Source organism: Podarcis muralis, chromosome 9 (genome assembly GCF_964188315.1).
Source record: "Podarcis muralis chromosome 9, rPodMur119.hap1.1, whole genome shotgun sequence".
In the NCBI taxonomy this organism is placed as follows: Eukaryota; Metazoa; Chordata; class Lepidosauria; order Squamata; family Lacertidae; genus Podarcis; species Podarcis muralis.
The window spans coordinates 16,572,884-16,633,831 of NC_135663.1; the positions used below are offsets into that span (position 1 = coordinate 16,572,884).

General features: G+C 44.7%; 1 protein-coding gene across 1 annotated transcript; it reads right to left on the reverse strand.

The window, feature by feature from the left end:
* Positions 1-15,675: 15,675 nt before the first annotated feature.
* SNCA (synuclein alpha) lies at positions 15,676-60,587 on the reverse strand. Its single transcript, XM_028744775.2, has 6 exons — positions 60,156-60,587; positions 55,756-55,901; positions 41,850-41,891; positions 40,422-40,567; positions 18,255-18,344; positions 15,676-15,999 (listed from the first exon to the last, which is right to left on the reverse strand). Exons 2-6 carry the CDS (start codon positions 55,874-55,876, stop codon positions 15,967-15,969), a joined length of 432 nt encoding a protein of 143 aa, XP_028600608.1. The 5' UTR covers positions 55,877-55,901; positions 60,156-60,587; the 3' UTR covers positions 15,676-15,966.
* Between the last annotated feature and the right edge of the window lie 361 nt (positions 60,588-60,948).

Sequence of the window (60,948 nt, forward strand, 5' to 3'; positions counted from 1 at the left end):
GGTGGCGTAGCGTGGGGGGGTGCAGGGGGTCCGGCCACAACATCTGGGGGGGGCGCGCTCACACTCGAGTGCTAAAATCCACGGGTTAGGGGGTGCAAGTTACTTGCCTTGCCCCGGGTGCTGACAACTCACGCTACGCCACTGCCTGTGATCATCATATGTGGCTGTTCTTCATGTTCCTCCTCCACGAGAGGTCCGGAAGGTGGGGACATGAGAATGGGTCTTTTCTGTGGTGTGACCCTGTTTGAGGGATGCTCTCCCCAAGGAGGCTCGCTTGGTACCTTCATTGCATATCTTTAGGCACCAAGCAGAAACATTCCTCTTCTCCTGGGCCTTTAGCTAATTAAACAATTTATGGCCTTTTAAACTGTGTGTGTTTAAACTTTAGTCTACATTGCTGTAAAATTTTGTCTCTAGTAGACACGATTTGAGTTGCACAACTCAATTTGGTTGTTTTTTTGTTGCACATATTTCAACAATCCCAGAGTTTGAATGTCAGTAGCACAGATGTTGTGAACGTGTGGTGATCTGTCGTGGAAGAACTCAATTGAAGACGATAACAATGGTTACCCAGACCTTGTTGCTGGTTGTGAAGGGGCCCCCATAACATTTCAAGCTTCAAGGCCCCCCAAATGTAGGTCCACCACTGAGGAATGGAGTGGCTGGAATCCTGAATGACAGCGCACAGCACTGCAACAATGCATCGTGGGTCCCATTTGTATTGAAAGCAGTCATTTCAGCAATAATAATTGCCAATGTTCCGAATAAACATTTCCTCCGCTTGCAATGAGTTGCGGAAGGCTGCTCAGCGAATTCTGTCTTCGGCGCTCAGGACCCTTGGTAATATCTGTTGCTGAACATCTTCCAACTACCCACATAAATAAAAATGGTTATTACTGCAAGAATGTGTGTGATCAACATCACTGGCAAGGACTGCGGCCTGTGGACTGTGTGAATAATTCAATCTCTGTGCCTGTATAACAGCAGCAGCAACACGAAGAACCCTCTTTGTTCTTCTTCTCATTGCCTTGAGGCTTGTTCTCCGGCCTCTTTAATATTTTAGATTTAGGTTTTAATAAACTACAGCAAAAATCCCCTGTTACGTTTCAGAACTCGTTGGAGCTTTAGCATTTCTTAAAATGGCAGCTGCTGTTAGAATTCCTGCTCCATGATTGCAGTCATGGGATTGTTGTCTTTCACATGACGGTATATGTTTTGACTCCACAGAGTGGGAACTGACGGAGACAGGATGTTTGTGTTACTGTGTTCCATGAAGTGGGACTATTGTCCTTTGTTCTTTCTCTTTGCTGTCTGATGCTAGAGAGAGAGGGAGCCATGTTGCAGTGCTCCATGTGTGTTTATATGTAAATAAAGTAGATTAGCCAAAATGCTGAGTTGCTGAGGTCTGTTATGCAAGCTGCGCAAACTCTGCGGATCCCTAAGTGTGCCGAAGTCTGTTGGCATCTGTCGCTGTGATGTTCAGGCTGAAGAAAGCTTTTGAAGCTCCCGAACGATCGACCAGGAGGGAGGTAACGGACATGCCTCCATCACGGATTATGTCCGCAACCCAAGGTTCTGCTGTAAACCCAAAAGTGCTATGAATGTACATATATACATTCCAAAGAGAATAAAAAAAGATCTGATATCCTTTGAAGCAAACATTCTTCTTCATTCGTCCTATTTATATGTCTTAATTCTTCTAAAGACATGACTGCTTCTTCCCTCTGCCTTGCATTCTACTAAAAAGAATGAATTCCATTTGTTCTGCTTGCCTTGACTCTTTTGTTGTAACAGGCAGACTTTTGGTCCTCACACAACCTGATTCTCCCCTTTTCATAACTTCCGAGAGGTGTGCAGAGATTTCCTTTTGAGCGTCACTTTTTGGAATGCTGGCATTGTCAATGCAATGGTACCCTACCATTTATTGTGAATTCCTTACCTCCAGAAATGTCTAGCAGTTGCTCAAGAATCATTTTCAGGCCATACTGAGATCTGGAAAATTTAGACTCATCAGGGTTGCTAATTGATGTCCATCTGGTTATCACAATAAAGAAGGGTGCGATCAGTTAGAAAAGATTAAAAAGAACACCCATATCAATAACGACAATAGTAGTAGTAGTAATAATAATAATAATAATAATAATAATAATAATACATTTGTGACTCACCTTCCACGCCTATGTCCCAAGGCGATTAATAGACATATCCTTAGAAGCAGGTGAAATAATTTTTAAAATATAATAATAATAATATATTATTATTATTACCATTAATACTCTACCCATCTGGCTGGCTTTCTGTAGCCACTCTGGGCGGCTTCCACCAGAATATTAAAATACAATGATTCATCAAATATTAAAAGCTTCCCTAAACAGAGCTGCCTTCAGATGTCTTCTAAAAGTCTGATAGTTGTTTATTTCTTTGATATCTGATGGGATGTGAGTGCACGAACAAGTGAATATAGGTTTAAAAACAACACGATGCAAATGCCTGAGGCAGAGACCTTTGCATCCAGCTGGAAAATGAAAATACTTGCACCATGTATTTCAGTTTAATTTACTAAACTGAATTTAGGATGTGATAAGCCTGCTCAGTCTGAAAATGAACTGGGGGCTCATTAAATGTTCCAAGTGAATGTAACCGAACATCTTGCTATCCTCACACATTCAATTAATCTGTGTGTGTGTGTGTTATTATACTGAAATGAGAACTATGACACATGATAAGGCCAGTGTGAACCAAAGCAATCGGAGGTTTAGAAAATTACTTGAGTTATCATTTGTGGGCACACACATCACTGAGCATTTGGGCAGGCCTGGAGGGGGGCGGGACACTGTCCTCCCCAGCTGCAGTCCAAAAGAAGATCATTCCTCTGAAGTCATTTTTTTGCTTTGGGGTGAAGGGAATCTCCCTTTGGCAACAGTGAAAAAGAGGTGGATCTAAACACAGGGAGGAAATGCTACAAATAAATCAGAAATTATATCGCTTTAACAGAAGAAAAAAATCCCTACACAAAATTGTGTTTTTTAAATTTCCTGCTCTCTGGCGCCATCTGGTGATGCATTTTTATGTATGCTACAACAGCTGCAAGGATGCTTCTTGCCCAGAGATGAAAAGACAAGATACCTACGAGGGCGGACCGGCAGATGAAATTATTGGACTACACAGAGATGGCAAGGTTAACCAGGAAAATCAGAAATCAGGAGGATCAAAACTTCAACAAAGAATGGGACAAATATATATTGTACTTGAAAGACCACTGTAAACACTTGAACTCTTTGGCAGGCTTTAAATAACTCTTGCAATGATACATAGAGTTTGGATACAATGGAGGATGATAAATTAGATGGATTTATAATATGCCTGGCGTGCTCTGGTCCATGGGGTCACGAAGAGTCGGACACGACTAAATGACTAAACAACAATAATAATATGCAGTTTAAAAAGTTATTTAAAGAACCCACGGAGGGGAGGAGGGAAGTCTTGAGATTCGGAAGAATCTTGGGTAAAATTTAAAATTTGTAATAATATGACTTGTGTGAATGAATTTATAAAATCAAATAAAAATTATTTCAAAAAAAGAAGACGATTTTAACCCTTGCTGGATCCTGGTCCCCAGGAATTACAAGCGATTCAGGCATCATGCAGACTAACCCACCAAACTCACAACATTATTATGGTTGTGTCTATCTCTCTGTGTGTTCTCTGTGTGTGCAGGGGTCTGGCTTGGCCTCATAAAGCAATCTCCTCTGTCCTAATTATCTCATCTGCCCATGTCATAGGGGACATGAATAATGATTCTGTGGTTGCTAAAGGACCAGACTCTGCTACAATCCGCTGGCGATTCAGCATGCTCTTTCAATTGGTAACTCATTTCTCGCATAACAAACAAGCAAGGATTGGGTTGCCGTGCTGAATTCTGATCTATTGCTCTTTGCAATAGATGAAAATCAGTAGACGAAAATAGATCAAGATTGTGATCCTACCAACCTCTTCTTTGGTGCCTAGGGCATCATTTAATTTAGGATTCAGCTACAATGTGCTCTGGTCCATGGGGTCACGAAGAGTCGGACACGACTAAACAACAACACACAGCAACAATGTTTTAAATGCATTATACAAATGTGACACTAGATGGCGCTGATGAGCTAATGGCAAATTCCATATATATATTACAAGGGTTTTTTTTTTTTAAAGCATTTTCACAGTGTTTCCCCCCCCCCCTGTGTAGATCCACTCTTGATTCAAACCAAGGATGGGACAAGCATGATTTCTCTCCCTTGGGACAAACAAGTCCTTTAAAAAAGGACATTTGTTACATTTGTTAAAAAACCAGAGGCCTTCCTACCAGGATTGCTAGGTAATGAAATTAATAGAAAAGACTGTAAACTTTTCCAATACGCTGTAACAGCAGCAAGAATACTTCTGGCGCAAAGATGGAAGCAGGAAGAAATTCCAACAGTGGAAGAATGGAGAATGAAACTGACTGAATACGCGGAATTGGATAAACTGACTGGGAAGATTCGATATCAGAAAGATCAAAAGTTTATCGAGGACTGGGGGAGATTTACAGATTATAGCTAAGACTCCTGTCTGAAACTCTGGAAATTTGCTGTCAGTAATTGTAGACCATGGTTTCCCAAACTTGGGCCTCCAGCTGTTGTTGGACTACAACTCCCACCATCCCTAGCTAGCAAGACCAGTGGTCATGGATGATGGGAATTGTAGTCCAAAACAAGCTTGACACCCAAGTTTGGGAAACCCTGTTGTAGACAATACTGAGATAGATGCAGGTCAGTTATCTTACATGGCGCAAAGCAGTTTTCCATATACAGTAATAAGGTTTGAAGCCCCTGTTATGGAAAGATGAGCTAGCTGAAAGACAACGGTTTTGAAATATCATTCATTCTCCAGCTGCACGTTTCCAAATAAAGCTCTGGCAGACTTCCAACAGGTACAGCTAGCAGTAAACATGCAAGCCAGGTGTCTGTTGCAAAGGATGCCCATCTGGTCACAAAATGTGTGAACATGTTGTTATGAGTTTGTGGGCGCTAGACTCCCCTAAATTCCTGGGTCCAGTAGAATTTAATTAAGGCTCGGGGTGCCAAAAGCTAGGCTAGTCTCCTGTGGGAGGTGAGCGCTGTGTATTAGGCTGTGTGCTGGGCGCTTCTGAATCCTCTGGAATCAGCATGTGTTAAAAGCCAATTTTGCTGTGTGAGACAGCAAAAGCGCAAGGCCCCATTCACTCTATAAAGCCAAATGTTAGAGAAGTAGGGAGGGGAATCAGTGTGAGCTAGAAGCTTAGAGAGTTAGGAGTGGTGTAACACAGAAGGAAAGTAGTGTGCTGGAGATACAATCAGAGAGTACCATGACTATCAAGACCCTTTTGGAGTGGAATGGTGGGAAAGCACCCACTGAAGGCCGAGGCTGTATATATGTGTAAATAAACCATCCATCATAAGGACATCACAGTCTCTGCTGTCCCTCACTTCCAAAAGGCAACACGGACCCTGGGTAAGTGTGCATGACACCTCTGGAATCTTGCAACACTCAGAGGCATAGAACAATATTTTCTTTGTGTGTTTGCGTGTGATTGTGGCGGTGTTCTGCTCTTTTGTGTGTTTCTCCCACAAGGTTTTCAGCAATATAATTGGATATAGCAAGCAAGGTGTTGTCATGGTTGACTTTGCAGGAAAGAGAAAGATGAAGGGTCGTTCAGGTCTATTTCATTATAATTATCCTAATGAAACACGTTGCTCTTGTTTACTTTAAATAATTATTCTAATGAAACAAGTCACTTTCCCCCCTCCACGGACTGCCAACTTTTGATCTGGACCTTTTAACAGAAGTGTGAGCTGCAGCAATTAGCGGCGATCACATTTATTTCACTGCTCTTGGAAAGGCAGAGGAGAGGCCAGGTTATCGGCAACTATAGCGTTCGGTTGCCGCTATTGGTTTGAGGGGCAAAACAGGTGGCATGATAGCTTTACTGGAGCCTATTTCTGCTTCTGAAATCATCTGCACATGTAAACGTTTGAACATTACAGAGTGTACGACTCAGAGGTGGGAAACCTCAGGCCAGGGTAGGGGGTAAGTGCAGCTCTCCAGGCTCCTCAGACCCTTTCCAGCTACAGCTCCTCCTCACTTGCATCCTCTCTCCCTAGCTTACACCCTTCACCAGTCTTTCTTTGAACCTTCTTTGAGAGTTTTTGCCTGAATGCAATGTATGTATGTATGTTGCATTTTGACAGAGGACGAGATGGATGGTTGGACAGTGTTCTCGAAGCTACCAGCATGAGTTTGACCAAACTGCGGGAGGCAGTGGAAGACAGGAGTACCTGGCGTGCTCTGGTCCATGGAGTCACGAAGAGTCGGACATGACTAAACTACTAAACAACAACATGTTGCATTTATATCCCACATTTTTCTCCAAGGAGCTCAAGGTGGCCAACATGGTCCCCCCTCCTCATTTAATCCCCACAACAACCCTATGACATAGGCTAGGCTAAGAGGCAGTAACTGACCCAAGTTCACCCAGTGAGTTCCTTGCCAAGTGGAGATTTGAACCCTGGTCTACCAGGTCCTAGTGTAACACTCTAACCAATATGCCACACTGGATATGTCCTCGAAGCCTGACATTGCCTCCTACTTGCCTAGATGGAGGATGTGGAGTATTTGAGTCTGTGTAGAAATTTTGTTGTTGTTGTTTAGTCGTTTAGTCGTGTCCGACTCTCCGTGACCCCATGGACCAGAGCACGCCAGGCACTCCTGTCTTCCACTGCCTCCCGCAGCTTGCTCAAACTCATGTTCGTAACTTCGAGAACACTGTCCAACCATCTCATCCTCTGTTGTCCCCTTCTCCTTGTGCCCTCAATCTTTCCCGGCATCAGGGTCTTTTCCAGGGAGTCTTCTATTCTCATGATTTGGTCAAAGTATTGGAGCTTTAGCTTTAGGATCTGTCCTTCCAGTGAGCACTCAGGGCTGATTTCCTTCAGAATGGATAGGTTCTTAAGGAAATCAGCCCTGAGTGCTCACTGGAAATTAGTGAAAGTGTAGAAATTAGAATTAGAAATTAGTTCATGGTAAAAAAAGAGTAAATTTTACACCTGTTGCTTCACCCAATTTTATTTTATTTTTACTTGTGGCCCCTGAATGGCTTTCCTGAAGGGAATCTGACTGCTAGCCTGAAAAAGCCCCCCTGCCTCTTGTATATCTCACAAACACACACTCTTCCATACCAACAGAAGTGTCCCAACATCAATTGCTACCTCCCTGTTTTATATCCCATTCCTAGACACTAGAATGAGTACTGCCTGCAGTGAGTTGTTAGGCTTGAGATTTTGGCTTTTGGGCTATGTCTTGACCTTTTATATTAAAAACTTAAGCATGTTTACTTGTGAATAAATCCTACCTGTTCCCACTGAACTCGCTTCCAAGGAAGCCTGCTTAGATAAAAGGCTTAGGATAACAATTTAATTGCAGTCTTAAGACGCAGAGCAGCAATAAATTGCAGACTTACAGCACAATCCTGTACATGTCTGCTCAGATGTCCCACTGAGGCTTCCTTCCAGCTAAATGGGTTTAGAATTGCAGGTGTTACGCAGTTTTCAGGATTGCAGAGGCAAAGAAACACCCCTAGTGGCTGCGCTTTCCCCCGTGTTAAAACCCAGCAGCCACCAGGATCTGTCTCCAATCTTAAGTGAACCATCCAGGCCCCTTGTTAAGCAGAGAACAGAAGCAAAGAGAAGCGTGACAGTTTTTATGTTCGGTGAAGGTGGGTATTTATTTTTGTGTCAAACTAACACCGTATCTCTTCCTCCTTCCCCCATGGAATTCTATCAGAATGATAGGTCTCACGTCTGACCTACTTTCCTGTCTTTTTGGCTATTTCATCTGTTCATCCCACCTACTGCTTCCCCATCTGCTAGGCATTTTTAGATCACAGGAGCTTCCTTGAATTCTGCTAAATGTCAGGTGCGCAACACAAAGGGGCTATGCCCACTTTTAAGTTCATGTTATTTTCGTTTCTTAAAGGAAAGGCGTGCTTGAATAAGGACTCCATTCTGTTCTTTATGCTGGGATCGAATGCAAAGCTCCGGATTAGACACTTTAAATAGTGCACGTGGCCTTGACATGCCCATGGATTATGGAATATGGCACCCAGCGTGGTACTTTGAAGTTTGGATGGAAGATCAGGAATCTCAGCCCTTGTTGAAACAATGGAGGCTGGTCCATTAGCAGACAAATAGGTGGCGTATTATTATTCTGGCAAGTGGGGCACTTGCCTTGCCAAGCTCTCAGCCTATTCTCAGCCAACTCCCACCTGCCCACTTGGCTACTTACAGCCAATCCAGGGGGTGACATTGGCTGCGAGCTTCCTCCTCCTCCATAGTCTCAGGGTTGCCCCTTGCAGAATTTAGCAGGGAGGAGAACGGTGGAGACAAAACAAGAATTAGTTGGCTCCACCTGTCACTGGCTCTGGTGCCACCTATGCCCTGGCTTCTGCTCCACTGGCCCTAAAGGGCACCAGCCACCACCCCTGGTTACAAATAAGATTAGGGTCCTAGCACATGCACCCTTGCTGCATGATTACCTAGATAAAATACTCAGGTTGGATGATGACAGGGACTGGTTGGATGTATCATATTGGTGGGAGGAACCAGCTTGGGAACCCTCAAGGTGAAAAGGCTCAGAGCCCAGGAATTGGTGGTGGGACAACAATGAGTGGTCAGAAAGAGGAGAGAGAGAAGATTGGGAAGAGGTAACAGGACTCAGTGAGCTGGGAGAGTCAGTTGCAGAAAGAAGTCCAAAATCAGAAGCTAAAGCAGGAGAGTGGGATGGAGGAGGCTGAGATGAGTCAGGCTGGTGAAGAAGCCAGGGTGTCTCTCCCTCCTGCTGTGACAAGCTCCCCTCCCCTCTCATCTCCCAGAACCAGGAGAGGCATGAAGAGGGTGGAGGAGCAATTAGTGTCCCAGAGGCGCAGTCTCAGATTGCTCAGATTGCTTGGAGAAAACCCTGAAGAGGAGGGGACTTAGGTAGCTGTGGGAGGCAGGACTCTTCAGTTGCCACAACTGCTTCATGGGGGCAAGACCTGTGTGCTCTTTAGTCCCGACACTCCTGTGCAGATCCTGTTTTTTCCTAATACAGAATTAACTCCACTTACTAACAACTGGTTCGCTCCTGTCAGGAGAAACTTCCTAATGGAAGTGGAACACAAGAGCTACCTCACATCAAGTCAGACTGAAAGTCCATCTAACACAGTAGAGTGGTACCTCGGGTTACATAAGCTTCAGGTTACATACGCTTCAGGTTACAGACTCCGCTAACCCAGAAATAGTACTTCAGGTTAAGAACTTTGCTTCAGTATGAGAGCAGAAATTGTGCGGTGGCAGCTGGAGGCCCCATTAGCTAAAGTGGTGCTTCAGGTTAAGAACAGTTTCAGGTTAAGAACGGACCTCCGGAACGAATTAAGTACTTAACCCGAGGTACCACTGTGCTGTCAACTCTAGTTATTCCCTGTGTGTGCACATGTGTACACATGCATTGTCTGTCTGTGGAGGGCAGATGGGAACCAGGTAGCATTTTGTAATGCGCTTCATGTCTCCTTCTGTGTTTGACTCCAGGGCTGAATAATCAGGCCTCCCTCCGCCACTTAAGAAAGGACTTCTTTGAATTCAGTCTGATAAGAGCCTCTCATGCCACAGAAATCATTATACCATCACACTTTCCATGGCTGGAATTAATGAGTTGATTGTAAAAGAGGATATTAATCTACATCCCTTGGTTGTGTTACTAAGGTTATCCAGGAAGACATACAAGAATTATGAGCATTTGGCTGCTGGGGAGTTAATGGCAGACTTTACTCCATCAAGTGACGCATTCCTTCAGGTATAATCTGTCAGGGGCCATATGCCAGCTATAGATAGGGCTAGAGTCTAACATAGCCAGAACAGCTTTTCTATCTCTTTCTGTGATTCCCCCTTCTCCCTCCCTCTCACTAGCACACCTCCTCTCTCTATTTTCCACTCCTTTTGCTCCTTCCTTGTCACCAGTATGAAATTAGGCCGCACTCTGCACACGACCCTAAGGCTACAGATTGCTCATCACTGCTGTATGATATTGATTAAAATTATTTGGCGAGGTACGAGTGGGTGTATTCCAAGAAAATTCACAAAGTGTAGAGTACCGCTAATGCAGCGTTTACTTCTTCAGGTGGCTCTCAAGCTGCGCAGATTCCATCACTACGCAGACTGTCACCGATGGTTTGTGGGCTGGTCAGCAACTGGTTTAATGGCTAGGTGTGAAAGTCAACCCCAGGGGAACTCTGAGAATGAGGAAGCTGGGACCTAAGGGAGCCTGAGTTGATTTCAGTACATTTGGCTGGGGATAGGTGCTACTGTAAGAGTGGGGAAGAACAGCAATTGTGGTAGTAAAAGAAGAGCACAGTTTGCTGAGACCTTGTTCTTCCATGCATAGACACTGGAAGACAGATAGGGTGGGAAAGGGACGCCCGAATGGACATCAATTGTGAGAGGCAGATTTCCTGCATCATCATCATCATCATCATCATCATCATCATCATTTATTATTTGTACCCTGCCCATCTGGCTGGGCCTCCCCAGCCACTCTGGGCAGCTTCCACAGACACCAAAAATACACCAAAATGTCACACATTAAAAACTTCCCTGAACAGGGCTGCCTTAAGATGTCTTCTGAATGTCAGGTAGTTGTTTATCTCTTTGACATCTGAAGGGAGGGTGTTCCACAGGGCGGGCACCACTACCGAGAAGGCCTTCTGTCTGGTTCCCTGTAACCTCACTTCTCACAATGAGGGAACTGCCAGAAGGCCCTCGGTGCTGGATCTCAGTGTCCGGGCTGAACGATGGGGGTGGAGACACTCCTTTAGGTATACAGGACCGAGGCCATTTAGCGCTTTAAAGTTCAACACCAACACTTTGAATTGTGCTCGGAAACGTACTGGGAGCAAATGCAGATCTCTCAGGACAGGTGTTATGTGGTCCCGGCGGCCACTCCCTGTCACCAGTCTGGCTGCTGCATTCTGGATTAATTGCAGTGGCAGGAGGACTGGAAAAAAGACATTGTTTACCACTCTCACAGCCTCTTCACATCCAGTAATCCACACCTCCAAACTGAAGTAGGTTTAGGGACCATACTTCAATTTAATGTGGATTGTGAACCTCTTGTAAGAACATAAGAAGAGGCTGCTGGATTATGTCAATGGCCCATTGAGTCCAGCATCCAGTTTTCAAAGTGGCCAGCCAGTAAGCCAGATTCAAGCAGAGCAAGCAGGATTGTGAACACCTTGTGCCTTCTTTAACGCTCCTTCGTCCACGTGGTGTTCTCCTTCAGTTCCTGCTGCCCCACACTTTCTGCTCCCTAAACCTGGAGATTTCCTGTGCAGTCGATGTAGCTCTCCTGCTTGGATTCTCAAAGCATAGGGTGAAGTATAGGTGGGTTCCCACAGGGCAAGACACAGTGATAATAGCAAAGGGGGCAAAGCAACTGCTTATATACATCTCTGAAGGCCTGGGCCACTCCCACTCCCAACATGATTGGCTGTCCAAAATTCCAAGCTGCGAATCATAACTCAGAGTTTGAGGGCCAATGGCTGAGACACAAATCCTGAAATGTCCTGTGATTGGATATAATGTATTGGATCAGAACCCCAGGGCTCAGAATCCTTAGTCCAGACTCAAGCTCAGGTAAACACAGACCACTGAAGACATAATATAGGGAATCTCTGGATTTAGGCAGGAGAAAGTGTGAGCCAGCAGTAGCTGGAGGGGAAATGCCACATGGGCCATAATCCACATTAAGCTGAGGTATGAAGGGGCCTTTAGAAAGAAGAGGCAAAGTGAGACAAGGGGAATGTGGATTGCTTTTCTTGTTATGGGGGGCAGAGTAGAAGCTGGAAATGAGCTCCATACGCAACAATGGAGCAGTTGCTGTTCCTCTCATTCTTCATGGATGTGCCATGGGCCACCGGCTTTGGAACCCCAGATCTAGAGGGACAGAAATCTTACCTCAGGGAAATGCCTGTGTTTCCTCTCTGCACAACACTTAGATCTCATGGTGTACCACATAGAAACCCTTCAGCTGTGAATATTAAATGACATCCCAGTCTATGAGAAGAAAAGCCTGATTTTAACACATGTAATTAGGAGTCACTAGAACACCAATTAAAGCTGTTGAAAAGGGGGGGGGGATGCAACATGTAGGAAGAATAGTGGGATAATTTATTATTAGCTCTTGCTGATTTGAGGAAAGTTTGCTGGCTTTCAGTTCTGTGGGAGCTGTTTATAACTTGGGATGAATCCCACTCCCATTCCATTGAAATATTTCACATCATTCGGGAGAGGGCTGCGGGGGGGGGGGGGGAGAGAAAAGTGGGGGAGAAAGAGGGACGTGCAGCCAACCATTTAACCTCCATTTGTCTGCACTCGTGGTGCGATAAAATTCTCATTACCACTTGGTACGATAATAGCGGGAGGATACACCTGGCAATTGGTAAATAATCACTGTGTGCATGCAACCATTTCATAAACCAGTTGACGGAGCACGTATTCTCTGATCAATGATTCCAGTCACCAGTGTTGCAAGGCTGATCTATAAGTGGAATCAGAAAGGTGTGAGGGTAATCAGCAGGTAGACAGACAACAGAGCAAGTGAGGGCAGGCAGGCAGGCATAGTCAAGGAAGCTTTTAGCCCAAACACATGAGGGGAAAGCCCAAAGTCACTCTCTAGCATGGGGGAGGGGAACATCCTTGCCAGGAGATCTTTTCAGTCTGGAATGGGGACCTGAGGTGAGCAGAGCAAAAGGCATTATGTGGGTTCAAGGACACAGTCCAGGCAGGCAACAACACAGAAGGAGGGTGTGATGCAGGGCCAATGAAGGCTGAGAAGAGAGGGTGTGGCTGGGGAGGGTATGTCCTGAGGGCCAGAGAAAGGCATGGAGGGCCACCACATTCAGGCCACAGGACTCAGATCCTGCTCCCAAACATGGTGTAGCACAAGGCAGGACTGGACATTACAGGTTCCAGCTCTGATAGCTCTGGACATATAAGATACTGGGCCAACTATATTGTCTGCCAAATGATTAGGATAATTTCACTACATGTTGGCTGCAGACGTGTGGTTAAAAGGAGGATTCATGTCCCACTAGATTTCCAAGTGGTTGAATGCAAATTTTGGAAAAATTAGTGGTTGGTAAGTGGTTGTTTATGTCCAAGCACAGAGAGAGAGAGAGAGAGAGAGAGAGAGAGAGAGAGAGAGAGAGAGAGAGAGACTGGGAACGAGCATTTCTGCTTCTTGCTTCCTGACTTAGGCTCAGTTATTCTTCTCAAAGCAGCTTTCCTTATTGCACAGAGCCTCTGGTTGCTTTCAAAACAAAAGCACAGGCGCTCTGGTCAGCCCTTTGACTTGTTCATTTGATCGTTGGAGGATTCAGTTTTGCAAGGGTCAGCTTCAGCTCCGATACCTGAAATCTGTATTTTGTCTTCTGTAGTTCCACAAGCAATAAAGCCCCCCTTTCCCCAAGTGTTTTGTCTACTTGTGTGTGTTTGTGGGGGGGAGGGCTGTGCAGGATCTAGAGGAATTTCATTGAAATGCAGCTTATTACTCGTTCGCAGCATCACTCTCTTTCTCGCATGGTTGCCATGGAAACCACAACAGCCTATGGGCAGCCACCTTTCCGGGCATCTGAGGGCAGGTTTTTCGGCAGGCGTGTGAACTGGGGGCTACTCCCACAGTGTTATTGCAGCTCGCCTTGAACTGTGAGTGGTTTGGCTCATGTGAACCTAGACGAGAAGGAGGGAAATATAACTGGAAGAGACCAACACAATTGACTCACCTTTTCCAGATGAATTTATGCGCTTAATATTTTCCAAGGACAGTGGTTCAGAAGCACTGTATGATGGCAACTTGACACAATGTGATAAATAATTAAGACATCTTCATGCACATCTATGAAAAATACATTAATCGTGTGTGTGTGTGTGGTGCATGCCTAAGGAGAGGTCTCCTGTTGCCAAGCGTGAAAACCAAGATCCTACTTTATAGAGCAAAGTCCTCTGTTCAACTCCAGTAGTTGAAGTCCAAGTCCAGTTTAAAGCTAAACAAAACTAAGAAGGGAGAGCAGGAGGTGTCTGAAAATTGTTCATCCACGTTTAACAGCTGGACAGCAGACAAAGCATGCAGACAAGTCATCTGGTCATGGAAGGTGGTTTTTCCACATGCTGTAGAGGCAGGTGAGGGGCATCAATTGGGAAGGTAGCCCATGGAGGAAGAGGAAAACTGATCCTAAACCTCTGCTGCCTTGCGGGATATTTTTGGGAGAAGAAGAGGAGGAGGAGGAGGAGGAGGAGTTTGGACTTGATATCCCACCTTTCACTCCCCTTAAGGAGTCACAAAGTGGCTAACAATCTCCTTTCCCTTCCTCCCCCACAACAAACACTCTGTGAGGTGAGTGGGGCTGAGAGACTTTAGAGAAGTGTGACTGGCCCAAGGTCACCCAGAATCTGCATGTGGAGGAGCGGAGACGCGAACCCGGTTCCCCAGATTACGAGTCCACTGCTCTTAACCACTACACTACTACACCTTACACAAATCCAGAGTGGAGTCCCTAAGATGGTTGGACGGCACCTTCTATGCCTCCCTCCTGTAACCAAGCTGGTGCCAAAGGCATTGCTCTGTTTTCCTTCGGACCACATCATCCTGTCATCTGGGCATCCCAGGATCCCCATACAGGCTTGTTCCCTTGGGAGGTAACTTCGGTGCCGCTGATGCAGCAGTTTGACTTCACCCCTGGAAGTGTACTCCATTGCCTCTTGAGACAGACAGATGCCAACAATACTAAAGACACCTGAAATGGCCCCTGTTTCACTGCCCTTTTGCAAGCAGTGAAATGAGAGGGGTTTAGCAAAGTTTCCCTGTGGATGGCATGGTTGGGCAGTGGCACTCACTTGACCTCCCGAAAATTGAGTCGCTGTTTACTGAGCAGGAGAGGGGAAGAGGCAAGGCAGTGGGGCTCAGAGGCTTTGCTGATGTCGAGGTAAATCCTTAAGGGCCACAATTCCACATTGGCAACCCTAGCCTCAGGATTAATTTCGTACACCCACCTTTGTCACAAGGATCAGTTTGCTTGGAAGAGGAGGGACTGATAGGGATTCCAGCAATCTCCCCGTGTTTTGATTTCCCCCCCAAGGCAAGACAGGGTACAGTGTCCATTGCTGGTTCTTTTCAGGGAGCTGAAAACATGTATTTGCTGTCATTTAGTATATGACACAACCCCAACATGAGAATTTATTGTGAAAAAGGGGGAGCTAATTATTTAACACCAATTTTGAACAGATAACATTTTATTTATTCCAGTCGGACACCGTTATTTACAAATACAAGTTAGTAAAACGTTTCACAAAACGAGTAAGATCCCACAGTAAATATTTATAGGTGCATAGTTCATGCTCAATTACTTTATATATATGTATATATGTATAGAAATATATTAACAACTTTCACAATAATGTTATCCTTTGACAGAAAAAGAAAGATCATAGGTAACAGTTAAAAAAACCTCGTGTCAGAAACAATACCAAATTACCGACAACCTGTCAACAAAACATGTACAGCATTAGAAATAAGGAGTAGACACTTAGGTGTTTTTTAATTTTATTTTAAAAAACTGCTTTCGGACTTTTTAGAACTTGAAGCCACAATATCCAGACAACAACAATGGCTCTGAGACCCAGGCCTTCGTTTCAGAGGGAGGTTGGTCGCTGAAACGAAAACTGGACGCAGTTACAGATGCTCCGATCATTGCTGATGGAAGACTTCAAAAGACACTGTACATACTATAAAAAGTAGTTCACGACTGGGCACATTGGAACTCAGCACTTGTACAGGACAGGATGTCTTTGCCAGCAGCTAACAGAAGGAAGAGAGTTGAATTCAAGCCTCAGGTTCATAATCCTGGTATTCTTCCTGTTGGAAACAGCAACATCAACATTGAACAAGGAAGAGGAGGAAGAAGAAGAGAGAGAAAACATCTCAATATATGATGTGCTAAAGGTAAAGGTAAAGGGACCCCGGACCATTAGGTCCAGTCGTGGCCGACTCTGGGTTTGTGGCGCTCATCTCGCTTTATTGGCCAAGGGAGCCGGAGTACAGCTTCCGGGTCATGTGGCCAGCATGGACTAAGCCACTTCTGGTGAACCAGAGCAGCACACGGAAACGCCATTTACCTTCCCGCCAGAGCGGTACCTATTTATCTACTTGTACTTTGACGTGCTTTCGAACTGCTAGCTTGGCAGGAGCTGGGACAGAGCAACAGGAGCTCACCCTGTCCCGGGGATTTGAACCGCCGACCTTCTGATCAGCAAGTCCTAGGCTCTGTGGTTTAACCCACAGCGCCACCCGCGTCCCAATATGATGTGCTAGTTCACACTAAGGTGGTACTTAGTTTCAGCTTGTTGCTCACTAGGGATGTATGGGTTAGAATGTTTCCCTAAGCATCACATCTCCTTCCCTAAGCTGGTCAGAAGCTTCCTGGCCTTTAGGAAAGAGGCAGAAGCCCCTGTCCCATTATCGGCAGAATGTTGGAGCGTATGCAATAGCAGCCTCTTCCCTTTGAAAGGAGAAGCATCATGTCATGTTCTTCTGCATCACTTTAATGCACAGAGTGGGAAAATCTTATGGGAACTACTTTGCATGATGGCAAATACACCATCTTAATGGAGACAGTTCTTTAGAAAATTCTGTAACGCAGTGACATTCACAGTCCATTAAAGGCTAGAATTTTGTATTTAAATTTAAGTAGGTATACATCGGTAGGAACTTGACTGAAGAACGCAAGCCATTAGAGGGGAAAGTGTTTTGCAGGGAGAACAAAAATCTACAATTCTAAAACGGCTTTTGAGAAATGGTCTGCCCGAGGAAGCAGCCTGTGTGTGTCTTTTCACACTGAATAATAATATGAATCATGTTTGTGTTTTCCTTGGTGCTGGTTTAGGATCTGAAATTAAAGCCCTTACACTGAATTTACTGGTATTATAAGATAAATCACAAAGAAGGTGGCTCCCCCAGGAGTACTGAGGGGGCATTGTTTTCTTTAAAAAGTTTTCATCATTAATACATGTTATTTTCCTTCTATCGCGGGGGTTTGCAGTTCGACAGCATAACTTTAGGTTACTCCAAACTAAGTATCTCTTTGTTCAGTGGGGTCTACACCTAGATAAATGTGCATGGAATTATGTATGTATGTATGTATGTATGTATGTATGTATGTATGTATGTTTGTTTTTATTCCATGCTGGAGCAGTAAGTAGTGTGGTCTTGTGGAATGGTGCAGGGCAGTGAGGGCAGGGCCTGCCCACCCATGAGGTGCGATGAATTCACTGCCTCAGGTGGTGGAAACTGAAGAAGGAGCATGGCTGTGGTTACCCCACTGTAAGGGACTGGGCAGAGGAGGTGTAGACCACCTTCCCATCCTGACCCTTCCAGGGAGGAGGAAGAAGACAGTATAGATTTACAACAGGGGGTTGAGGGAGGTCATAGCTCAGAGGCAGATGAGGGGGAAAGTCGGAAAATCATGGGAGAGGCAGAGCAACACCCAGCTGACATGTTGTCATTAGAAAGCATTCTAGACCCTCCATCTCCCAGAACCCGGCGAGCCTTAAAAGTAGGAGAGCAAAGAGCTCAGAGACAGAGGGAACATAGCAGCACCCATAGAGGAGGTGATGAGAATGACGAATGAGGAAGTGGGAGAGACGGGGTGTGTGGAGATTCACTTGGGACAACACCATTATCTAAGAGGCTGGGTTCTATGGCCTCTCTCTGTAAAGACTGAAATAAAAAAAGGACTGTAATAAACTTTTCATTGTCTTTATATTTTCCTGGGCAACCAGATGGGAGCCGCTGACAGCATCCTAACACCCATCCACTCCACCATCGATGGAGAAGCAACACCGGTTTCCAGCGTGATCTCACAAAAAATTCATGAGATTGTGAGAGATTTCAGTGAGATCTGGCAAGATGTCGGCGCCACTGCCGACATTGCTTCTCCATGGGTGGCAGCATGTGGGGTGGCCACAGGTTTCTTCTGTGAGTGCAGTACATGTTTATTGACAAACCAGTTTCTAAATTTCTCTCAACACTTCAAGCATAAATGACCAGGATGTCTATCACAAGGTGTCCATTAATAGTATACTCTGTGAGAACCCATCAAAGAAAGATTTTACCTCAGGAGGCATTTCGTAGGCCTCGTTTTCTGGGTCTGCTGGCATGTCTGTGTTACCCATCATTCCTTCCTGCGGGAGGCCTTCTTCATTCTGCAATTGTAAACAAGAGGAGGAAACAATAGCATGGCAGATTTCTTCTTAGTTTAATTTGAAGTGCAACCCGTCACTTCCCACTTCCAATAAAGCTATTTGTTGCTCGGTTTGGTTAATGGAGTATTGAACATAAAATGTTCCATCGGTGCCACAGAGAAAGTGGAAGACAGAAATTTCCCTTAAAAAGGAGAACTGCTCCTCATTTTTTCCATTTTAAATTTTGGTAAACATTTCAAAAATATTTAATGAAACCCGGAAGGCTAGTGGCAATGTGGGTGCAGCTGTTGTTTCTCACAGGCTTCCATATAAATTATAAATCCATCATGAAAATTAACACAGTCCTTCTTACTCACAATGCTTGTAAAGGTATATTTGTGCCAGCAGAAGTAATTCTGTCCTCCCCCTCCTCAACAGCCAGAAGGCCCTCATCTTGGTAGTAGAGCTTTGCATGTAGAAGGTCCCAGATTCACTACAGCATCTCCAGGAAAAAGATTCCTTGTCTGGTGCCACTGAGCTAGGAAGACCCATAATTCTGCATTGCAGAGGGTTGGACTGATCCCCAAAGTCCCTTCCAACTCTACAATTCTATGATTCTATGACTCAGTGTAAGACAGCTTCCTAACAGATCTAATGGCTCTCCCTGCCCCAGCATGCACACTTAGTGCGTGTACCCCATGAACATGTATGTGCTTCATAAGTAGTTCTTTTACTGCAAATGTAGTCTGTTGGGGTACATTGTTGTTTGCCTTGGCATAGATTGATTGATATTGGTGTGCCTGTGTAGCGTATAGATGTTCTTAACCATGGACTAGATCACCTTTTCTGTACGTTGCAACCCTATGATTCCCTGCTTAACAGCTTTAACAAGCTCCAGGCTTGCGAGATGCAGGAAGCCATAGATCATTCGAAAGCAGCAATTACTGGTAGGCCAAGACATATTTGACAGTCAAGATGGAGTAAACGGAGCTAACAGGGAAATCATGGGAAAGTGGCCCCTTCGTCCTGGGCTGAGATACCTAATGAGCTACTAGATGCAACATCCGTCACTGACATATAAAACAGGCAGCATGCAAGCAAGTCCTCAGTCATACTTGGTTGATTGACCTGTCTCACAATGTCTTCTGATGGCGACCTTAATTCTAATTTAGATCAAGAACTTCGGCAGCAACATCTGTTTCAGTTTTATGTTCTAAATTCTGCCAATTGGCTGGCTTGGTTTCTCCTACAAGTATTTGAAGCTGCTGCTCTTAAAACTGTTGCCTTAAGCCAAATTGAAATGAGATGAGATGGCTTTAAACCAGTGCTTTTTTTCTGGGGGGGACGCAGGGGCACGCATACCCCTAAACATTTTGTGAATTTAAGTTTGGACTCATTGAGGGGCAGCATTTCAATATGAGTAGGAAAATGAGAGTACCCCTAAACTTTTTTTTTTAAAAAAAGGAAAAAAGCACGTCTTTAAACTATCACCAGCAATGGTCCTACAAGGGGCACTGCAACCCAAACATTTCCAAGTAGCCCAGAGATGGGCAGAGGAGAGGCAAACAAGCATCCTTTGAGTGCTTTTGAAAGTACAGCATAAAAAATGCAACCACGTGTTCATGTAGGTGGGCAAAGCAATAGCTGCAAATAAAAGATCATGCATGTTATAATTCACTTTACTTTCTTATGTAATTAAGGACACGAACCAAAGGAATACATCACTACTTCACCTATGGAGAATTCAGTCAAACTGCTGCACTAGAAAGTTTTAGAATTATAATCATGTTACGGCTATATATAGCACAGTCCATAGCACATTTTCTGTGACAAGCGAGTTGAAAGTTAAGATTTGATAGAGCCTTCCTTCCTTCCTTCCTTCCTTCCTTCCTTCCTTCCTTCCTTCCTCCCATCTGCTGTTGCCCCTGGTTAAATAGATTTGAAATGTTTCCAAAGCAATACAAATCCTACCAAACCTGTTTATTGGCAAAGGTGTGTGTATAAGACATGACCACTCTTTGAAAATGTCCATCCTTTGACTTTTTTATGACCACTGCATACCCTGTTCCTTAAAAAATAACACCAGATGAATTAACTTTCATTTCCACACACTATCCACTTTAACATCTGCTTTATTGATTATTACTTTTTGGTTTTCCTTAAAAATATATATGTTGGGTTGGATGTAAAGTCAGTTAATTGCACTTTAAGTCTCACTGATTTCAAAGGCAACTAAGTGCTACTAATTTAGTCTGTATTGAACCCATAATAATTAAACATTTGTGAATTCCTGATGTTTTCCCCACAAGCTGCACAATTCTATGCCCGTTTATTCAGAGGCAAGTCTCACAGAGGTTCCTGGGGAAGTAGACAAAGGGTTGTGGTGAAAAGCTACTTTTGTGCTAGTCATGTTGCATCCATTTGAAACCCCTGGCAAAAATTATCCCAAAGGTGGGTAAATTTGAAGAATTTGGTCTCCAAGGTTACAGATGCCAATAACTTAAAATAAGACACAAAACAGCCCCCCCCCTTTAAGATTTGGGAGTATTCAGCAATTTTACTCTCCATCAGAATGCATATTGACTTTGAGGTTTGTGCTGATCACGAGCTTAACGTTTTGTGTCTGCCTTCCCCTTTCTTTTAAAAAGCAGACTTTCCTTTTGGCTTGCTGGGAATGAAAAGTGTGTCAAGCAAAACCCACTTATCAATGGCTCTTGAGGTTCCACAAGAAAGAACATGTCTGCCTTCTAATGCCGTCTGTAGCAGGAAAGCAGAAGGCATCTGACTTTAGTAAAAACAGAAAGAACCATTTTTTGCTGGCTGAGTTGCAGGCAGAAAATCATAAACTACTGGGCCTGACTAGATTTTCTAAACTTACTCCTTAGCTACCTGAGAAGTTATTCTGGACTGGTCTGTACTGAGCAAAGCAAAATGACCAGGGTAGTAGCATTCTGAGGCAGTAAAATGTGTCACTTCAGAGAGGAGATACTCACATTACTGAATGCTCCCTTACAGAAAAAGCTCCCTGCAATTATAAAACTAGCAGAGATGCAAATAGGCTGGGTTTGAACCTCTCTCTGTTTTGCTGATTTTTTTTTTTTAACTTGTAACAGGCAGTTTGTTTCACATGGGGGAACATTCAAAAATGGAATCCCCCACATGCAGCCTGAAGTGGTACACTCCATGCTACCAGCTCTGGATTACACTACCTGTAGACCAGACCAGATTCTGACGTACCTTGTAGACCAGACTTAAATTAGGTAGAAACGTGTGCATAAAAAATGAATATATTCATGAAAATAACTTGCGAAATTCGTATTAGGAGAAATTGCTTGCAAAAGTGTGTACATTAGGCAAAACTGCAAACTAAAATGTGTTTATCAGGAGAAATTAATATTGAAATGCTGAAGAATTTTCATGAGTTTTTTTTTATAAAACAACAGTAGCAGCAGCAGCAACAACAACCCCACAAATTGTGCTGAAATGTGGAGAACTGAATTTTAGGCTTGAAATATTGAGGAACTGAGATAATTGAAATGGACAGGTCTTCCCACCCCTACTTTCACACAGTTTGGTCTTCTGTTGTGTTCCTGTCTAGCAATACTGACCTTCATGATTGCTTGCTCCTTAAACTAGCAATTACTGAATTAACCCAGATCTTGACTTTTTGGATCCATGCCTAAGTGCACTCTCCAACCTGTTAGCTAAGCTCCTGACACTGTTTAAAGAATGAAACTCAATAGCTGCATCATCCTTTATTCTTCTGCAATTATTTATCCGTGCTAATAGAGCCTCCCCAAGAAAGCTTCTCTGCTGCCAATTAACTTTAATGAGAAAAGCTGGGTGTTTTTCTGACCATCAATGCAAGCAAATACAGTACACCTGTTGTTGAACATGTTTATCTAGCAAACAATCATTTTAGCGCATTATATTTTAGATTATATTTTTTATATTGTATCATTTGAGCAGTGTTATGTTTCTTAAAGTATCCTTGACAAAAGGTAATAGTGAATTGGGATGATTATTTCCACTAAGAAGCTGTGCTGAGCAGGCAGATAGATGCCTGTTCTCTCTTCAGTTAAGACCCCAGAATTAGCATAATTATTCCTGATAAGCTTACAGAAACCTACCTCTCTTAATCAGCAGAGTTTATAATAATTTCCTGTCTCCGGTTACTACTGTCTGGTATGCAATGAAATATTTAGCAGCTTTATTCGGTTACAAGTTCAGCATTTTCTTAATGAGACCATCTTGTTAAACAAGACCAACAGAATTTTTGAATATGGACACATAATATTCTCAGCTGTGTTTCTCTTTCTTACGTTCAGATACCTGGGAGAGGGACCCTGATGCAGAGGACACCTTTATGAAAGTGAACCAGCTGGAGAGAGAGAGAGAGAGAGAGAGAGAGAGAGAGAGAGAGAGAGAGAAAATGGGGGTGAAGGGGAAGGGAGGAAACTAGAAAATCCGACTGCTCCTCCAAGGCCAGAGATTCATAGATTCATAGAATTGTAGAGTTGGTAGCAGTGGTGTAGCATGGGTTGCCAGTGCCCAGGGCCATGAAAAAGCGTAGGTGGGAGGGAGGAAAATGCATGGAATATGCACGTGCATTCAACTGCCTAACAGTGTCTGTGTCACCCAGGAGATTGCAGCCACAGAGATAAGAAAAGAAGAGTTGTTTTGCTTTCTGGAGAGGTCACTTCCTGGTCAGAATCCTGTTCTCATGGTGGCCACCCAGATGCCTGCAGAAAACCCTCAAGACGGAACCGAGCACAACAGCCCTCCAGTGGTTTACAGCAACCGGCATTTGGATGTTAACATCAGACCATGGTTTAGTGTTATAGGGATGAGCCTGAGTGAGCCCCAAAGAGACCAGAAGCTTTCACTTTCATTTTTGACTAACTGCAGTTCCTCATTTTGTCCAAATGTACAACCCGTGTTAGTCTTAACTGGTACCCAGGGTCATTTAAAAATGCTGAGTTATTTTCTAAGCCAGTTAAGACTAACCACAGTTTGTTTGGGCATAACAAGTGATTGCGGTTAGTTGAAGATGGAAGCGAAAGCTTCCAGTTTCCTCATCGTGGCCATGCTAAAGGAGGTGGAGGGAACATGAGTTCTGAGGCTTATGCATATTATGCTAACTAGATCATTGTTTACTAGATCATATGCAGGCACAGTAATGACTTCAGTGTTTACAAATAAGCCAGGGAGTTGTATTTTCTAACATGCAAGACTTACTCCATGTATAATCTCAGATAAATGCAATTTCCAGATGAAACATTAATAAATATGTACTAAGGGGTGGCTAGGACTGACAAACACTCATGCTCTCTGGGTGCATTATTTGTCTTCTCAAAATGAGGTAAGAGAACTGTAATTGTGCTTACCTATGATTAATGGAGGGCAGTACAGAAAATGCTGTAACCTCAGCTAAATTAGGCTACGGCAGGGAGGATTGTATTCTTGATTACGTGCTTATTAATGTCACTAGAAACACCCACATTTTATGCTGCCTGGCATGATTAGCTATTCAGAACATGAGATGTGTATTGCACAGAAATTGATTTTTTTTTAAAAATGTAGTAGTATTTAAATACTATTTACACCTTCTCGAACTGTTCACAGTCTCTGTTTTCTGGTACCTCTAGGGATAAAACCAGTGTTCCAATTTTATCCCCATCTTTGCCTTTGCAGATGCTGTCTTTAAATGTTATCTGAGTTGCTAGCCTAAGGCTATATTTCTTCAGGGATCAGTCCTGTCCTCTAGGATCTAGATGGGTTTGCTACCAGACTGCTGTGAATAAGGCTGGCGCTATGGGGCTCCATACATACAACATTCTATTCTAGGACCAGAGGAGATTGAGCACAGCAACACCCCCATCTTGCATGCATTTAACACAGGCAATTTCAACCATATGCAGCTGAAGACAGGCTGGTGAGGGGAAGGAGAGGTGGGAGGAAATTGGAAGCCCCAAGTAGACCTGGTGCAAAAAGGAGCTATTAATTTCTCAGTCTTCCTTCCAGGGCAGGTCCCTCTCAGGGTGCCTTTTGATGGTGGCATGGCGGTTCTGGGACAATCTGGGTGCCACAATTTAAGAAGGATATTGACAAGCTGGAACGTGTGCTGAGGAGGGCAACCAAGACGATCAAAGGTCTGGAAACCAAGCCTTATGAGGAACGGTTGAAGAAGCTGGATATGTTTGGCCTGGAAAAGAGGATATATGAGAGCCAACTTCAGATATCCGAAGGGCTGTCACATGGAGGATGGAGCAAGCTTGTTTTCTCTTGCTCCGAAGGGTAGGACCCAAACCAATGGCTTCAAGCTACAAGAAAGGAGATTCCGACTAAACATCAGGAAGGACTTTCAGACAGTAATAGCTGTTCAACGATGGAATGGTCTCCCTTGGGAGGTGGTGGACTCTCCTTCCTTGGAGGTTCTTAAGCAGAGGTTGGGTGGCTATCTGTCTTGGATGCTTTAGTTGAGATTCCTGCATTGCAGGGGTTTGGATTAGATGACCCTTGGGATCCCTTCCAACTCTATGATTTTAATCTTGGTTTTGGCATGGTTACTGAGGAGAGAGCTTAACCACAAGTCCTGGTTCACTGTGCCAAACCTTGACTTAGCACAACAGCAAAGTGGCTTCAATCTGGGAGACCACATAGTAAGCCATAGTTTGGCTTGCTGTGTTGTGTGAACAAGGACAGTGTATAATAAATGGAGGGGAGCCTTAAAAAATGAGCAGTGATGACAACGGGAAACTTAGTGCAGTAATTCTTGGGCATTTCATCTGTGTGAAATGTCAGGCTCCTGACCACCACCCATGCCATTTCACCTGTTGTTGTTGTTGTTGTTTAGTCGTTTAGTCGTGTCCGACTCTTCATGACCCCATGGACCAGAGCACGCCAGGCACTCCTGTCTTCCACTCCCTCCCGCAGTTTGGTTAAACTCATGCTGGTAGCTTCGAGAACACTGTCCAACCATCTCATCCTCTGTCATCCCCTTCTCCTTGTGCCCTCCATCTTTCCCAACATCAGGGTCTTTTCCAGGGAGTCTTCTCTTCTCATGAGGTGGCCAAAGTATTGGAGCCTCAGCTTCAGGATCTGTCCTTCCAGTGAGCACTCAGGGCTGATTTCCTTCAGAATGGAGAGGTTTGATCTTCTTGCAGTCCATGGGACTCTCAAGAGTCTCCTCCAGCACCATAAAGCACCAATTCTTTGGCGATCAGCCTTCTTTATGGTCCAGCTCTCACTTCCATACATCACTACTGGGAAAACCATAGCTTTAACTATAGGGACCCTTATTGGCAAGGTGATGTCTCCTTTTTAAGATGCTGTCTAGGTTTGTCATTGCTTTCCTCCCAAGAAGCAGGCGTCTTTTAATTCCGTAACTGCTGTCACCATCTGCAGTGATCGCCATTTCACCTAGCATGACTCATTACAGAGAGAAGGGCAGTGATAAGCACATAAGAATAGCCCTGCCGGATCAGGCCAGTGGCCCATCTATCCTGCTTCCTGTGCCTCCAATGGCCAACCAGATGCCTGTGGAAAGCGCACAAGAGCCCTCTCCCATCCTGCAGTTTCCTACAACTGGCATTCAGAAGCATTGCTACCTCTGACCATGGAGGCTGAACAAGGCCATTGTGGCAAAAGATACATGAGGTAGGGGAGCCAACAAGCACTTTGAGCGTTATTCCCTGCTGAACTGTAACATTATGCTGTATAAGGAGAGAGTAACAGCCACAAACTGTGTTTGAAAATCTGCAGTACACCTAAGAAAAGGCCCTTGCTGTTGTTGAAGTGGTTGCTCTGCAGTTATTGACATTGTGCGTTTCTCTCTCAAGAGCTCCCTTAGGTACAATGCATACACTAACGTCCGTCTACCAGGATGGTGTTTAACATTTCTTCCAGTTGAAAGAAAAGGCATCACTCGGTTAGAGAAAGTACCTGCAGTGATGATTAGAACATGAAAGCTTTTTGGATTCTCCCCAGATTGGTAAACTGCTAGGGTAAAGTGTGAATACAGTTGTACCTCGGGTTACAGATACTTCAGGTTACAGACGCTTCAGGTTACAGACTCTGCTAACCCAGAGATAGTACCTCGGATTAAGAACTTTGATTCAGGATGAGAACAGAAATCGTGCTCCGGCAGCACGGCAACAGTGGGAGGCCCCATTAGCTAAAGTGGTACCTCCGGTTAAGAACAAACCTCCAGAACGAATTAAGTTCTTAACCCAAGGTACCACTGTATTCAAGAAGATGAGCATGCAGGCTAACAAGCATTTCACTTAGCTGATTACCCTCCGGAAGCAGGCAAAACCTTATTATTGGCTTTAAGGGTGCAGGTTACATCTGCTACTAACTTGAAGGATGCGCATGATTGGCTTCACTAGTCTTCTTGCTCCAGAGCCACTGGGCTTTTTTAATGTTGTCATAAAACCATTCCATTCCTCTTCTTGGCATAGAGAGACAGTGTGGTGTACTGGTTCGAGTGTTGAAATAGGACCTGGGAGACCAGGGTTCAAATCCCCACTTGGCCATGGGGCTCATTGGGTTACCCTGGGCTAGTCACTGCCGCTCAACCCAGCCTACCGCATATGGAGAGATAGGGAGCCATGTTCATCACCTTAAGCTTCTTGGAGGAAAGTAATATAATAGACTTCCGCACATACCGCACATAGTTAAATTATAGGTGTGGTGAGACAACCATAAACTTAAGATAGCTTTAAAAGGAAATAGGACAATTCATAGAATCATAGAACCCTTCCCAACTCTACCTAGTATACCTGAAGGAGCGTCTCCACCCCCATCGTTCTGCCTGGACACTAAGGTCCAGTGCCAAGGGCCTTCTGGCAGTTCCCTCACTGCGAGAAGCAAAGCTACAGGGAACCAGGCAGAGGGCCTTCTCGGTAGTGGCACCCGCCCTTTGGAATGACCTCCCATCAGATGTCAAAGAGATAAACAACTACCTGACATTTAGAAGACATCTGAAGGCAGCCCTGTTTAGGGAAGTTTTTAATGTGTGACATTTTAATGTATTTTTAATCTTTGTTGGAAGCCGCCAAGAGTGGCTGGGGAAACTCAGCCAGATGGGTGGGGTACGAATAATAAATTATTATTATTATTATTATTATTATTATTATTATTATTATTATTACTACTACTACTACTACTACTACAATATATTTTGTGAGGTGAGGTGACCAGGGCTATACACAGTACTCCAACTGTGGTTGCGCAGTTTGTATAACTGCATTATGATTTTGGCAGTTTTTATGTTCAATTCAAAGGAATTTGCCTTTTCCACAGCCACTACACACTAATGTCCATCACACAATATTGCTCTTCACACCCAACCATGATTTTTTTAAAACACATGCTGTGGGCAGCAGCGAGAGCAAGAAGGCATTTTCCTGGGTTCACCACAATTATTTGATGGCATTACATAATCTGAAAGATGATCACTGGGTTCCATCAACTGAGGGTATATGACCGAAAACCAAATAGGAAGTTAGGCTACGCAGACCACAAGTACAGTAGGAGCAGCCTGAGGATAATAATCACAACTCTCCCTCCCACAAGTAACATTTGCGGTTGAGCTAATGAATACTGACAAGCTGTCTAGAATTATGTAGCAATACCAGCTTTTAAGAGCATGCTGGCGCTGATACAGGACTCCACTTGTGTGCGTTCTCTCACATTTGCATAGAGGGAAGAGAGATATAACTGAAGGAACGGGTGGCTTTACACATAATTCCGAAGCAATGCCAGTGACTGATTGTGCTTGGAACACAACATACAGAAACAGGCTTCCTTTTCTCTCTACTATTTGTTACGGATCGGTTGGGCGCAGAGGAATGGTAGGAGGAACCAGCTGGGGAACCCCAAGGAAAGAAGGCTCAGAGCCCAGGGATTGGTAGGACAACAAGGAGAGAGAAGACTGGGAGGAGAAGGTGTCAGAAACTGAAGAGGTAGATAACAGGGCTTAGTGATCAGGGAGCGTCTGTGGCAGAGAGAAGCCTGGAATCAGAATCAGAATCTGCAACAGGAGAGTAGGGTGTGGGGAGGAGGTGGCAAGAGGCAGAGATGAGTCAGGCTGGTGAAGAGACATGGGTGACCAGCTCCTCTCCTCCACTGGTCTCCCATAACCTGAAGAGGTATGACAGGCAAGAGGATGGAGCCTCAGATTACCTGGAAAGGAACCAGGGGAGGAGAAGACTTAGGGAGCTGTGGGAAGGCAGGTGTGCTGGGCCTGGGTGTAACCCGAGCAACGTGGTCCAGGTCCGGTCCCGAATCCAAGGGTTCCACGAGGAGTCAGTCCGACAGGACCAAAGCAGGACACGAGGCAGGAAACCAGGCAAGGTCAGGCACAGGATCACAGGCAGGTTCTGGCAAACAGCAACATTGTTCCCACAACCTGGAGTGGGGTCCGACAGCCTTTTATCTTTGTTGGGGTAACGACCGGTCTTGATCCCCCGGTGACTCACCTCCCTGTCTCGCCCGAAGGCGAGCACTCCTCCTGCGAGTACTCGGGTCTCTCCTTCTCTCAGACCTCAGTCTCTGCAGCTCGGGAGGCATCGGTGGGTTATTAGACCCAGAGGCCGCCTCAGCCTCTCCTGACCCAACTGGTAGTGGAGCAGCTGTAAGTGATTGCCCAGCTGGAGGCAACAAGGTAATCCCCACATCTGGAGCCAGGGCAGGCTCAGGCCCCTGACTTGGCCCAGCTGGTGCTTATTGCAGGGGAACATGTACAGACTGGGGCTCTTCAGAAGCAGGCGCCAGACTAGGTTCAGCAGCTGCCTGGGGCAAAGGATCCGGTGCGGACTGAGACTCCTCTGGCTCCGATTCCGAGCCCGAGTCCCAGGCCATCACAGCAGGGACCTTCAGTGGTAAAAACTGGGAGCAATATCTGCTACTCCCTGTTCACTCACTGGCTCTGTTGGGCACAGCAGAAGGTGGACATGACAATGCATTGGAGCAGCAGCAACTACCAACAGCTGCCCCTATCAGTGAGGAGACTAGGCTCACTGAAGGAGGAGAACCAATCTTGCCCAAGTCCTCCCCCAGTCTCCCAAAACTGCCACCCTCTGGGAGGTGAATGCCAATCTCAAGCAAGATGTTCACTGCTATCTTTCCTTCACAGTTCTTTTATTGCTTATATGAGCAGCTTCTGACTTTCCCAGTCAATTCCGAGCAAAAGGATCAGCGCAGGTCAGCTTGCTGGGTTTCAGCCAAGTGGAATTTCCCCTTCCCAGGTACAACAAAGGCATCCAGCAGAGGACTCAAAGGTCAAGAGCTGTCACACGGGCTTCTTCGTGCTGTTGCAATTCTGCCTCTGGTGCATATGCATATTTCCTGAATAATAATGATCTCTCCCAAAGATCTCCATTTTTAAGTGATGGAATGTGTATTCTGAGTCAATACCTTGCTGCAGTCGGTCTTCAAACAAGATGGTGAGATGTTGTACAATATTCTGGAGGGTATTTTAACAAACAACAACAAAAAAACAAAAACAAAAACAGCAGCTTGCATTTTCTGAAAACCTTCTTGTCCTAGAAATGCCCTTTGGAGAAGCAATCATTGGCTTCACTGAACAGTTTGACATTAATCCATAGCCTGGTCTTCACTAACTTAATGACCTCTAGCTGTTTGGACTACATTCCCATCAGCCCCAGCTGATGTGGTTGTACTCTGTGAACAGGATCTAGATTGGAACATACAGTTGTGATCGTAGGGCCCTTTCTGCTTTCTGTTTTCCCAATGAAAGCTTCTTCCTTCCATGTGCTATTGACCTCCAACACTGCTATTTCCTACAAACAGTTTTGTGGGGGAAGTCAACAGGGAAATGACACAGAGGCAAAGTGTTAAACACTCCATCTGTGCCCTAGTCCTGACCTAAATTATCACACTTCTGGCATTGCTGTTAAGAGAGACAGAGAGATGAGAGGATCCCAGGACCAGGGTTCTAGCTGGAGCTGATCCTACTGTTGGGCAAAGGGAGGAGGTCACATCAGGCAGCTGATTCTGGGTGTCACATAAGGGCAGCAGATGTTCAGCTGTGCATTGCAGGAAGTACAGTATCTGGTGGAGATCATAAGTGTAAAAGAGAAGTATAATAAATGTTGGTATCAGAAGGAGAGATTTTGGCTTCAGGTCTCCTGCTGCATATAAGCAAGAGGAACAAGTACAAAATTTCCCCACACTATCATTACTAATCCAATTTATACCCTGCAATGAAAGAAAGCATCTGAATAATGGCTTGTGGGAAGCTAGATTTACTGCTTTTGATTGCCATACTCATCTCTTCCTACATGGGGGGGAAACAGAGTGAGGAATCGGGAAAACATTTGGCATTTAAGAGCAATTTCTGAAAGACAGAAGAATGGATTTAGGGAAGCAAAAGACAGGAGCATTTCATAACTGAGCCACACAACGGTTGGATCTCCTGTCTCTGTGATTACCTATTACCTACAACTCATTTGTGACATTTCCTCCCCCTTGATGGTGAAAAAGCAGCTGAGTCCTCAACAGGTACTTCATCAAGAGTGTGAAGTAGTATAACAGTGTTCTGATGATGCCGGCAGGGTCTCTGGCTATAGTGTGCCTTGAACTGAAGCTCATCCTAAAAAAATATGGATCATATATACCCTTTGGATGTCTCAGACTGGCTTATAAATGAAATTGGCTGCTGTTGCCTGCTGCTAATCAGTGTCATTGGTCGTGCCACAGAGTTCAAACATTAGAGGCAGAGACAAAACTGTTTTAGGACGTAAGAAGAGCCTTCTAGATCAGGCCAGTGGCCTGGGAAAAAGGACTGTTAAGCTACAGTGGGGATTGCAGCCTTTCATCACCCTTAAGAAATAACATGTCCGGGGATTCTTTGGGGGAAGCCCAAAGTGATATAACAGTGCTTTAAATGTATGGATCAGATGTGACCTGTCCCTTCCACGTCACACAAGACGTGGCCCTTAGTCATGGGCTGCAGCTGTCCGGGCCTTACTCCTCAGTACTGGATCTGTTGTGCTCAACCCTTCCCTCCTCTCATTCTCTCAGCAGGCTTTTCAGAGAGAGAAGTGGTCTTTATAGCACGCAAAGCCCAATAATTACTTATCTGGGTTTGTCACTAAGTAGGAAGAGCGTATCAAGTTGTTTAGGTTTCTGTGCAACCTTGCTATTATCTCTTTCAGTGGGACGCCTGGATAAAAAAGAAGTCTCTCTCTCTCTCTCTCTCTCTCTCTCTCTCTGTGTGTGTGTGTGTGTGTGTGTGTGTGTGTCTGTGTGAAATTAACTTGTGTGTGGTTTAAGAAAAGCGAGTTGCATTTCCTGCTTTACTTGACAACCTTTTTCTTAAAACCAGTTTTCTGATAGTGAACCAAATAAAAACCTAATAAATGCTTTGGTTCCATTTCCTCAGTGTTTCCACCGATCTGGCAGCAACACTTTTCCCTCCCAGAAACTGAAGGGCCAGCGCTTAGTTCATTGGCCAAGAAGCTATGCCTTAATATACCAGATATGAAATGAAGTCTTGATAATAAACAGTACAATGCAGCATTCAGAACTCTGGGCATTCCTCTGCAACAGGAACACAGCAATACACCCTGAATGGACAAAGAGGGCATTTGAAATGAACCCTCCAGTGGCCTTTTGTTACTCTTTTGTTGTGTAATTTTGTAAGGGGGAAAATATTGGCTATTTGCGGCATTCCGCTGCGTAGGATGTAGGACTTCATTTATTCACTGATGTCTTGTTTCATTCTGGCGGCGTCTGGTAAATTAGTGGTTTAATAACCCCAATGGCGGGGGAGACCTTATTTTTCAGGAAACATGGTGCTTTTTGAGACTACAAGGAGAGCTTTGCTGGGTCAGGCCAATGGCTCATCTGGTCCAATCAACTGTTCTGACCTTGAGGAGGACCTGAATGCAAGAGTGCTCTCCCTTCCTGAGGTTTCCAGCAACTTTTGGAACAGAAAGTGCTTCCTTATGCAGAGTCTATCTGGTTCACTTCATACCCCAAATGGAGATTGACCACCAAGGTCTTTCCCATAACAACTCCATGAAATCCTTTTAAATGCAGACACTAGAGATTAAAGGTAGGAGCTTACTTCATGAGGGTAAAGGTAAAGGTAAAGATAAAGGACCCCTGGATGGCTAAGTCCAGTCAAACATGACTATGGGGTTGCTGCGCTCATCTCGCTTTCAGGCTGAGGGAGCCAGCGTTTGTCCACAGATAGCTTTCCAGGTCATGTGGCCAGCAGGACTAAACTGCTTCTGGCACAACAGAACACTGTGATGAAAACCAGAGCGCACGGAAACGCCATTTACCTTCCCACCTATTTATCTAGTTGCACTGGTGTGCTTTCGAACTGCTAGGTTGGCAGGAGCTGGGACAGAGCAACGGGAGCTCACTCCATCACAGGATTCGAACTGCCAACCTTCTGACTGGCAAGCTGAGAAAGAGTGACAGGCCAAGATCATCCAGTGAGTTGCATAACCAAGTGAGGATTAGAACCCGAATCTCCTTGGTCACAGCCAGACACCCTAATTATTATACTACAACTACTCCTAGTGGGGTGTATTCCTCAGTTACACAGAAAGCTGCCTTATACCATTGTCAGACCACTGGACCACCTACCTCAGAATTGTCTAGCAAGGGTAGTCAATGCAGTGTCCTCCGGAGGTTGTACAACTCACATCACACCACATTTATATACCAAAACAACCCAAAACTTCCAAGCTGGTTATAGGATGGGTCAACACCTTCCATAACATCTGGGGCACCAGATGCAGATCCTGTCTTTCTCTAGATTGTACTGCACTCCAATTCCTGTCATCCTGTCCATAGTGGCTGGGAAGGATGGGAACTGGAGTCAAACAACATCCAGAAGGACACAGGTTCCCCAAATCTGAATCACTCCAAATTCCTCTTGGATGTGTGAAAACACATATCTAGTTCTTTGAATCTTGGCCCTCATACTGTGCACTTTTTCAATTTATATGAAGACATTTTCATTCATCGACCAACCTTTGTGCCACAGAGAAGCGCAAAAAATTCTCACGAGGAAGGAACATCTTTCCCATGCTAGAAAATTGCCGGCATAGCTTTTAAAATAAAATTAAAACCTCATCATTTGAACATGATGTCTGTGTGAAATCATTGTGGAAAATACGGGAAAACACAGCACAGCACATTTCCACAGAAAGTGACCTTAGATTCCTATAAATCAGTGTCTTCTATTCTCTGTGGAAACTAAAAAAGAGGAAGATTTGGTGATTCTTGATTTTTCTTTTCCCTTTTCTTGTTAACTGCATTGAATCAGCTCTGACTCAGGGTCAAACTACACATTACATTAAATGCATAGTGTGCAGGACCACATCAGGATCAAATCATATAGGGAAGGGGAGCTTTGATTCCAACAAAAATTACTCCGCATGCAACACTTAGCCTTTGAAAGATGACCCCTTAAGTGTAACTTGACCCTCAGGAGTGACTATTAGAAAGACACACTTGGCCACTTATCTATGGTCCTCCAGATTTTGTTGGACTCCTCTTCCCATCAGCCACAGCGTGCATGATCAATGGCCAGGAATGATAGGAGGTGTAGTCCAACAATATATAAGTGGGTCACAAGTTCCCTGTCACTGCTCTACCCATATATATTTAACATTACTAACAGTAAGTAGCTTATAGTTGGACATGAATAATACTTTTTACATGAATTTTAAACACACTCACCAGTTCCTGAGCAACCTAGCTAATTGTACAATAAGATGCACATTTTAATGGCATTTTACACCAAGATAAAAATACTTCCAAAATGACACATTATGAAAATTGACTTCCTGACTTTGCCTTGTTTTGGTAATCCCATTCTCCTGAGTCTACTTCATGGGCTTTGTTTCATGGCGAATGGCATTTCTATGATGGATCCAGCCCAACAATTTAACAAAACAATAGCCAAGATCAAAGAAAAGAGGAAGGAAGAAAAGAGACAACCCAGAGATGAGAGACATTTTGAAAAGATATTTCCAAGACCTACACCTAAAGACATGTCTGCCACAGTGTTTAAGAAACTGGAAAGCTTAAGGCGACCCGAAACAGCTTAATACAATTCGCCTGTCCTTGTCTGAATTATGTTTGGAGTCTGAAGGAGTAGGGAGAGATGATAGCAAACTAGATACTGAAACGCAGCAATTGCTAATGGTCTGAACATGGAAAATTGGAAGTCAGCCATGGACAACACAGTTACGTCAACTATTCTTCTGTGCAGGAAATAAAACACTCTCCGAAGAGACTCCAGAATATCGTTGCCAGGCTGCTCTTGCCACCTCCCAATGACTTTAAGCCTCAAAGAGCCCCAGTGAAATGAAAATACAAGCTACAAACATGTGGACCCTGCAAGGTGTGTGTTGACAGGTCCTCTTGTAACACAAAGCACACAATTCCCCATGGAAACAGACTGGGAAATGTCGAAGCGAGAACCTACAGAACATAGCTGTGGAAAACTTCTCAATCTTAATATACTAGATATCAAATTGCAAAAAAAGGACAACTGTTTTACGGATCATGTGCTGCATATATTTTTTTAAAAAATAAATAAACACATAATAGTTTTCCCAAGTAGTGTGTGATCTGAAAACGAGAGGGCACTATTCTTTTGACTTCCCTGCTGCCCTCTCCCCTGATCCGACTCTCGTGGTCTTTACTGCAGTGTAGGTCATCCTCCCCTCGTTTAGAGTTCTCTCTGCAGTTCACCATCAGTTCTCACTCAATCTCAGAGAGCAAGTCAAGAGCCTGAAAAATTAAGCACCCCCCCCCCATCTTTGCAGAGAACTCCAGCAACTCAGAAAGCTCGTCTCATAGCTTGTGTAGGAGGTGGAAAGAAAAAGTGCTAAATATGCATTCAATCCTGTGAATGCTCTTCACACAACATGCCCTAAAAATATATGCTAATTTACTGAATAACATGCTGTACACAGCTTAAAGAAAGGGTGTCTATCCAGGCCTTGGTTTATGTGCAGCCCAGCTCTTTAGGGTTACTGTACTCTGGTCACATCCGCACCAAACATACAAAGCACATAGTTTGCCCCAAAGTATCCTGGGAGCTGTAGTTTGTTAAACATGATGGGAGTTGCAACCCAATAAGGGCTAAACTACAGTTACCAGGATTCTTTGGTGGGGAGATTGGTGGGGGGAGCCATCCACTTTGAAGTAGATATGACCTCTCTGCTTCTCCATGGTTCAGCTTGTGGGCCGCCATTTTGAAAATGCTAATAGCTTGAGGGCTGAGCCCGCTGTGGTTCTGAATCAGGAAGCAGGTTCTTCCTTTCTCCAGCAGAAGCCAACCTCTATCAAAGCACGCGGAGTGAAAGGGTGCATGAGCAGATTATCTAGATGCAGGGTCACAGTCCTTTGGTGGGAATCTCTAGAGAGTGAGTCAAGCCCCGCGCTTCTTGAATCCAGGCAGCCGTTTTCCTTTTTCTTTTGTGGTTTCCATCCACATATGGGACTTCAGGATTAATTGGTATCCCCCAGTTATTTCCCCATAGACACTTGCAAAGGCGCTGAGTTTGAAAGCACTGGTGGTTGAGAAATGCTGGATTGCAATGGGCAAAGGAAGACAGGTCACCAGACAGAATGATGCCAAGTGTCTGCCAGGTGAGTCACCCTGCCTACCTGTCAGGCCTGGCGAGGGTGGAATCCGGACTGTCGGTCATATCCACTTCCCCACCTGCGGATAATACAACACTGAAAGGCTGTTCCTGCTTCTAGGATGGGGCTTATTCTAGGTAGGACTTATTTTTCTTTGCCAGCCTTCTGTGGAAACAGGAATATCGCATGAAAGGACCCAGGATCCTCTTGCAGCCTAATGTGCCAGCAGCTATGCCTGGGGACTAAACAGACTCTGAGAGAATAATAATAATAATAATAATAATAATAATAATAATAATAATAATAATAATAATTAATTTATTTATACCCCACCCATCTGGCTGAGTTTCCCCCGCCACTCTGGGCGGCTTCCAATCAAGTGTTAAAAACTATACAGCATTAAATATTAAAAACTTCCCCAAACAGGGCTGCCTTCAGATGTCTTTTAAAGAGAAGATAGCTGCTTATTTCCTTCACATCTGAAGGGAGGGTGTTCCACAGGGCGGGCGCCACTACTGAGAAGGCCCTCTGACTGGTTCCCTGTAACCTCACTTCTCGCAATGTGGGAACCGTCAGAAGGCCCTCGGTGCTGGATCTCAGTGTCCGGGCTGAACGATGGGGGTGGAGACGCTACTTCAGGTATACAACCACTGATCAAGCTGAAGAACACACTTGAGCCTCCACAATTGTAAACCTAGCACTTTGAAGTATTACTGGGTGTGGCAATCATCATCATCATCATCATCCTTCTACTTCCATCTATTGAATGTCAGGACAAGTGTCTCACAGCTGAATCACCTTTCCAGGGACTGCCCTTTTAAAGCTGTTTGGAGTGGGGTGTGGGAGACGAACAAAATCTTCTCAAAGTCTGGAAATAATCCTTCTCTAACTCTGTAATAAATCCTTCTCGTGCTTTTTAAACTCCCTTCACCTCTTTCCCCTAAGGCAGACGTTCTGTGTATATATTAGAAGCTGATCTAATCTCTTTTAAAATTATACCTCGAGAGCTCTGGACAATGAAAATACTGTCCACTGGGATCTAGCAAACGACCAAATAATTAAGCTATTGTGACATGTGAGTGCAAAAGCTGTTAGAGGCAGATGCATTTATCTTGCATTGTTGACTCACCTCATGAATTCATCCCGATGTGGGTTGCACAAGTATTTAATGGAAGATTGGTATAATCCTTAAATAAGTTGTGCTTTAAATGATAATGAATCAATGTTTCGAGGGGGAATCAGTTGCATTTAAGATTGATTTTATCAGTGATGGGACTAAAGCAACATACCTTCTCTACCTTTCCTGACTCCCCAGTTTGTACTTGTCTACACATACTGTATTTTTCACCCCATAGGACGCACTTTTCCCCCTCCAAAAATGAAGGGGAAATGTGTGTGCGTCCTATGAAGCGAATGCAGGCTTTCGCTGAAGCCTGGAGAGTGAGAGGGGTCGGTGCGCACCGATGCCTCTAGCTCTCCAGGCTTCAGGAAGCTATCCGCAAGCCTTGCAAGCCCGGCGGGAGTTCCCGTGGGCTCACAAGGCTTGCGGGCAGCAGCCTGCAGCCCGAAGCACGGGGCGCCCTCCGGAGGGCGCCCCGTGCTTCGGGCAGGTGTCCGCAAGGCTTGGGGCTGCAGCCGCGGCTGGGGGGGAATATTTTTTTTTAATTCATTTCCCCCCCAAAAAACGAGGTGCGTCCTATGGGCCGGTGTGCTCTATAGGACGAAAAATACGGTAGATGTTGGAGATAATATACAGATATATTGTATCTAAGCACATAATTATTCAGACACCCCCGCAAGGCTGAGCAGTATTACAATTCTCATATTGCTGATGAGGGGGTGGGAGGAATAAGAGACAATAATGATTTGAAGCCATCTTGCCATTTCAGAACAGGAGCAAGCCCTGAGTGGGAACTTCCCAGACTACAGCTCTCTCTCTCAAACATTGTTTGTGTCTACAAAGTGCCCTCATGGCTACTGTATTAACCTATTTCTTTGCATTTTTTTATTTTTTTCTTCTGCTTGCACATTTCACACTTTATGTTAATATCTTGCTCGATGAAGATCTCTGGAGAACTCAGTAGTTTGCCATACTTTTATGACAGAACTTTGCACTCTTTCCAGCAACAACCTCCAGAAACAATCCACCCACCAACTTGTGGGATGCAGCTGTTAGATGTTGAAAAGAACTCTGATTTCCAAGTTGCCAATAGTTTGGAATGTTGCTGTTCAGTATCTTCATATTGTAAGGTAAACACAATTTTCAGCCCAATTTTCTTTATTAGCACGTCAGCTTGTTTAAGGATTTGGCTTAAACCCAACAACCTTCAGAATGGCTCTCAATAGCAGAATCTAAATACAATAAATCACAGCCAAAAACAACAACAACAACAAAATAGCCAGGATAAGATCAGATCAGAAGAGCCAAAAAATGATATAGTAGCACAATTAATTTAGCTGTCCCAAAACCTGCCTCAAAAGGGCTAATTTTGATCAATAGTCATGCAAACTTCTTTGCTGAAGACATACTGGAAAGTCAGGGAGAAATCCACGTTTTCTAAGTAGAGGGAATTTTTTTAAATGTTCCCTTTTCCTTTTAATTGGGGGAGCCCACCCTACAGGAGAGAGCTCCAGTGAGGGTTGACCACAAGAGTGAGGCCAAAATGAGGGAGCAATTCACAAACACACACTGTTGTCTTCCTATTTCTTTGCTATACCAACACAAGTATTTTTTCTGAGAGCCATGCAGATAGAATGAATAAAAACGACCTTCCTGATTCCAACATAATTTCAAGTATTACTTGTGTGAAAGATGCACAAGTAATAAAAAATACAGAGAGAGGCTTTCTTCTTAACCACGATCCACCAGGTTCCCTTGTGGTTTATAGTTTGTTCATTGTAAATGTTGGAAAATGGCATTAGAAAAAAGCTTAAACCAAATGCACAGTAAAACACAGTTTCTTTTATCAATAATAATAATAAAGTGGAGAAGAATTGCAAAAAAAAGGCCACTACAATATCTCTGGAGAGAAGTTACTTACAACAAGGCTTTTATAGAAGACAAGAAACTGAAAATGGAGTTTAACATTCTCAGAGCAGCTTAACAATCCATCTCTCTTCCCAGTGAAGTCTGAGCCCTGTGGCTCTGTGAGAGGAACAGGGAGTCTCCTAACTACTTTCAGCACCCTTAACAACTAGGATTGTTTGGCAAAAGCCATGGTTGTTTACAGTGGTACAGTCCTGCTTTAAATGCCTCGTGGGTCATCTTCAGGAGAAGAAAGCCACTTCCGCCCTACAGAGGAAGTGGGGTTGTGGGCTTCATGGCCCCACCATGTGCGCGGTGGCTGGAGCCCAGCCTTGTGCGATTGGGAGATTCCCGGCCGTGTCACACCCTGGCCAGCCAATTGGCTGGCTCTGGGGGCGTGGCCTGCCCTATTTAAGGCAGGACGCGGCCAGCAGTAAACCCTACACAAATCCAGAGTAAAGACGCTAAGACCGTTGGAAAGCGCCTTGCACGCCTCTCTCTGCCAAGCTGCTGTCAAAAGTATTGCTCTGCTTTCCTTTGAACCACATCAGCAAGGCTGAGAAAAGCATCTTGTGGTCTGGGCAGTCCAGGACCTCCATACACACTGCCACGGCTTGCACCCCTGGGGTGGCCACTTTGGTGCTGTTAACTCAGCAAAAACAATGCGAGAGGCTGCCATCACGAGTTATCGGTCTTTGCAGCCACAGCAGGCTCTGTGATTCCCCAGCAGTTTGACTTTGGCCCCAGAGGCACACTCCATTGTCTCTCAAGACAGACAGATGCCAACAACAACCAATGTATAGTGCTTATGGGGTCTAAGACTGGGGACACTTTGTTTTAAATCCACACTCAGAAACGACACTCACCTCCGAGTGTGGGTTAGCCAGTCGCTATATTGGTCTCACAGAGACCAATGTGAAGATAAAACTAGGGCAGAGGGACAGAGAAGGCGTGTGTGTTGCCTTGATCTGCTTTAAGGGTGAGATATAAAAGCGTGAAATATTAAACAAACATGTGGTTGGCTATCATAGCGCTGCGCATTGTGCTGACTTAGAGTATATTGTGGGGTGAGGTAATGCTTAACACAGTTCTTTGAAGTGAGGGGCAGGGCAACACATAATAGAGTGGTATCCCACCATATGTCCAGCAGTTACCTGGACATAACAACAAAAACAGGTAGCAAAGAAAAATGGGATGGGGGGGGGGGAGAGCTTAAGTTGTAGACCATCTTAAAACAGGGCTGTGGACTCCAAATCCCATCAACCCCAGTCAGTGTTGTCAGTGGTCAAGTATTATGGGATCGGTAGCCCAATGACATCTGGAAGGCCACAGGTTCCCCTGCTTCTGCATTTAAAAGGCATAAAAATACCACAGAAAAATATCAGCATTAAATCCATCACTCTCAGATTTATAGTAGGTAAACTAACCTGTTTGGCCAACTGGTCCTTCTTGACAAAGCCAGTGGCAGCGGCAATATTTCCGGCACCTTCCACTGTCTTATGTGCCACGGCTGTGACGCCAGTCACTACAGCTCCTCCCACATTTGACACTCCCTCTTTAGTTTTCTCTGCCACTGTGGAAAAGGCAAAAGGCAAATCCCCTCAGGTTTCGGTTTTGCAGCTCTCGACATCGTATGAAAGCAAGTTGGCTCTGCATGAGTCTCCCTTCAGGAAGGTTTCTCCACAAGACTTCATGGTGTGTTGGACTTTCCCCCAGCACCACACGCTGTGGCAGCTGCTAGTCGAGACCTGCTGGCCTGAACACAACCCTACCTTTCCTTGGGTTGCAGAATCAGTGACAGAGCATGTAACTTTGCATGTGGAACCTCTGGGGATAGGAGAGCCCATAAATTTTGGGTTTCTCTTGGTTTCTCATTTTTCCAGGTTTGCTCTTCATCACTTTTCCAAACAGGTTTGGGATTTATGTTAGACTTAGTGGGTTCGTGGGGGGCAGAAAAAGGAAGAAAACGTTCCTTTGCAGAAGGAGAAATCCTTGCAGTGAAGGAGCATTTTGCTTAGTGCTCCATTGAATACAACCCTATTTCTTTTAAATAACTGCTTTGGGGGGGGGGGATACATGAGCAAATATGTTATGCATGTTATATTTTAGCCTTCTCTGGATGGCAAAGATTTGCAGTCCTCCTATCATTGTCCCGGGACTTTATGCTTTGCGGGGCAGGAGAAGGAAGAGTACACAAGATCAGCTACTAGCCCGCTTAACGTTTCCCCATGCATGGAGCTGGGCACTAAAGGGGGGTGGGTGGGCAGGGAAGAATGCAGGATTTCTTTTTTATGTCCACCTGAAAATTCATCAGCATTTTAGTGCAAATTTCTCCTAAGAAACGCATATGCAACTTTGCCTAATGTACACAATTTTGCAAAGCAATTTTTCTCTACATTCTTTGCATCTTATTTTCACTAAAATGTGCATTTTTAGATACGCTTTATCCTAGCATGTGCATTTTTAATATACATTACTGAGCATTGCAAAATGCAGAGAAGTGTGAATTGTTGTGTTTCAGTTCATGTATTGTTTTGGAAAGCGCCCGTTAGGTGGGCTCGCCTTTAAATATGAACTGAATTGAATTTCTTCCTCATCCCAATAGGCCAGGGAAATTGTTCCAGGGGAAATGCAGCCATTGACAGAGAAAAGCTTCTCTGCCTGTGCTAAAGTTATAGCTGTGGGCACATTTGTTCCCCAGCAAGACTGAGTTGTGTGCTTTCCAGCATGCTTGATTTTATCCCACACCTACTTGCCTCCATGAATCAGAGCCTACTCAGAAATAAAGGTCTCTTGAAGGGATAGGTGGGAGGTTTAGCATGGATTTAGAAACAGAGATGCAGTGATGGGCTTACCTGTTGTAACCCCATGAACAACTCCGTCCCTGGTCTTCGAACCTGTTTTTTAAAATATATATTAAAAAGGAGAAGAATTAATAAGCAGCGGGGCTCAGTAAAACAGTTTTTAGTAAACATGCAGGCAGAGAATCACAGTTTTTTATATGCACCCCACTTCCCCAAGGAATAGCAAGCTCGGAGGGCAACTTTTTTTACAGAGCCAGTTTTCTTGTGAAAACTTGTAATAGTTTTCTGTATTTGTTGAGCCAAAGATAATAGAATCATAGAGTTGGAAGGGACCATGAGGGTCATTTAGTCCAACCCCCTGCGAAGCAGGAATCTTTTTGCCTAATGTGGGGCTCGGATCCACGACCCTGAGATTTAAGAGTCTCATACTCTACTGACTTAGCTAGGTGGATGCATGGTGGTTTGTATCCACATTTACTTGGGAGCAAGTCCTATTTGACTCAATGAGACTGACTTCTAAGTCAAAATTTATTGGACTGCACTGCCGCTCCCCCAAAGCCCAACGGCAACCCCCCACAATCCACCCACAGAGACTGCTTCTTCTGTTTGCATGTAAACAAAGCAAGTCCCTCAAAACCAATTTCAACAAAACTGGAAAACGGTTTTCTTTGGTTCTCACTCAGACCAGAAGGGTGTGGCCTGCACTCCACGCTGACATTAACAAACCAATGAACAACAACCATAGTAACTGGTGGCCAATCACTAAACAGGATATGTGCATATGTGCTGTGCCCTGCCCCAAGTGGTGAGAAGTTTCAGCTTACGCCATCCTTTGGAGGAAAGAGAGTACTTCACACACACCTTGCATTAGCTTCTCCCCTTACTGTTTGCTTTGGAGATCACCCTCTCAAAGCTCTGATGGCCAACACTCAAGAGAAATCGCTATACAGTCATACTTCGGGTTACAGCTGCTTCAGGTTGCATTTTTTCAGGTTGCAGACTGCCAAAACCCGGAAGTACCGGAATGGGTTACTTCCATGCACAGAAGCGCTAAATTGTGCTTTGCATGCGCAGAAGTTCTAAATCCTGCTTTGCACATGCGCAGAAGCACCGAATCGCAACCCGTGCGTGCGCAGACGTGCAGACGCAGGTTGCGAACACTTTGGGTTCCCGCATGGATCACGTTCGCAACCCGAGCGTCCACTGTATATGTATCAAGCATTCAGCTCCCATTGAGAAAACAACAACCACTCACAACTTTGCCATTAAACAAGCAATCTTCCTAGAAAAGGAATGGCTGATGGCCAGATATAACAGTTTCATGCAACTGTAATGATAATATAATGTTAGGTTGCTTTCAGATGCAGGGGGCTTAAGATTGCAAGTAGGTCTTTCAGATGTCAGAAAGAGGTTGGCAACAGGATCGTGGTTGTTGTTTTCAACTGACTTGATTTGCAACAGAAAGGGTAATTGGGTTAAATTGGGGAAGGAGGGAATGGAAGCTGGCATTTTGATGCCAACAACACCATGCACATGCTGTGAAAAACCTGTATGCATGAGCTCCACTGCCCCCACAACACCTGTCTGGAAGCATCCTTAGAACTCAATTTCATACTCAGGATGCTATCAATACCTGAAGTCTGCTTATAGTGCCGTAAAGTAGGGCTGTTTGCAGTTCTGTGATCTGGAAAAGACTGGGAGAGTGTGGGCTAGCAAGAGAGAAAGGAACATGGTATTTCATGCCCTGAGCTGTCATTTTGCACAAAGAGGATAACTTCTGTTTTGCAGATTCAAGACTCACTCTCAGTGGAGTAGCGTGGTGGGTGCAGGGGGGGCCTGCCGCACCGGGCACAACCTCTGGGGTTAGGGCAAATCCACGGGTTAGGGGGCGCAAATCCACAGGTTAGGGGGCGCAAATCCATGGGTTAGGGGGCGCAAATTACTTGCCTTGCCCCGGGTGCTGACAACCCATGCTACACCGCTGCTCACTCTACCTTGGCAGGCGGGAGGGGAAGGTCTATACAACACCATTAACATACAAAGCTGCCTTATACCAGATCCGACCATTGAGCCCATTCAGCCCAGTCTAGTCTACTCTGATTGGCAGCAGCTCTCCAAATCTCAAACTCCAAATCTCTTTCTTATCATCTGTCTGATTGTTTCAACCAGAGATGCCAGGGATTGAAACTGGGATTTTCTGTATGTGAAACACACCTGTCACCTGCTAGCCTGGATAGTTCAGTTGGTTAGAGTGGTGTGCTGTTAATGGCACGGTTGCAGGTTCGATCCCCGCAAGGGACAGCGGCATATTCCTGCATTGGAGGGGGTTGGACGAGATGATCCTCAGGGTCCTTTCCACCTCTACAATTCTATGATTCTATGGTCCTTCCTTCTCTGTCTAATATATGTAGTGACTGCAGGATAGGGTCATGTGTTTACCACTTTCTGCAGACACCATGGTGCCAAGAATGAAAACATCAAAATGATTCCAGTATCTACAAAATGTAGGGAAAAAGCAATATGTGAATCAGCCATGAGGGATGCAGTTACTGTTCCAGGTACGAAATCCTGGCAGAGCAATCTTTTGCAATCCATAAGACTGGCAGAGGTATGCCATGTATCATTTCTATACCTTTCAAGTGAGAACATAGTAGTGTATGGGTAAAAGAATCTGACAAATTGTTTTCTAAAAGGCATCCATATAATATTTTACTACAGCTGGGCTGAAGGGGCAGACATTGGCTATGTTTGCACATCATGGTAGGCCATAAACGATGGCTTGCTGTGGACAAGCAAATCACAACCACTTCGTTACCCCCGCTTCACACTGTGAGAAAACAATCCATAATTCCTGGTTTATGATGAGGGATGTTATGGAAATTCCAATAAAAGTGAGTAAGGAAGTAGTAATTGCTGCAGGTGGTGTGTTCATCCGTGTTCAGGAATGGATATCAGTCAAGCGAATGCGATCAGTATTCAATCATATTGTTGTTGGTTTTAAATCTGCAAATGTTATGTAGTTAATGACTTGTTTAAAAAGGTAAAGGGACCCCTGACCATTAGGTCCAGTCGTTACCGACTCTGGGGTTGCGGCGCTCATCTTGCTTTATTGGTCGAGGGAGCCGGCGTACAGCTTCCGGGTCATGTGGCCAGCATGACTAAGCCACTTCTGGCGAACCAGAGTAGCGCACGGAAACGCCGTTTACCTTCCCGCCAGAGCGGTACCTATTTATCTACTTGCACTTTGACGTGCTTTCAAACTGCTAGGTTGGCAGGAGCAGGGACCGAACAACGGGAGCTCAGCCCGTCGCGGGGATTCGAACCGCCGACCTTCTGATCGGAAAGCCCTAGGTTTAACCCACAGCGCCACCTGCGTCCCTTATGATTTGTTTAGATGTGTCCTTTGCAATGAAATGAACGTAAGTTATGTAACTTAAGAGAAATAGTGAACAGCAAGAAGAACAATGTAGCATTTGGTACAGTCGTCAGGTTGCTGCACTGAACCGGGGACCCGAGGGTTCAAATTACTGGCTGATGTTTCTGACCTTGGCGTACCTCGCAGGGTTGTCCTGAGTATGAAGCACAGAAGAGAACCATGTCTGTCACCTTGTTCTCCTTGGAGGCAAGGTGGTCTAGAAACATCATAAATAAACAAAATATTTTTGCTACCTACAAAGTCAAGGCATCCTGAGGCAAAGTGACAGGGAACTTCTTGAGTCAGTGGGCCAAGGTGGGCTTACCTGGCTGAAGTGGGCTAGAGTGGCATCACAAAGAAGAAAAGAAAGAGGACACAGGCCAGCACATCATTTGCATAAGCTAAATTTATATAGATGCAAATTTAGCAGCGATTGCTGTTATTTAAACTGGATCGCAGCACCTCTCACACTGACACCATCTGCTATTCAGGTGCTAGCTGCTGATCGGCAGCTTCCAGGCTCCTGCTCAAGGTTCTAAATCTTTAACCCAGATTTGGACCAGACAGCCTTTCAAACAGAGGTCTCCTTCAAATGGAGGGCTGCTTTCTAATAACCCTTCCAAACAGGGGGTTGTTTGGGGGCACACTGCTATCCTCGTGGTGGCTCTGCTCTCTAGACAGCAGTCTGCAGCTGGGTCTAGTCTGCCTTTCAATTTCCCACTGTGATAAGAATTTTAAGGTCTTAGATATATGTTAAATGTTCATAAATGTACCAACCAAGCATGTACATAGATCAGCACAGGAAGACCGACCTGAAACTATTTATTATTCCCAGACTGACCAAATGTTTTCTGTGCAAGGTCAAAGGAAAATGGAAAAGCCTCCCCATTGTCTTTTACTTCACAAATCCTGTCTTAAGGGTATGTCTGTCTGTGTCTATATGGGGTGAGCCTGTGACCTGGCTCAGGAACTAAGTATTTATCATTACAAAAGACTGGCCAGGCTTCCCAGGGTATCCAATCAAGTGAGCATTAATAGGTAACCTGTCAGACGAGATAAACAACGCACTCAGATTTCTGCTGTAGACCATCCTTTCTGTGATGTAGGTATGATGTATCTGGGGGTGGTGGTCTTGAGCTATACCCCTTCTGTGATGTAGGTATGATGTATGGAGGGGTGGTCTTGAGCTCCAGGGCAGGGCAATTTAAAATGTCTTTGTTCTGGGTTCCTCCTCCTTTCCTGCATGTGAGGGGAGCACCCTGTTGCAACAGATCAATAAAGATCAGGCTTACTAGCTGCTTTGCTTCTCAATATTCTCTGGTTGGCCTCTCTTATTTTCTCCTACCAATAGGGAACCTACGTAAGGACTCTATATGGGCTCTTGGATACCCCATAAGGGGAAAAGGGCCCATTTTGTTTACAACATGTGCCAGAGAAAATCTAGGTAAGGAGGTTTGCAGGGAATTGAATGACTGCCTAGACCCAGCCATCTGGTGGTAGTCCAAGTTCTGGGCCTGGAAAAATAAAACAAGGGGAGGGCAGGTGGGTAACAGCACTGGGACCTGGCGAGACATTGGGACCCCAATATCTGCCCCAGGATGATGATCTCAGCCCCATCCAAAGAATATGAGCACTCATTCTTTCTTTCCCACACACTCCCACTGATTTGCCTGACATATTTTCCTCTCTCTTACAAATCAGTCGAAGAAGAAATAAAGGGATTTCTTTGTCCTTTGCTCTGATGGTTGGCCATTTCCCCAATTTGCAAGCAGGGGGTTGATCTCCTACAGACAGTCTGGCATCTTTACTAAGCAGGCTACCTTACGGTTCCATAGCAAGCATGAGGTCATCTCACGTGACAAAGGCAGAGCAGCCGTGCCTTTATTAAATAATCCGGTTTTTGATTTCCATATTTCCCTCCTGGTTACTAAGGGATATTTGTTCAGAGATGGTCATAGAATTGTAAGATGATCCTAGGTATATTGTTACAGATTGAGGAGGGGGACTGCCTTAAACCCTAGAAATTAATAAATGGTAGGATTTTGATTATTTGGGGGTACTGAGGGGAAGATTGGAGGCCAGTGGAAAAGTATAAGCTAAGTCAAGGCCTCACCTGGGATGAAGGCATTAATATCACAAAAGGTGTTGATGGTCCATATAGGAGGAATCTTGGGATCTATAGGAGAGCCTTTAGAGCAAGGTGTGCTGGGAAGGAGAACAAAGGGGGAGATAGATCTTGGCAGGCTGGCTTGCACTCCAGTGCTGCACTGCTGTGGGGAACAAGCCTCTCTTGAAGGGGTAAATATGTGAATAAAACCTCATTCTTAAAGCTACAACAGTATTTGCTGTGTCTTCAATTCTCCAAACCCTGGGTGAGAGCTGGGAACTCACTGGCATCTTGCCAGCGCTTGGCAGAAAGTGTGGGTGGCACCCAACTTCTGTAACAATACAGTACAGAAGGTCTCATGGTTTCAGGCTGAGAGACCAGCAGGACCAGCTGGCAAGCCTGTGTGGGACACAGGTCATGAAACCCTGATGTTGCTGGACTACAGATCCCATCATCCCTGACCATTGACTATGCTAGTGCGGGACGATAGAGTAGGTAGAGTACAAAAACATCAGGAGGGTACCACATTGGATACCCTAGTTGGAGATGCTGTTATTTTCTTTTGTGCAGTTTCATATATTCACCTTGGAGTGTGACTCCCCACAGTTGCGCTGCTCCTATAGAAACATAGGTTGTAGAGTTGGAAAGGACCCAAAGGGTCATCTCGTTCAATACCCCTCTTCCCCCGCAATGCAGGACCCACAACTGTTGCGAGGTTTCAAAACACATGCATATGAAGAAAGCGCCAATCTGGAACACCCACTTCAAAAGCTCAGCGCAAATAAAATAAAACCACCTTCAAAAATAGGCCCTAAAACCCAATATAAATATCAAGGATTAAAAACAAGACCCTTAAGATGGGCACCTGCAAAGGTGGGACTACAAAGTCTACTCAGAACAACATCAACACGTTCCTCCCTCAGACACAAGAACCCCCACAAAGTCGTTGTGTGAATCATTCCTGATTTTTGTATAATGACATGACCATGTGTACATCATCAAGCTCTACTTCTGCAATCATATACCTGTCTATTCATATGTAAGCCCCACTGTAGTCGATAGGACTTAATCCCAGGTAAGCGCAAATATAGAATTGCAACCTTTGTCACTACTAATCCCTTCCGTCTTTCTATTAAATGGCTTGCAATGAATTGGAATAAATTAAAATTATAATTAATGGGAAAACATCAATTACCAAAAAGTGACTATTAATGAATGTTAAGAAAATTAATGAAATAAATAAAAACAAGACCCTGCTGGGTACTTTGAAGTCAGTTGGATGATTAACATGTTTAAAAATTATGCCATGTGGTTAAATGATCTGCTCTACACTCTGCTGCACTGGTTCCAACAAAACTTCCAAGCTTATCTATATGAAAGAGCCAACAAAATGATAAGTGCTATAGCTATGGTACCCAGGAAGGGGAAAAAACACAGAAATTTCCCTTCTCTTTTCTAAAAACATTGTAGGCAATAAAGAGTAGACCAATTGAAATTAATGAACATGGCTAAGGTCCATTAATTTCAAAACATCTAGACTGAGTAGCAGTACCACCATAGTTATTGAATCTCTGGCCATATTCACACCATACATTTAAAGCACTATAATACCACTTCAAACAGTCATGGCTTCTGCCAAATAATTCTGGGAGCTGTAGTTTGATAAAGGTGTTGAGAGTTGTTAGGAGGCCCCCTATTCCTCTCACAGCTACAATTCCGAAAGTTTCTAGTAAAAAGGGAATGCCATTTGTTAAAACCTTCTTGTATTTGGAGAAATTGCTAGCATTGTCATTCTCCAGGGTTCAACTGCCCTCTCAGAGACTCTTAAGTGAAGTTACATCTCTGAAGGAAGAATGGGTGCACCCTTGTCTTTTGCACATATATCCATGTAAATCAGGGGTGGGGAACCCCAGGCCTGGGGGTGAAATGTAGCTTGACCCTTGTAACTATTCCCCTTTCACTGGTCCTGCTCCACACCTTGAGTGTTTTTTGGCTGGAACATGTCCTTGAATTCTGATCGTGCTTCTTCCTTGTCTGGATGGAGGGTAGAGAGGTGTGAGTGTGTGTCCAAAAACTAGCTCACTGTACAAAGGTAAAATCTGTATTTGCATACCCTCCAACACCCTGAAGGCAAAAATTGGGATGCCACCTTCCTGGAAGCCATCTTCCTTTTTTCCCCCCTGAGAGAGAGAGAGAACCTTGGCATTTTGGGCGCCATGATCTTGCATGATTTCGTGTTGCGATTGCCCCATGAAAACAGTGCATTATTCAGGCACTGTGCCCTAAAATACGCATTTTGGGGCACCACACAAGTTCGCGACCCCAAAAAAGCATTTTTTGGGGTGGAGGGGGAATTGTGACACGAAATCAAGTGAGGTAATGATGCCCCCAATGCCTGCTGCCTTCTTGTGAGGAAAAAAGGGGTTGATATGGTTTTTCGAAGACACCAGGGTGTGTGCGTGCGCGCTTGTGGTTCTGCTAATTTTTGCCCCTGGCCCTGCCTACCAATAGTATGCGGCCCTCAGAAGATTGGCTGAAAAAGAATGTGGCCCTCAGGCCAAATAAATGTTCCCCAATCCCAATGTAAACGAATGTACATGAACACCAAGGCGTTGTTTTACATGCTACAGCTGCTGAGGTAGGTTGAAATGGCTAAGGAGTCTATGGAAGCTTAGCTTTTCAAGTAGATTATTTGGGCCTGTTACCCTCTTGGCTTTTAAACTAGTGGAGGGCAGGCTATTGCAAAGCAAAGCAATGGCTTGGCTGGCCCTGCCATTAGGCAGAGAAGCAGCTGCCTTAGATAGCAGTTACAAGTGGCAAGGAGTGACAGTGAAGTGTTGGAGGACAGAGCTGCATGCTGCATGACCTGCTCTACCATCACCTAAACTCACCTTCTCTGGTGTGGTAGAAGATGCTGGCCCATCAACAGTGGATGATCCAGCTGCCCATCTAACCAGCTTCTATTACACATTCGTAAGGATGGGGGGCTAGGACGCGGGTGGTGCTGCGGGTTAAACTACAGAGCCTAGGACTTGCGGTCGGCGGTTCGAATCCCTGCGACAGGGCGACCTCCCATTGCTCGGTCCCTGCTCCTGCCAACCTTGCAGTTTGAAAGCACGTCAAAGTGCAAGTAGATAAATAGGTACCGCTCCGGCAGGAAGGTAAATGGCATTTCCGTGCACAGCTCTGGTTGACCAGAAGCGGCTTAGTCATGCTGGCCACATGACCCAGAAGCTGTACGCCGGCTCCCTTGGCCAATAAAGCGAGATGAGCGCTGCAACCCCAGAGTCGGCCATGACTGGACCTAACGGTCAGGGGTCCCTTTACCCTTTACCTTTAAGGATGGGGGGCAGCAATGATGGAGGGGGTTAGGCTTGTGCAACGATTCTCAGGACAAGAATTGGAGAGTCATCAGAGGCTCATTCCTATTTTAACCTGTGATATGCTGGAAGATACGAGTGAGAACTTTGTAGGAGGAGGAGAACAAGCTCCTGTTTAGAGGGTCTGGGATAGCTGCGAAATAAATTAACAAGTGTTTTATTTGCTGGGGTGGGGAGAGCTACACTCAAATTCCATTGGTTTGATTTGCTATCATCTATTTAAATCAATAATCTCTTGAGTAAAAAGCTGGAATGCTGCTTATTCAAAGAAAGAAAACAGATTTTACCTAGACAAAAAAAGACAATATACTATTGTAATAATCTGTGGGAGAAACACCCATGTAGCTCATTTTGTTTTTACAGTGAAAGCATGCATTGCTCTTTAACTGGCGACTGGAGGGACGCTCCAGGATGGCCCTGAACCACAAACTCCTCCTTGGTAGTAGGGAGGACCAAGCACTTCCCCTCAAGGCAAATCAATTATGAAGCATTCCAGTTCTTTTCAGCCGCTTGCACACCAGATGGCGAGGGGAGGTTGGGGGAGATGGCATAATAAAACTCAGAGAAAATGCATGTTCTCAACCAAATCTTCTGTGGAAAAGCTGCTTCACGCTAGCTATGAATCATGCAATCACACATAGGTTTTGTTTTTTGGGGGGGGAGGGGGGAATCAACAGGCCCTGCACTGATCACAACCCAATCTAGATCGTTCCTAAACTGTATTATCAAGGAGGAATCTGATATGCATCCAGTTCTGCCGTGCTCTTGCATCCCAAGAGAGCACGATCCAGAAAATGAAGGAAGCCAGGGTGCAGCAATGCAGAGAGTGGCCGAGTTGCTTCTGAGTGCCTTCTGCTGTGTTCTGTTGACCAGCGTCAATGAGCTCTAAGCAAGAGATGTGGTCTAGGAGGAGAAATGGTTGAATGGGATCAAGCTTCCCTATACCTAGAGGCAGGGGGCAGGTGCTGCCAATTCTCCATCTTTACTTTTCATATACAATGGTACCTGAAGGTTACAGACGCTTCAGGTTACAGACTCCGCTAACCCAGAAATAGTACCTTGGGTTAAGAACTTTGCTTCAGGATGAGAACAGAAATCGTGCGTAGGCGGTGCGGCGGCAGCGGGAGGCCCATTAGCTAAAGTGTTACCTCAGGTTAAGAACAGTTTCAGATTAAGAACGGACCTCCAGAATGAATTAAGTTCTTAACCTGAGGTACCACTGTATAGTTATGGTCTGAAGACGAATACTAAGCAAGTCTGGGTCTGGCCAGGGCCTGGATGTGTGACTGCCTGGGAGAAGCATATGTACACCACCATATGTACTTTCTTCATGAAGGAAGAAATTTTAGGAAAGGCAAGATACACAATTTAAAATGAGTACTCCTGGGGGAGGGGGCGGAGAATGAAGAACAGGAACAGAACCTAGCTACTGAGTTGTTTTTGGAGGCCAACACCATTTGTGATGATTCAGAAGTGAACTGGACTGGTAGTTGAATCTGTTAGCAAAGTCAATTCAGTAATGCAGATGGAGAAATAAGCAGGTGTTTTGTCTTTCTTCCTTCAGACCTTATACATAGCAAGGAGACATTTGACCAAACATACAGGAAAAAAACTTCCTCAGAACTACACAGCCAATCAGAGCATGTGCTACTTAATCAAACATCATGAAACTCTGACAGGTTGCTAAGCAACATCTCTTCCCTCCCCAGCATGGTTAGTTGACTTCCTGATTAAAGAATTAACCCATTGCAAACTGAACGATCCCTGATCTAGCATTTCCAGCAGTATCACTACCCTAGTAGTGATGAACAGAATTCTCTGTTGTCTTCTGCATTCAAAAAACGGGCTCTACCACTGAATGATGGTCCCTCTTTAATCAATATCTCCAACCTGGGCACTGAACTGCAATACTTTACTTGGGGGATTTTGCTGACTCTTACTTTTCACAGTACTCAGAATTTAATGCTTAGAAGGCAAGGCTTAGGTCTGTCTCTTTCGACTTTATGAATCACCCACATGTTCAAACTAGGGCATTGAAACAAGTGTGGTGCTGCCACTATCGATGAGTAAGAACACCAGGTCGCTCAGGTGCAGGAGAGGCAGAAATTGGGGAACCTGTTCCTAAGTTGTCACCTTTCCCCCTTCTTAAAGATAAAGGGACCCCTGACCATTAGGTCCAGTCGTGGCCGACTCTAGGGTTGCGGTGCTCATCTTGCTTTATTGGCCAAGGGAGCCGGTGTACAGCTTCCAGGTCATGTGGCCAGGATGACTAAGCCGCTTCTGGTGAACCAGAGCAGCGCACGGAAACGCCATTTACCTTCCCGATGAAATGGTACCTATTTATCTACTTGCACTTTGTGCTTTCGAACTGCTAGGTTGGCAGGAGCAGGGACCAAGCAACGGGAGCTCACCCCGTTGCGGGGATTCAAACTGCTGACCTTCTGATTGGCAAGTCCTAGGCTCTGTGGTTTAACCCACAGCGCCACCCACGTCCCTTCCCCCTTCTTAGTCCTCATTTTCTCCCTGCAGGTTCCCCACTTGTAAGATATGGGATGCTCAGGGAGGCCAGGCAGTGTAGGTGGTTTGCTGTTCTGTATTTTAGTATTAGCAAAAAACCCACAATTTTTCCTAAACATTTTTTTTTTTTTTTAAGTAGGAAGCACTTTATCTAGCACCACTGCAACCAAATTCACATGAAGTACTACATAACGGTGTAAGGGATCTGGATAAGCATATAGTAGTGAGTTTATGAGTCATTATCTGCTAAGTGTCCATGACAATGAATGCAGACACCTTCTCCAGAGGAGCATGTGTGTAATAGTCATGCCTGCAGGGGTGAAAAATGGCTGGGGCTCAGTAGCAACAGCTGCCAGTTTCATTGCTGTGAAACACAGCCATTTCGCAGAAAAAGGAACCGTTTCCAGGCTCCTGCTGTTGCTTGGCTGCTTTAGTCACCTGCAGTGTTGCTCCATGAAAGCCACCAATTCTGAAAAGGTTGTATGAAGCGACTAATAATAATGTTTGGGCATAAACTTAAGGGCACTTTCAGACTTCTCGCTGTTTTTAGGTGGGATTCAATCACATACCGGCAAATTCAAGTTGCCCAATAGTGCTGATAATGCCAAAGTTGCAGGTTCAATCCCTGTAAGGGACAGTTGCATATTCCTGCATTGCAGGAGGTTAGACCCTACGATTTCCCAAAAGATTCGACTTTTTGCAGCATGGAAAGTGATGGAAAAATACACTGGACAGTGTGCAATAACACACACTATTATGGGATGTCACCCAACCTTCTCACAAACAAATCAGGATGTATGCTCATTGAACAGGTCACCCAGAAGTGCCTTAAGCTGTGCCTCTAAATTTAGGTAAAGGTAAAGGTACCCCTGCCTGTACGGGCCAGTCGTGACCGACTCTAGGGTTGTGCACTCATCTCACTCAAGAGGCCGGGAGCCGTCGCCGTCCGAAGACACTTCTGGGTCACATGGCCAGCGTGACGAAGCTGCACTGCTGAGCCAGCACCAGTGCCGCACACGGAAACGCCGTTTACCTTCCCGCTATAAAGCGGTACCTATTTATCTACTTGCACTTAGGGGTGCTTTCGAACTGCTAGGTGGGCAGGAGCTGGGACCGAATGACGGGAGCTCACCCCGCCGCAGGGATTCAAACCGCCGACCTTACGATCAGCAAGTCCTAGGCACTGAGGTTTTACCCACAGCGCCACCCGCGTCCCTTCACCTCTAAATTTGGTTTAACGTTAATTCTGTCCTCCAAAGGAACCCTAGGAATTGCTGCTTTTTGAAGCAAGCTGGGTGTCTCTATCAGGCAAAAAATGACCTCAGCCGAGCTAAATTCCCAGGATTCTTTGGGAGAAGCTATGATGGTGTGAATCCAATAACTGTGTAGTGTAAATACACCCTTGGTTTGTTTGCATCTGCAGATGAACACAACAACTCTCATTCTTGCTGAATATACTTATATCTTCAGTGCCCGACGCTCAACTTTCTTTCAAACTTGTAGTAGCTTTACCTCAGGGATGGGGGTCTGTGTCCTCCAGATGCTGTTTGCACTCCAACTCCCATCCCTGTTTTACACAAATATTCACAGCTTATGCCTGGATAGCTCTTCCCCTCCTATCTCCCTCCATTACCATCGGTCTTTGAGACAGTGCAGACAATCCTAACACCCATAAGTTCTCCTTTCTGGAGAACCTTGGTCATCTTGTTAGATGACATGCCAAGTGGCAAGGAGAATCTTACCACACACATCAAGTATAGAAGCCTACTTTGGCATTAAGCAGTACATAAATAAAATAAAAGAACAATAATAATGTTATCTATTAATGAACAACAGCAGCAGCAGCAGCAGCAATGTAAACTTATATTTGGAGGTCTTTAAGCAGAGGCTTGACAACCATATGTCAGGAGTGCTCTGATGGTGTTTCCTGCTTGGCAGGGGGTTGGACTCGATGGCCCTTGTGGTCTATTCCAACTCTATGATTCTATGATTCTACGATTGTTGTTGTCCTCAAAACTTGCATACAGCTTTATATTTCAACAGGAATATCTAAACCAGGAGTGGGAGCAATGGGCCCTCCAGATGTTGCTGAACTACAAATCCCATCAACCCCTGCAAGTATGGCCAATGGGCAGAGATTATGGGAGTTGCAGTTCAGAAACATCTGGAGGGCCAGATTTTCCCCACCCCTCTCTAAGCAGATCGTGTGTGCACACACGATCACATACAACCCCACTTTTTATCTTGTATTCTTGTTCAGATGTCAAGGAGATAAAGCTAAGGATACAACTTTCAGAAGACGTTTTATTATGTTTCTATATGTGTTGGAAGCCACCCAGAGTGGCTGGGGCAACCCAGACAGATGGGAAGGGTATAATACTACTACTACTGATAATAATACTAATAGTGGTAATAATAATGTATGGCAATATGTATAATAAAATGGTTGTGGGCACCCAGTTTCTAAACATCACAATGTAAAGCAGTGAAAGAAGAAAAAAAATGACTGTCTCTGTTTAGATCTTGTTGCACACCTACCTACATAGAGAACTCCTTCTCTCGTTTTCCCTGCTGCTTCCGCCATGCCCTGCTTGGTCTTCTCTGCTGCCGCCACAACTCCTTCCTTGGCTCTGTTAAATCCTTTCATGAATACATCCATGGCTAAAGAATGTCAATATCCAGCCCTGGAAAGAAAGACAAAGAAAACAAATTAAATGAAGGCAGAGAGAGAGAGAGAGAGAGAGAGAGAGAGAGAGAGAGAGAGTTTTCAGCATTTGGTGCCCACCTGTTCATACAGTGCAAGTTGAATCCATGAAGATAAAAAGATATGGAGCTAATCAAGGCACAATAAGGGAAACAGGATCATGGCCGTTGAACCCAATACAGGAAGGGTTGAAGCTCAGTGGTAAATTTACCTGCTCAGTGATGGGCCTATCACCATGGAATGCCTTCCCGTGAAAAGTGTGTTTGGCTTATCTGTTAACTGATTTTAATGTTGTTGTTGTTGTTTTAAAAAAGACCTGTCTGAGGACATCCACTTTTAGTCAAATGATGTTGCTGGTCTTTGGTTTTTAGACTGTCATTTTAATGTTGCTGATAAATATTGCTGGTTTGGAGTGAAATGTATAGTTGTGTGTTGTTGTCACAATGAGTCATGCTTTATCTTTAAAACGGTGCAATGATCTGATTTGAGAATCACCTTCAGGCGGTGGTGGCTGGGCGAGAGGCAGACAGGCTGACAGTAAATGGAGCCAAAACCAATCACAGGTGGAATCAACTGATTCTGGTTCTGACTTTGTGCTGGCCGTCAGGGGGTGGCTTTTCCCACCTGCCTTGCCCTACCCTCCAGTCCTAGAGCCTTCAGAAAGAAGATGCCACCACGAGCATCGTGTGGATGTGTCTTTTAATGAACTGAATTGAGTGGAAGATGATGAGTCAAGGAGATGGGGAGAGCCTGTGTATGAATTCAGCAGTACTTAGTTTATTATTTAATTGCTACCTTGTTAATGTTGTTAGAATGGTTTTATCGATTATGAATGCTGTAGCACTTTGCAAATCCTATATTATTACAGTGGTACTTCTGGTTACGTACTTAATTCGTTCCAGATGTCCATTCTTAACCTGAAACTGTTCTTAACCTGAAGCACCACTTTAGCTAATGGGGCCTCCTGCTGCCACTGTGCCGCAGGAGCCCGATTTCTGTTCTCATCCTGAAGCAAAGTTCTTAACCCGAGGTACTATTTCTGGGTTAGCGGAATCTGTAACCTGAAGCATATGCAACCTGAAGCGTCTGTAACCCGAGGTATCACTGTATTATTATTATTATTATTATTATTATTATTATTATTATTATTATAATATTACTATTATTATTAATTAAATTTATACACCACCACCACCCCATCTGTAGATCCCTGGGCAGTTCACGACATACAAATACAAGATGAAAGACGCAAAATACATGATAAGAAAATAAGAACAAATAAGACTAATATGATTTTTGTTGTCTTTGTGCTGTTTAGCTTAATTTTTTTAGCAGTTTTGTTAATAGTGTTTTATAGATTGCAGTTGTTTTACTGATGTTTTGTAATTGTTTTACTGATGATTGGTTAATTCTTCTATATGATCTATATTGTACTTGTGATGTTCTATAATGTTATTGTTATTGTCTGTTTGTAAGCCGCTTTGCGATACATGTGAATGGAAAGCAGTGTATAAATATAATAAATAGACCAACCACATCAGCGTCCTAGAATGACAAAACAAAAAAAATTCCTTCCAGTAGCACCTTAAAGACCAACTAAGTTAGTTCTTGGTATGAGCTTTCGTGTGCATGCACACTTCTTCAGATACGAAGAAGTGTGCATGCACACGAAAGCTCATACCAAGAACTAACTTAGTTGGTCTTTAAGGTGCTACTGGAAGGAATTTTTTTTGTTTTGACTATGGCAGACCAACACGGCTACCCATCTGTAACTAGAATGACAAAACTGAGATGAAGGAGGAGGAAGCTGACAGTCAGGATCACCTACTGGACTGGGTTTAAGAAAGAAGTCTGGAGGCAGAAGCTGACTCAGGGCATGACTGAGTCTGGGTAGGCAATGTCCCATTTGCCCTAACAGATCAGCCTCCTTTGCCTTGAGAGGTCCATTTGCCCAGGAAGCTAGTATAAAAATAAGTGAGAGTTACCTTGCTGGGGGAGAACAAGGTCTATCAGTGAACACAAAATACCCAATTGTCTTTTTAAAGCTGTTAGTACCTTGCAGCCAACTTGCCCTTTTAAACCAGATTTTAAATCAATTTAGACCTTTTTTTCTGCCACACTCAAACATCAGAGAGAATGCAACCCCATAGCCACAGCTGAGAACTGCAACAAGTCCTTCCAAACCGTGAACAAATGAGTAATTATTTAAAAATAGGAGTGTGAATCTTCATTACCAAGTCCTGGGAAATATACTATATCCAGCAAACCTAGAAGAGGGAGGTGAGGGGGAGGAGCATTAAGCTGTCTTTATCTGAAGATGCTAACATTAGCCCCTGAGATCATGTTCATTTACATGCCAGCCCTGCACAGGATTTTCTTTAAAAACACCCACATATTGCAAGTGTTCAGGAAAATGCCAATCAATCATGGAATTGCACCAGGATAAGTTTGCATAGAAGTGGTGTGCATCTCTGTGACATGTTGGCTGACCTTGATTCACTTTTGTTCACAGCTGCATAGTTTAAAAAACACCACTGCCAAGTTCTTCACTTTAATTTGATTTCAATTTCTCTCTCTCTTACACACACACACACACTTGACTTTCCCCCTTAATCATAGGGTAAACAACAATCTCAGTGCTGTTAGTCTAGTCTATTTGTATATTTATAGTCTAGGTGATGTAGTAAACAAATCTTGAGAACCACTGCGATCTTAGCTAATCCCTGGACAAGAGCCAAAACTTCATCGGACTTGTCAATAAAGGCATCCAATTCCCTGGTAATGAAAGGAAGGCAGATCCCTGCATACAATGGCACATGGTGTGTGTTCTTGCTCGTTCTCTCTCTCTCTCTCTCTCTCTCTCTCTCTCTCTCTCTCTCTCTCTCTCTCTCTCTCACACACACACACACACACACACACAGTCTCTTACACAAGGGAAGATAAACCATTAGTCTGTGGGAGGAGGAGTACTAAGACAGTAGACACCATGTTTAATGGTTTGGAAACAGAAAGGAGATGGTTGCATATGGGAGATTTAGCAGGCAGCAAATTCTTCTAGAATGGATGTTGTTCCATTTCTGTTCTATCAGAGGCAGGCTCTGGACCTGGTTTCTCCTTTTAGGATGAGTCCCCTTCTCAACTGAGCACTTTCCACATTTTTGGGTCCACCCCCCCCCCCCCCAAAAAAAGCAACAACAACTGGGGACAGTCACACACTTCACCATTTTCTGAAGCGAGAGTACTTGTATATATACGAAGACTGAATGTCACAACAAACATGGCTAGGCTCTCTTAGGATTCCCGAGAAAGCTGGCAAATTAAACTGGGTGCCTATATAGCTCTGATCTCATGGTGGAACAGGGTAGGGTCCTTGAGTTAAATCAAGTGTGGTGGAGGACAACCTGTAGTTCTCCAACATCCATCAGCCCAAGTCAACGTGGTCAGGGACAAGGGAATTTGTGGTCCAGCACCATGCCTATACATGCATATCTCTTTAAATCGGGGTGGCTAAACTATATCCCATCATCCCTGTCCTTTGGACAATGCTGACTTGTGCTGACAAGAAATAGAGTCCAACAACATCTAAAGAGCCACGCAATTCAACAGTCATTGCTTAGAGAGGAAGGCTTCTGTGCTAAACACCTGCTCTCTTTTGTCCATCAGAAACACAACAAGACAGCTCCCATTGCTGCCTTCCTGTCCCACCTTTCCTAATACAGGAGTTTTTCTTGCTTAGCTAATGACAGACACTTAAATATATTCATTATTGAAATTATAATTTTCCCTTTCCAACAAAGCCAAGCTTCTGGGTTTGGGGAGTGTGTGTGTATCTGTGTATATGCGTACACAAGATATATTTTGTAGCATGATCTAATGTATGTTTACTCAGAAGTGAGTCCTGTTCATTTCAACGGGGCTTACTCCAAAGTAAGCATGCAAAGGCTGCAAGCGTAGGCATAGCAGTCTACAAGCTTCCGAACATTTGCAGAGAAGTAAGCTCCCCATTGAGTACACAAGGGAACTTATTTCCGAGTTGAAAACCTACATATGACATCAGTTTTTAGCATTCTGCCCATGCCTTTGCAGAAGTAAACCTCGTCGGGTCCAGTGCGATTTACTAAGCGTGCAATAGGATCACATCATCAAAAGTCCTCCTCCATCATGTACCACCCCCCTCCACCGCCTCACCACCATAGGAAAACGAAGATATAGAAATTTCATCCAGGTTGCTTACCCTCTTGCTCCTTGCCTCGATACTTCTCTAGAACTGTTGAATTTGAAGCGTAAAGGGAGGACCAGAAAGAGCGAGAGCGACAAAAAAGAGGAGAGTTCCGAAGGATGCTCTGATCAGTACATGGCTGCTGAAGGATACAGGGAGAGAAGAAGAGTCCAGCCGCGTCTAGTGGTACCCAGGTGGTCCCAGTACCGCAAAGCTGGAATGAGTTGGAAGGAAAGGACCGGGGGGGGGGGGCAGAGATCCTGCCCTCCAGTTCCAAGGCGCCTGGTGTGTGTGTGTGTGTGTGTGTGTGTGTGTGTTGGGTGGGGGGAGCAAAGCTTCACTCTCTCTCTCTCCTTTTCGCTGCCTCTTCTCTCCGCCTGATTTGTCAGGTAAGAAGACAGGCAGCGCCCACGAGCTCAGCCCAGGGAGAGAACACCGCCCTCCCCGCCCTCCCTCTTTCCCTCTGTCTCTCCATCTTTTCGTGGCTCCGCCCGTGAACGAGCAGCCTCCTCCAGAGAGAGAGAGCGCTTGCATGATGAGGAAGGGATAGGAGCACCCTGGCTGCTGGAGGGAAAGAGATTGCAATGGCAACAAGTGGGGGCGCCTTGAGAGTAGGAAGGGGATATTCCTGGTGGAAAGGGGGTGGTGGGGGAGCGGTAGCCCCACCCTTCCTTCCTTCCCCACCCCACCCCACCTTGCTCCCTGCTCCTTCCCATCTCGGGCCAGGCTTCCTCTTGAATGAAGGTGGTCCAGGAACATTCAGATCAGGGGGACGCGAACTTGTACCTCCGCATGCTGTTGTTGGTCT

Excerpts from the sequence above, each read along its gene's own strand:
- SNCA (XM_028744775.2), bottom strand. The coding sequence starts at position 55,876 with ATGGATGTATTCATGAAAGGATTTAACAGAGCCAAGGAAGGAGTTGTG. Across the intron at positions 40,568-41,849 it reads TGTTCATGGGGTTACAACAG|TGGCAGAGAAAACTAAAGAG; the intron begins GTAAGCCCATCA and ends CCTTTTCCACAG. Across the intron at positions 18,345-40,421 it reads AGGACCAGTTGGCCAAACAG|AATGAAGAAGGCCTCCCGCA; the intron begins GTTAGTTTACCT and ends TTACAATTGCAG.